Source organism: Lactuca virosa, chromosome 7 (assembly GCF_052849685.1).
Source record: "Lactuca virosa cultivar CGN04683 chromosome 7, Lactuca_virosa_CGN04683_v6, whole genome shotgun sequence".
Classification (NCBI taxonomy): Eukaryota; Viridiplantae; Streptophyta; class Magnoliopsida; order Asterales; family Asteraceae; genus Lactuca; species Lactuca virosa.
Genome location: NC_136432.1, coordinates 285,962,699 through 286,034,787, shown reverse-complemented (window position 1 = coordinate 286,034,787; position 72,089 = coordinate 285,962,699). Strand labels below are relative to the sequence as shown.

The 72,089-nt window shown below is 38.1% G+C and overlaps 1 protein-coding gene across 2 annotated transcripts; it reads right to left on the bottom strand.

Annotated features, from left to right (window-relative positions):
• Nucleotides 1-46,190: 46,190 nt before the first annotated feature.
• LOC145125447 (uncharacterized) lies at nucleotides 46,191-51,537 on the bottom strand. 2 transcript variants are annotated; one of them, XM_079060911.1, is made up of 4 exons: nucleotides 51,238-51,537; nucleotides 50,069-50,482; nucleotides 48,498-49,572; nucleotides 46,191-48,423 (listed from the first exon to the last, which is right to left on the bottom strand). In XM_079060911.1, exons 2-4 carry the CDS (start codon nucleotides 50,236-50,238, stop codon nucleotides 46,426-46,428), a joined length of 3,243 nt encoding a protein of 1,080 aa, XP_078917037.1. In that variant the 5' UTR covers nucleotides 50,239-50,482; nucleotides 51,238-51,537; the 3' UTR covers nucleotides 46,191-46,425. The 2 variants fall into 2 exon arrangements, with proteins under 2 accessions (XP_078917037.1, XP_078917038.1); XM_079060912.1 differs by having other exon boundaries at nucleotides 51,380-51,536.
• Nucleotides 51,538-72,089: the final 20,552 nt, after the last annotated feature.

The window sequence follows — 72,089 nt, the reverse complement described above, 5'->3', positions numbered from 1 at the left end:
AGTTTTGGTTTCAGGTATTTCCGGTAGCAAGGGGAAGAGCTCGGGATGATTGCATTGCACACACCACAATGTTTTATCCTGGTATGTTAGTCTGAAATACATTTGACATATGTTTTGATATCGATATACTGATTTTGATGTTTTGAGATATTATGGTTCCTGTTTTGATAAATGATTTTTAGTAACTATGGTTTATTCACTGATTTAAAAATGAAATTTTTGGTCATGATTTTTGGGATGTTACATAATTCCATTGAAAAAGCTTTTCATGGGGTTCCTCCAGCTACTGCGTTTTAAGTTATAGGAAGGAGCATGTGTCAAATGTACCTTGTAAATTGACATGTTAAAGCGACATGGAATTCTATTAAGTTAGGAGTTGACTATGGTAACATAATCAACTTGCTGAAATGTATTTATAACCATTTCATTTTGATTTTGATATGGACAACTTGGAATGATCTATCATGGATTTGCATGGCAAGTTTATGACCTTTTGGAACTAACATATCCAATCATAGAAACTCCAACTTCAAATGCTACTATATTCGATATCATGAATGGAAGTGTCAAAAAGAAGAAATCCAATTACCCATGGGTAAAAGGCGGTTAATGTTGGTATACCTAATTCTGTCCCCAAATGGAAAACGCCAAGGATAAAAGGAAGGCACATTCTTAGACAAATTCTGACAGGCTATTTGTTTCCAAAACAAGAAAAGGACCAATAAATCTTAGATGCCCAACATATCTAAAAGAATTGAAATGTTATATGTCAAAGGTATGTCATAGTCAGATATATTCATAACACCATGGAAATGTTACTTCCAACCCTTGAATATAGTACTCAAGAAAAAAATACTAACATTTGCAAAAATATGCAATAAATAAAGGGAAGTAAGAGACTAAAACAAAAAGAAGAGAATGTGAACATGTAAATATAGAACCCATGCTACTATCCATAGGACCAAGAATGAACTCATTCTTTCCAATGCTTAGTCTATGGTCTTATGATTGAAATTGTTTATACAACGTCTCATGAGATAATTCTGACTTGTTTTAATAGAAGATGTTCTATATGTTTTCTATTTATAAGCAAGTCGTGAAATCTAGGAAACTAGTATAGTAATAATAGTTCAGCGTTGATTCGGAGATTTGGATGAAATGTTATCGTGGAATCATCTTCTTGGACATATAAATGAGAGTTGCATTACCAAATGTCCAGTTGGATAGGATTTTGGAATTCATTTGACCACAAGTCTTATGATAAATGCAAGTCTTATTTGTCAACATATATGAAAAGGGTACTATCTTATACTGTGAATATTTATTGGAAGTAGTTTAACTAATGAAATGTTCGGATTAACCACAATACATGTTGATTTGAATAAATCCAAAAGTATGGGTGAAATGTATTTGTGGAATTACATTCCTATACATATAAATAAGAAATGAATTACTAAATATCGAGTTGGATAGGATTTTGGAAGTCATTTGGCCACAAGTCGTATGATAAATGCAAATGTTGTTTATCAGGAGAGATGACGAACACATCACTTTATGATGTAAATATCTGTTGGAATTTGTTCACACTAATGGACCCTTTAGATTAACCACACTACATGGTACGACCAATATCATTACCTTTAAAAGGTATGAACATGTTTATCTAAATAAACATAAGTCTGGAACCTTTATTGTGTTCAGAGCTTCTATAAAATGAAGTTAAGAATCAATTGGGCAATATGATAAGATACTCAAATCCAATAGGGATAGTGAGCATCTTAGTCAAAAGTTTAACGATCATCTAAGGAATTGTGAAACAGTTTCACAAATCTCCACCCAAAACACTACCACAAGTAATATAGTTGGATAGACAAACAAATCATTATTTGATTTGGTAAATTATGAGTCGTACTATGCTTACTAACATTTCATGGATTGTACCATGAAGAATGCTACAAGAGGCCTTGGTCTTGCATCAACTGAGAAGGTTCATGAGACACCCTTTGTGATGCAGAATAGGGTTCATTCCTCACTAGCACATATAGAAGTATACGATCATAAGGCTTATGCTCATCGTGAAGTGCTCGACAAACTGGAACCTCTAATAGAGATGTGTTACTAAATTGGATATCCCAACAAGGCACTTGGGTAATTTTTTACAAACCCTATGAGAACAAAATGTTTGTTTCTTTAAGGGAAATCTTCCGAGAGAGGAATGTGATATCTAAAAAGGGCTAGTAGGACATATATTGATCTTGATAAGATTTAAGACTCAAACAATGAATAACCTAAACTTAGCACTAGCACTCAACCAGAGGTTGAAAGACCTAATGAGGAATCTGACATATCTCCACGTCCACCACATAGATCTAATAGAGGACGTCATGAACCTAGTTATATAGATCCTATATTATTGAGGAAAATGAGTCACTAGTAGATGGAGATCAAAGTCTACTAGCTATTAGAAGCTATGGCAGGCCGTAAGGGCTTCAAAATAAAAGGAGGATATGGTGAGTGTATCACACCCCCAGCCGACGGCGGAAACGTCGGACTATGTGACGTAGTCATGGGTCAAAGTTAGTGAACAGTACAAAATGTAAACTTTTTGATATTATCAAAATAAATATTACATTGTTGTTGTCTACTAGTAAATTATCGAAATACAATACATGCCTAACATTTACAAAATATAGGTCTTCAGTGTGCATGTTCTTCCAACTGCTTATGATCATGTGAATACATTTGTTTTAAAGATACATCAACAACAATGTTGGTGAGTTACACAGGTTTTGAGACATTGTACCGTTATAACAAAAATTGTTTTTATATTATTTTGACTGGTTGACCATCTTGTATTAAAAGGTTATTTTTTATGACCAAAAGTATAAAATTTGAGACTATAAGTACTTACCTTACTTATGTGTTTACATGATTCCTTTCATTTTGATAATCCTGATTATAAGTTCTTACCCAACTTATCAAACACAAACCTACTTGTAAATCCGTACAGGTATTCAATAGATAAACTTAAGTCCTATTTCAACTTAATTAATTGCTTTTAGAGTGTACTCTGGTGCTATGATGAGTCTATAACCGAGCTATATGACTAGATTCAACCACTGTATGACACTACAAAGGGGCGCACCAAGAACATCACCAACGCTTCATCGACATCGTGAAAGAGATTAGAGAATGAACATTATCACCCGTTTAGTCTCTTCAGGCAAGGGTTACAGCTAGAAGCCACATGTGGGGGTGTCAAACCATATAGATCTATATACAATGTTCCTTGTGAAAGGTCCAATATGCTTAAAAGTCATATTAAAGTGATATTGCTAAATAGCATATGATACTAATGGGTCACACTAACAACAACTTGATACAATTGATTATTTATTAGAAATTGATTTTAATAAATATTCAATAAAACTCTTATAGTTAAATTAGAAATTATTTATTTCATGGAAATAATAATTTTCATTAGCAAGTAACATAATATATCATATGGTATGATTTATTAAGTCATGCACAACATTTTGGACCAAAAGGACTTTTTGTCTTTTACCAAAAGGTTAAGGTTTATATTTTATAAAAGAGTTTATAAAATTTACCAAGTTTGACTTCCTTTTAATCATCAAAAACTGTGAGCACGCTTGCAAGCATGCTAGTGATGGGTTTTTGATTATTTAAAGGTAAAGAAACCATTCTTTAAAGGCATGGGAGACACACTCATGACTATATGGACAAGGTTGCTTAAAGTGCTAAGGACTAATGGTTAATACCTTCACTTTATGCATATAAATAAGAGGGCTTGCATTTGGCTAGAGTGCTCATCCTTCACTTCTTGTAAGTGGCCAAATCCACTCCTCCCAAGGGTTCCACATTCTTCATCAACTTCCAAGCCTCCCAAGAGGACCCAAAGAACTACAAAGATTGTTATTTCTTCATCCTTCATTTGGGTGGTGTTTAATCTTTCTATAACTTGCAATAAGATCCTTGGTGGGTATAAAATGTTTATGTTATTTCAAAAATTAAAGTCTTCCGGTGCCATATTTTTCTAGTTTATGAAACTACTTTTTGAACTAAAACCCAACAATTGGTATCAGAGCCACCTTGCAGGTTTGGTTAGATTTTTGATTTTTGGAAATCTTAGTTTTTGGAGAATATGGATAACTTGTTTTTGTATAAAAATAAAGTCATACATATTTTCTATGACAACTTTATATTTGTTATTTTATGTGAAAAAAGTTTCATGCATCTTTTGTCATTTAAAGTTGTCTTAGAAAAACAAAGGTTGTTTTATGTGTATGTTGATGTATATGATGTGCATAAACTAGCCAATGACCATTATGTTTGTTGTGTTGTTGTGTTGGTTGTTTTATAAAAATGGTTGTAATAATTTATTTATTAATATGGTATGTAATAAATTAAATAGATTAGTTTTCTTGTTTATTTTTGTAAAGTAATAGATTAGTTTTTAGAAATAATTTATTTGTACAAAAATGTAACAAGAAATGAAGTTAGAACCATTTTTTTGAAGACAGAAGAGCAATTTTCGAGTCTAAACTGTGTGTAGGATTTTCAGTGACATTTTCTGAAAAGTGTCACTAATGCGGTTTACAAAGGGTTGTTGGACTCTTAGCGACAATTGCTGAATTTTAGCCTTCAAAAAGTTTTTCCAATCTTTTGCAAGCAATTGGTGTTTACTTAGGTAGGAGCTTCTACAACAACATTACAAGAAGGTTTTTCGTCCCGTTAAATGTCCATTTAGGAATGGACTTGGCATGTTTTGTGTTGGCTCACAAAAAATGTCATTAGTTGGCTATGTTTATGCACATATCTTTTTATGCATGTTTGTGTTGTTTATTTTATGCAATTATTTTGTGTGGTTGATAAATTAGTTTTTTCACATGCTAAAATAATTTTGGACAAAATAAACATCACATGGAGTATGGTTTTCAAAATTTGACATAAGATGTAACAAGTTATTATTTTAAAATAAAACCCGGTTTTATAAAATCGTTAATAACGGCAAATTTTGAAATGCTCCATTATAAGTTTTAAAATGATGATTTTTGTAACTCATACAAACTCCACATATATAAGTAATGTCACACCCCAAACCAGAACGGCAGAAACGTTCGGGGGCGGAGGACGTCATGTATAGTATCACAACAATTGAATAATAGTAATCAAAGCAATAACAACCATTGTATTAATAATGTAGTGTTTACATTGTATTCAAATCACATATGATTGACTCCAAAAGTAATTAGCAAAATAAAGACTTGAAGCTACTATGCTCCGCCTTCTAGAACCTGCGCGAGTACCTGTCTACTAGTGCCCTGAGAATACAAGTGGTTTTGAAAGTGTCAACATTAAAGTTGGTGAGTTCATAAACATTTTGTTTTAGAAAACATGTTCTTTGTTACTTGAAAACCTTCGTGTGTTCCTCCAGAAAATCATATATTTTCTGATGTAATGAATGTAAAAAATGTGACCCATGCTAGTTCCTTCTACGAGTACTTAGTGAATACAAGCTATATACAATTTGGATCGAGCAGACAATCAACTGTGTGGTTCTGCCCTAAGCCCACAACCAAACAAGGAACAGGAAATGAGGCGGAAATCACACATTCCACTGTCTGTCGGATCTTCATTGTATATAACCCTAACGCATTCACTAGGTACTTATAGAGTTAACAGTAATGGTTCTTTTTGAAATGTAAGTATATTCTTCCAGAAAATCCCATATTTTTTGATGTAGTGAAATGTAAGATCTGTTGACTCGTACTTGGAAAAGTAATGTAATACGGTTGTGTTTGTAATGCAACCCTTTTTGTATGTCTGTACCTTGTTATACATTCTTTATGAAAAGTATGTTTTGTACTAGAAAATAGCATACTGTACTTGTATATAGTGACCTGACCCATACCTATTTCCCCCTATGATTACTTAATGTATACAGGTAATGTATAACCAAGATCAAATAGATAGTAAACTGTGTGAATATGCTCTAAGCCCACAACGAAACAAGGAACAGGGAATAAAGCGGAAATCACCCATCCTACTACCTATCGGACCCTATTAATATAAATAACCTTTAACACATAAACTATGAAATCATAAAGTTAACATTATAGGTCCTTTCTGAATTGTATGTTCCTGTTTCTTGAAAAGTTGTGTGGTCTTATTATTAAAATAAAACCTATGAAAAAAATGTTAATCCCGTAAACATTGTTTTAGCTGATACTATTGTGAGTTTCATATAACCATGCTAATATGACATAGTGGCCTCTACGACGTTCTTCAGGCGTCGGTATTTTATGACATTTGTCACCCCCAGGCATGCCTGCCTAACTGTAGCTAGCAGTTTGGGTGTGGGATTGTCCGTCCCGTATAGATCTATACACAAACCTCACGCTCTCCATCCGGGAGACTCTAGTTATAATTTATAGGACTTGAACCTGTACCCTGGTGGGTACCCGAAGTAGTGCCTCACAACCCTGTATTAACTAGTTTACGTGTAGTGTTATATATATATATATATATATATATATATATATATATATATATATATAAATGCATTTTGATAAAATGTAAATACTAAATCAGTTTGAAACAGTTGCAAATGGTTTAAAACGGATTTGAAATCGTTTAGACACAACAGTCCTTGTGTTTTACTTGTATTTCCCCCCCCCCCCCTAAAAACATTGAAATATAGTGAAAACGTAGGGGTATGAACCCACCTCAAATGTGCGTTAACTTGAATTAGCGAGTTGTAGAGACGATCCCCGGGTAAGCGTAAGCACGAATAATGTTATCCTAAAAATAATTATATTCGACGTCGTATTTAAATTAATAAGAATATTAATTTAAATAATGTGTTAAATAATAATTTAATTATAAGGAAGACTTAAAATTAAATTGGAAATGTTTGGAAATGGAGTTTTTGGATGAAAATAAGGGTTTACGGTTGGAAGGAATGGGTTCACGGTTGGATCTTGATAAATTATGAAGATTTGAAGATTGCTTGAAGATTTGAATGTGGATATGAATGTTCTTGATAGGAAATATGAAGATTCAAAGGAATATGGGCGTAAACACTTGAATATTGAGAGAAAAAGGAGTTGTTCATGCTTGAAGATTGAGAGAGTTTTGGGGTGGTTCACGGTTGAGAAATGAGAAATGAACTGATTCAGGGTGTAAACACTTATATATAGGGGGTGTTTACGGTCCATTAATGGACTTGAAATGGGATTTCAGCCCATTAAGGGGGGTGTTCACGTTTCAAGTTTGGCCGTGAAGTCTTGTTTCCTTTTCATTTTGGCCGTAAACTCCATGATTCAATTAACCATAGGCCGTGAACTACTTTGGGGGACATTAAATGGACCGTGAACTCCCTTTTTGGTGGGGTTTGATGGTCGTGAACTCCATTAATGCATTGATTTCTTGGTGAAAACTCAATTAATGAGGGTTATTTATGTTTTAAACCCTTAGTCTTTCAACCTATTTTCATTTATAACACCCTGATTTAGCTTAAGTTTTCAATTCATACCTCTTTGTTAACTTTTTAAACAAGCCCTAAGGCTATAGATGATTAAATGCAACAAGGATTGCACTGTGGTTTCGCTTGTACTAGGTTAGGGTTTTGATCATGCTAGGTCTAAAATTTCGAGTCGTGACAAGTAATAAAATGAAGTTTTATTAAAGATATAAAAAGTTCAAATGCACTCAAACTTAATACCGGTTATTAAAATTGAATTGCGTAAAATTATATAAAAACTAGCTTTTTATATAGAACCTTTAAAAATGATTTTCTTTTGAAAATTGATACCATGGTTTATTATATGCATGTAATAACCATGATAACATATCTTTTTAAACTAGAATTATAAAACATATAAAGACCATTCTTTTACAAACCTTAAATCTATGCAATCCTTTTGAAAAATACCCGCACATCTCTTGTATGCACTAGTGGGATAAAGGATACCTAACCGCTTAGTGTTGTCTTTTGATGGCCGAGGTGTCTTCGCGATTTCTATAACCAAGTTATAGGCCGATTACACAAGTTTTTCAAGTTGGATGATTTGATCGGAAACCTTTTGTGATAAAGGATACCTAAGCAAGAGAGTTTCGAGGCACATATGGGATCAAACTTGTCTAATTAAATATGTTATTAGAGATCCCATAAATCTAGGAATTATATAGCAAGATATAATTGATAATCGATATCTACCGGGTTGAATTCAAATGGATGGGATATAGGATACCTAACCATTTATTTGTTTTGCAACTTGGATCATAGACTTTGATAATTAATTTTTTTGGAAACTAAAAGGGTATTAATTATTAAAGATTAAATATTGAAAATACTAAATGAATTTTTTTAAAATTTTGTCGTTAAATAATCCATCTCATTATCATGAATTGTCATTTTCTTTAATGACTTAATGAAACAATAGCATTCAATAGATACAACTTCAATGAATGTGTTCAAACTTTAGAGATAATCTCGTGAGAAATATGAAACAGTATACACTTAAAGGTTATAGTCCTAAACTATTTGCTTTGAGCAATAAACCTGAACATGATACCTAGTAAAGGCATCACTGTGATGCTAAAGATGCTTCTAACATCAAGCTAGGAATAGTTATTCATGACTTCTAGGAAGTCTTGGATAATTTAAACAAATATCTGATGATATAACAGGTCAAGCAATATTCCAACAAATACAGTGATATTTTATTAGAATAATGCAAGGCTAAAAGAGTCATCTAGTGTGATCTAAGAGGCCCATGTTTTATGGACTGGACACCTTTAAGCCCAAGAAATCTACTAAAGCCCACATAGATGGATCTTGTTTCTTTTGTGAAGAAACTGGACACTGGAAGAGGATTTAATCCTCTCATTTGGAAAGAAAGTCTGGAAGAGACTAGTACTTCTAGTATCAACTAGATAGAACTCATACTTTTCATATAACACTTAGGTACTTGGTACTTAAATGTTAATCTAATATTTGTAAATGGCTTGCAAATATTTATTGAAGAGTAACCAAGCTGAGCACAATCAAGTTGGAACTACACTCTCGGAGTTTAGTTTATTATTTATCTTTAGAACATAAATTACTTGTAATGTAAAACAGTATTTGTTTTGGAACAAAGTATGTTTTAATTTAGCATGTCTAAATTTATGTCTCAACTATTTTATTCAAATGTTTGATCATTTACTCAATCGTTTTTCATAACGATAATATTCATATTCGGAAATGATTAACTTCTATTTATGAGACTAGATCTCTTAATAGAAATATGAAGTAAATATCAACATTTTATAAATAAAATTAAGTTCTATATGCAAATACTTTTGACTTAAACTTGTTTTAAATCAAACTCATCTTTGACATTGTTATCTTTATTATATAACTGGCATTCACATATTCCAACTTCAAGAAAGGGATCTTTGAAGGCAAATAATGTAGTTTATTTGGCATATGTGAAACTTATTTATATTTACAGGATTCCTAATGAAATTTTCACTAAGGTGTAGAGAAAATAATTAAGGAACTATACACTTTGATGTATGACTTCCTTTCTAATGAATGTCTGAGATTAAGCACAAGATACCAAATCAACTTTATTAACAACTATAGTAGTTTTTAATTATATTTTATGTGGTAAAGCATAATTGTGAAATCTTTGTTGAAGGTTTCGAAAGTTGAGATACAAACCGGTAAGATCCATCTATGGCCTTAATGATAATAAAGGATGAATTAAATCTTACTTGGTATGAATATTAACTTTCTAATCGGTAGAAATATCCTCCTTTAATCTTTTTGGGATAATACTTCAATCACTATTAATTGTATCTTGAATACAAATACCAACTAATAAGTAGATTAAACACTTTATAAGATTTAGTATGGAAAGGCTCCATCCTCATCTTACTTAATGTTTTGTGGATTTAAAGCGAATGTTAGACTAAAACTTCTAAACCCAAAATCTACTAAACACATATTTATATAATACTCTAAATGTGGCTTAGATTATTATAAGAATAAGTCCTCTTACTCTTCTGAAAGCTAAGTTAGTGGAAAGCAAGCTTCTAATGACAAAGCAAGTGGGAGGTACATGGAACTTGAAGCAGATCAAGAATCATAACCTTATGTAGTAATAGTTGGCACTAGTTTTAACAAGGATTGTTAAACTTGAATAATATTTATTCACAAACACAAATTGTTCGCACTAATGGTAGAAATCATCTATGACTTGAGAAATGTGGAATATCTCATTGATGAGCTTTTATTGATGTTTTCTGGAAAAATCCATCAAATACAAAGATGCTATGTCAGATCTCGAATCTGATTAATGACTTCGAGTCATGAACATGAGATGTAATCCATGTATATGATAATCAAGTATGGGCTTGATTAAAATTTGTCCCTATAGCAAGGCTAGAAGGAGTAAATGATTATTTTAGAAAGAATAAATTACATGGATAACCATACACATTTAAAGCAAGACTTGCAGTAAAAGGATTTTCTCATACTCATGTCATTGACTATGGTCCTCATCACTGGATGGCTAAGAGAGCATTCTAAGAGTACTTTAGAAGAACTAAGGGAATGTATATGAGACAATCAGTTTAGAAAGGATATTTATGGAAAGAGCTACACAAGATGTTAATTTCTAAACATACATAAATAATTATGAATTATAATTGGATTTTGACTTCATTACGGAATGAAAGATAAGTTTTGTTGGAATGAGGTCCAAGAGAAACATAATGACACAATCTACTACAAAATAAGAATACAATACTTTAGAAGTTGAATTCAAATATGATTGGATGAATGAGATCATTGAAAAACTATGTTGATTTCTGCCATTCAAGGATCACATAGAAATATTTGTGACTTCGAGAGTATACTTAATCAAGCTAAAGAGAATCTATGTCACGAAAGAACACCAATCATATTCTCCAAGACATTTAACTGTACTGAGAGTAAAGTTAAGTATGGAGATGATAGTATTCATAGAATTCACACAAATTAAATTTTGTCAGATCCATTCATAAGGTCATTCTTTTGAGCTAAGTATGAATGGTCACACTTCAGCTACAAGACTTTATTATTCTAGAAATGGGTTTTTGATTTGGATTTAGTATTTGGATATTGGAAGATTATAACAACAACTATTAGATAATGTTATGATATATTGGGAGATAATCATCACATTAATACTTGTTGTGTTCTATATTAACATGTTTAATCCGTGAATAATGTTATTATTCTAAAAGTTCTTAGTCGGTTATAATTGTGGGAGAAATTATAAAGTAAGACTAATATGAATTCTATTGGTTGACTATCACTAGATGAAAGTAGGCAAGTGGTTGTAACCAAGTTTCATAGGTACTTGTCAGAGAACTAGTATTGAACTCACCCGCATCAACATCATCTCATGGATCGCTATCATGAATGATACTTGATTAAAAGGTACTATCTTTGTATCCTTAACACCTGAGATACATAGTGGGACTTAAGTGCAGGGAGTACTATGCTTTGATATGGTCAAATGCTGTTCCTTGACCGGGCAGTTATAAAAGCCATTTAAGGTATGGTGTGAACTATGCAAGAGGATTATGTAGTCAAGATGGGATTTATTCCTCTTATGTGTTGAGAGTTAGACATCTAAGGCGCCTTACCAAAAGTTAAACAACTAATGAGAATGATCGTGATCCGAATCTCATGTTCAACATGATGTCTGTAGTAAAGGGATAACTGATAAACTTACCTTATACACCAATTGTAGCTTTGAGCTTTTTAGGAATTGGGCGTTGATAGAATGGCACAAAAAGTCATATGGTCTTCGAGGCAGTGAAATGTTGCTAGACGTTCACCACTGTCGATATCAGTCTAATATGAGTCTTACGCAAGTGGGAGATTGAAAGGTACAGTATGCTCAAGAGTCATATTAAAGTGATATTGCTAAATAACATATGATACTAATGAGTCACACTAACAACAACTTGTTACAATTGATTATTTATTAGAAATTGATTTTAATAAATATTAAATAAAACTCTTATAATTAAATTGGAAATTTTTTATTTCATGGAAATAATAATTTTCATTAGCAAGTAACATAATATATCATATGGTATGATTTATTAAGTCATGTACAACATTTTGGACCAAAAGGACTTTTTATCTTTTACCAAAAGGTTGAGGTTTATATTTTATAAAAGAGTTTATAAAATTTACCAAGTTTGACTTCCTTTTAATCATCAAAAACCGTGATCACGCTTGCAAGCATGCTAGTGATGGGTTTTTTATTATTTAAAGGGAAAGAAACCATGCTTTAAAGGAATGGGAGACACACTCATGACTATATGGACAAGGTTGCTTAAAGTGCTAAGGACTAATGGTTTATACCTTCACTTTATGCATATAAATAAGAGGGCTTGCATTTGGGTAGAGTGCTCATCCTTCACTTCTTGCAAGTGGCCGAATCCACTCCTCCCTCTCCCTTTCTCTCTAGTTTTGGTTAGAAAACTTGAAGAACACTTGCATCTTCATGCATTCTTTAAGTTCATATTGGTTATGAACTTAAAGCTTAAGGGTTTAAGAATTTTGGACTAACATATACATCAAGTTGAGTCATTGTTGGTGTCTCAAAGGTTCCACATTCTTCATCAACTTCCAAACCTCCCAAGAGGACCCAAAGGACTACAAAGGTTGTTATTTCTTCATCCTTCCTTTGGTTGGTGTTTAATCTTTCTATAACTTGCAAGAAGATCCTTGGTGGGTATAAAATGTTTATGTTATTTCAAAAATTAAAGTCTTCCGTTGCCATATTTTTCTAGTTTATGAAACTATTTTTGAACTAAAACCCAACACCTTGCTCCTTAAAGATTAATGGTTATAGCACATAGTGCTTCACTAAGTTTTTTTCTATGTTCATGAAGAGATCATGCTCATATAGTACACCGGAGTTTACACAGTTCTAAAAATGTGTGATTTCGTATCCTAAAGTTTAAGTTAAAAAGTTACTAGACTTACCGTTCATTCGTTCAGTTTAAATTGTTTAGAAAGTGTGATTACATGTCATAAACTTTAAGTTAAAAAGTTACTAGCCTTTCATTCGTTCAGTTCAAATTGTTCAAAAAGTGTGAGTACGTTTCCTAAACTTTAAGTTAAAAGTTTACTAGACCTAAAGTTTATTTGATGTATAAAAACCTTATTAAGTTTTCTAATGAAATTTGGGCAACATAACGACTACATTTTGACCAAAACCAAATCTTACAAAATGTAACATTAACAATACCAAATAAATGTACAAGTTTAAATAGCTGTATGATTATCATTTTGGTTCAAGTTATAGTTAAACAAAAACTAAATAAGGAATATAGTTATAAACTCATAAATAAACATTTAAAAATTATATCTTTATTAAAACCATATTTGTAGTTATTTCAAACATAAAATACGACTTTGAGTTCATGTGGTTTAAAATATATATGTTTGGTTTTAAAAACATGATTTAGCGTTTATATAATGAGTTATGCATGTATTCTCCCCCGAAAACATAAAAAGCTTAAAAAGGGTTGTAGAACTCACTTTCACTGCATGCTTTACCGTTTGTGACATCCCCTAAATTCTCGGCCAGAAAAGACCGATTTAATTTATGCTTTTTAAAATAAAATCAGAGAATCTTTTTAAAAGATGTTGCGGAATTGGTCCCCAAAACAACATATGATAAAAGTTTATCAAAACCTTTCTTTAAGAAATATATAATTTCCTTTTTATATTAAAACCTCGGGATGTCATGTTCCGATACAGATCAAAAGCATAAACAAGACATTATAAGCCTTACAACAGTTATTTATAACTACTGGCCTATAATCCATAAATCACTCATCATCATCATCCGACTATGCTAGGGGTCCACTACCTGTAATCATAAAAAGCTGAGTGGGTCAGGCTTGGAAGCCTAGTGAGCATATAGGGTTTTCAACCCACAATAAATAAATTTATTGTACTTAAACATCAAACAATCAACCAAATTACCCCAACCCCATTATCTTATTTATTTCTTAAGGGTTTAACCTAAGAATCAACTATCACTCCTTCCTAAGGATTCATCTTAGGGAATAGGCACAAGGTCACACCATCACCAGGGTTTATACAACAGGCACTAAGTCCATAGCTGCCAAGGTTTAATCAACATGTGCTACGTCCATAGCTCTCATTTATCGACAGTATTATTTACAGGTATTCCCCCTTGCAATACATGTCAATGGGTTTTTAGAGTACATCAAATGAACATATAGTTCATTACACCTACAGGTTGCGGGCCTGCTAGTGTTCCACAGACTGTCTAGAATAGTCCATGGTTGTCATCCATACTCTGCTGAATGACGGGGGCCAACATTTTGGGTAAGTGATTCTCTCAAATTTCACCACTCACCCTCAACTCATGATCAATATTACTAATCATCTCCTTTATCCAACTCACCTTTCATCACACCCACTATTTCATCTACCCATGTTTTACCCAACATTTTTCGTAGATAAAAATACATATACAGTTTAAATTATTTAAAAACCTGTATAAATCATTCCTTCAACACCCATCTCAAATAAACAAACAATATATATTCACACAACACATATTTTATGTAAAATACTTCATATCTATGTGTAAGGTGAAAGTAACTACACACTCACATGATTTGATGATAATCGGGCAGCAATTCGTTTCCTAAAACGTTCGTTTCTAATAAAACCGGGAGTTTTATTGAGAAAACGGGCTCTGCAAAAGTCGGGCTTCGAAACCGAAAAGATAAATTTTCCGGGCTTCACGGGCACTTCGTGGCGTATTCCGGGGCTTATAATTGATACCGGGGCTTCGGGGGATGTTAATATGAAAGAAATATGGGTTTAGGGGCTAAAAGTGACAAGTTTTCAAAATACCCCCGGGAGGTCTCGCACCCTCCTATTTATACGGGCCGAAGCTCCTGATCCAACCGCTGAGAAGAGGCCACGCGTCGTTGATCCGGAGTTCGCAGGGGAAGGCTCGCACGAGGCTCGCACCTGCGAAGGCTTGCTGGCAGCCTCCTACTGGACCGAAGTCGGTTCTGGTGGTGGGGTCCGCAGGTGAGGGTGCGCAGATGGTAGCACGTGCGAGGGCCTTGGTGGCGGTTGCTGATTGGACCGCGGACTCGCAGTCCATGTGTGAGGCTCGGAGTCGTGGCATGCGAGGTTCGGATTGGGCCTCCCTTCGGTCAAATCAGAATCTGACACGTGGCTTCGCATGACTCACCATTTCGGACACGTGGCACATGCGAGGCGAGGGTGACGTGGCAACTCGTGACTATGCGAATTTTCTCGGTTTTTGTGCAAAAACTTCTAAAATCCATAACTTTCGCATACGAGCTCCGTTTTTGACGTTCTTTATATGCAGGCGTAGGTAAAATCACGCTCTACAACTTCCGTTTAGACTTCGTCGGCTAATTTTGACTTTAATTTTTATATTATTATTTTTAACAGACCGGGACAGGAAATCCGTTAAAAATTCATAACTTCTTCATCCGACGTCCGTTTTCGTCAGACTTTTTACCGTTGTGCTACTATTTACGAGACCTTCGATTCTCGTTTAGGTTGTGTCGGCTAAAAATCACTCGATCTAAAATTCGAGTTTTTAGCTGTCTACTGCTAAGCTGAAACTTCGAAAAATCATAACTTCCTCATACGAAGTCAGATTCGGGCGTTCTTTTTATCGAACTTCTCGGTTTAACCAACACTACAAGTTTCGTTTAGATTACTAAGGCTAAAAAGTAGTTTATCGAAAACTCACTTTTTACGACATTCAGCACCGAGCCGGTTTTGTCGTGAAACTTCGACAGGTCATAACTTCTTCGTTATAACTCGGATTTCGGCATTCTTTATATATCCGTAATCCTTGTCACGACCGCTACAACTTTCTTAATAGATATCGGCTTTATCTAAAATTTAATTTTGACGCTTATTTTTATTCTTAATTAATTAACTCCTAGTAATTAAGCATAAAACACATAAAACACATAGAATTCACATAATTCCTTTTTCATTTCTTCAAAATGGGTCACAAAGGTTAACCTAGACCATTATGTCAATATTAACGCCTAGTCTAGAAACACGGGCGTTACAACTCTCTCCCCCTTAGGATGATTCCGTCCCCGGAATCACACAACAACAAACAACTACGGGTAGCGACTCACCATGTCTCTCTCCGTTTCCCAGGTGGGATTTGGCCCATTTATATGTTTCCATCGCACAAGCACTAAATCGACTATCTTACGTTACAACTTCTTAGTCTTACGGTCAACGATTGCCTCAGGTTCTCCAATTAACCTCTTGCTCTCATCCAAACTTAATTCAGAAATGGGAATTATGTCGGGCACACCTCCCGTGAACTTCCTCAAATAACACACATGAAATGTGTTATGAATACCCTCCAGTGCTTCCGGTAATTCTAGCTTGTAAGCTTGATTCCCGATCCTCTGAAGAACTTTAAATGGTCCAATAAACCTTGGACTCAACTTTCCCCTTTTACCAAATCTTACCCTTCCACGGCGAGACTTTAAGTAAAACCGAATCTCCAACTTCGAAGGATATCAGTTGTCTTTTCTTGTCAGCATAACTCTTTTGTCGATCTTGAGCAGCTAACATCCTCTCCCTTATCACTTTCAACTTTTCAGCAGTTTGATGGACTATTTCAGGTCCCATAAACTGCTTTTCCCCAGCTTCCAGCCAACATGATGGCGTTCGACACTTTTCCCCATACAAAGCGTGATAAGGTGCCATCTTAATGCTTGAGTGGAAACTATTATTATAGGAAAATTCTACTAGAGGTAAGTGTTCATCCCAGTTACCTTGGAATTCTAGGGTACATGCTCTCAGCATATCCTCCAATGTTTGAATCGTTCGTTCGCTCTGACCATCGGTTTGCGGATGGTAAGCCGTATTCAAACACAACTTGGTACCCAATTCCGCTTACAGACTCCTCCAACACCTTGAGGTAAAACGGCTGTTACGATCGGATACAATCGTTAACGGAACACCGTGTAGCCTCACAATTTCCTTCACGTAAGAATTCGCAAGTTTATCCATAGTCCATTTCTCGTTAGCGACTATGAAATGCACACTCTTAGTGAAGCGATCAACGACCACCTAAATCATGTCGTGACCATTCCTTGTTCTAGGCAGTTTAGTCACAAAATCCATAGTGATATCTTCCCATTTACCCATGGGTATAGGTAAAGGTTCTAAACTCCCATACGGTTTCTGATGTTGTGCCTTAACCCTAGCACAAGTTACACACTCGGCCACATACTTAGCAACATCGAGCTTCATCGTCGGCCACTAGTAATAGGGTTTTAGATCCCTATACATTTTCGTACTGCCGGGCTGAATCGAGTACATGGTTTTGTGAGCTTCTTCCATCAGAAGACCTCTTACTCCTCCCGCCTTAGGTACCCAAATCCTATCTTTGAATACCTTCAGTCCTTGACCGTTTGTATCAAACACCAACGTTTTGCCCAAACGTTCCTCCTTTCGGTCATTTCTCTCTAAAGCTTCCTCTTGAGCTTTCTTTATACTTTCCACAACTGTCGAGACAACTTCAATTCTCAACGCTCTTGGCCTTTTCTTTTCAAGATTTACCTTCCGACTGAGAGCATTAGCAACAACATTTGCTTTACCAGGGTGGTAAAGTATCTCACGGTCATAGTCCTTGAGTAACTCTAGCCAGCGCCATTGCCTCATGTTCAATTCCTTCTTCATATCTTTAAGGCGAACACTACCGCTGCCAACTCCAGACCATGAGTGGGGTAGTTCTTTCCATGCTCTTTCAATTGCCTCGATACATACGCTATCATTTTATCCCTTTGGGTCAGAACACAACCTAACCCAACTCCAGAGGCATTACTATAAAATGTGAAGTCATCAACTCCTTCAGGTAACGAAAGAATCGGTGCTTCACACAACTTCTTCTTTGACTTCTCAAAGCTTCCTATGCTTCTTATTCCAAGTATAGACAGCTCCTTTGTGGGTCAAAGATGTCAATGGAGTCGCGATCGAAGAAAAGCCTTGGATAAATTAGCGATAATATCCAGCTAATCCTAAAAAGCTTCAGATCTCCATAGGACTTTCAATCGTAACCTTCGAGTTACAAAATAAATCCTTATTGAGGACTCCTTCTTCTTCTTAGAATAAGTATTTTCCTTCGTTTATTGTTACAGACCGATGGGTCATGTTCTAATGATCTCTCATTGTATACTGCACTACTTAGACTCAGATCTCCTAGGGATAAATTTCGGAGCAAACTATACCTTCCTTCATGTTCTAATGTGATACAATCACAGTTCAACATGTATTATTTCTAACTACCTACTTCTTTAACAATGAGTGCGATACTTCTATTGATCGCTTTGATCATTTCTCACTTCAATCTTCTGGCTTAAGTCAAATACTACATCGAACTTGGTTCTCTGAACCACATAATAAACTCATCTTAGTCGGACTCGATTCGATATGACCTCTAAGGTCGGAATAACAATCATCTTCTTAGTCATTACCGAAACGATGGTAACGACAGACTAGAATAATACGGAATCAATTACTAGCTCCTTGGTAACCTTGTGACTTTCCCTGATCCAAGTGTGAGTCCTGTGCTTCCAGTAGCATAGATCTCTACTACTATTCACACCTACTCATACTCGTCCCAAGTACTGTCTCGCAGTCCCCAAGTCCTAAAATCACAAAACAATTTAACACATACGAATGTGTCCAATTAATCATAAAATTTTCCTAGACTCTACTAGGACTTCTTCCATACGTATCTTCAATCATCAATTCTGCTTCAACTTGGTTGGTGATAGAAATTCCAGACGATTGGGACAACTTCAAAAATTACACCAACCATTCCATTCATCAAATGACAAAACCAGGGTTTATATTATTTCCTTGAAACGATTACACAAAGGTTCAAGTTTACCCTATATTATGCCTCTAATAGGCTAAACCACTTGTTACTATTCACATTACTACTTCGTAACTTGATCTTCGGGTATCAAGTCTTTACTTCTACTTCCTAGCGTTATTAATCGCTTCGTCAAGGATATCATGAAATTCCTTTGGCGTTGATGGTGCACTTGGCCTTGTTACTTCATTGTTCTTCGGACAGTTCTTAGAAATATGGCCTTCTTCTTTACATACATAGCACACCTCCTTAGGAATCGTACACTTATTGGCGTAATGCCCTATTTCTCCACACCTAAAGCACTTCACCTTCCTGTCACAATCCCCAGAGTGTTTATTTTTGCACTTCCCGCACCAATTTCCTTTACCTCCTCTTTTGCCAGATTTTGAGGATATGTTGCTCTTATTAGGCCTTGAAGACCCCTCAAATTTCCTCTTCTTGCGAACTTCAACCTTGTTGGCGGTCCTGTCATTGATCATTTCTTCAATAGACTTAGCAACCCTAATAGTTTCCTCAAGAACATATGCCTGACGTACTGGCATAGTAAGTTCATCCTTACTTTGTTGAAGTAAACGTTTTGTTTCTTCCATCTGTTGATCCAACATCGTACGCACCATTGCCTGCACCCCAACCATCGTGATTGGCTTAGGCTGTGGATTATCCTTTTCGAATCCACTTTGAGTACTCGCCATTTCGATCTATACACCATTCGTAGGTGAATTTAGATCTTTATTTTCGATAGGCGTTAAATCTTCGTTATTACTCCGAAACGTTTATATGTTAGTTCTAATATCGTAGTCATACGTTTAGAATCCTACACACATAAGGTTTCCAGATCCGGTCGGCAACAGACCATAGATCTGAACAAATAATGGCATATATGGCAAACATATAGCATTTAGCACATAAAGCCATTTTAGGCTTCTTTCCTAAAATAAACTAGTGCTCGTTTCAATTTAGGTGTACTACCTAAAATATAATAGACACACTCAACTCACAATCATCGTTTAGCATTCTAAGTTTAAGTCTAGAAATCCTACAAATTTCCTAGTTCGCTTAAACTAATGCTCTGATACCAACTGTGACATCCCCTAAATTCTCGGCCAGAAAAGACCGATTTAATTTATGCTTTTTAAAATAAAATCAGAGAATCTTTTTAAAAGATGTTGCGGAATTGGTCCCCAAAACAACATATGATAAAAGTTTATCAAAACCTTTCTTTAAGAAATATATAATTTCCTTTTTATATTAAAACCTCGGGATGTCATGTTCCGATACAGATCAAAAGCATAAACAAGACATTATAAGCCTTACAACAGTTATTTATAACTACTGGCCTATAATCCATAAATCACTCATCATCATCATCCGACTATGCTAGGGGTCCACTACCTGTAATCATAAAAAGCTGAGTGGGTCAGGCTTGGAAGCCTAGTGAGCATATAGGGTTTTCAACCCACAATAAATAAATTTATTGTACTTAAACATCAAACAATCAACCAAATTACCCCAACCCCATTATCTTATTTATTTCTTAAGGGTTTAACCTAAGAATCAACTATCACTCCTTCCTAAGGATTCATCTTAGGGAATAGGCACAAGGTCACACCATCACCAGGGTTTATACAACAGACACTAAGTCCATAGCTGCCAAGGTTTATTCAACATGTGCTAAGTCCATAGCTCTCATTTATCGACAGTATTATTTACAGGTATTACCCCTTGCAATACATGTCAATGGGTTTTTAGAGTACATCAAATGAACATATAGTTCATTACACCTACAGGTTGCGGGCCTGCTAGTGTTCCACAGACTGTCTAGAATAGTCCATGGTTGTCATCCATACTCTGCTGAATGACGGGGGCCAACATTTTGGGTAAGTGATTCTCTCAAATTTCACCACTCACCCTCAACTCATGATCAATATTACTAATCATCTCCTTTATCCAACTCACCTTTCATCACACCCACTATTTCATCTACCCATGTTTTACCCAACATTTTTCGTAGATAAAAATACATATACAGTTTAAATTATTTAAAAACCTGTATAAATCATTCCTTCAACACCCATCTCAAATAAACAAACAATATATATATTCACACAACACGTATTTTATGTAAAATACTTCATATCTATGTGTAAGGTGAAAGTAACTACACACTCACATGATTTGATGATAATCGGGCAGCAATTCGTTTCCTAAAACGTTCGTTTCTAATAAAACCGGGAGTTTTATTGAGAAAACGGGCTCTGCAAAAGTCGGGCTTCGAAACCGAAAAGATAAATTTTCCGGGCTTCACGGGCACTTCGTGGCGTATTCTGGGGCTTATAATTGATACCAGGGCTTTGGGGGATGTTAATATGAAAGAAATATGGGTTTAGGGGCTAAAAGTGACAAGTTTTCAAAATACCCCCGGCAGGTCTCGCACCCCCCTATTTATAGGGGCCGAAGCTCCTGATCCAACCGCTGAGAAGAGGCCACGCGTCGCTGATCCGGAGTTCGCAGGGGAAGGCTCGCACGAGGCTCGCACCTGCGAAGGCTTGCTGGCAGCCTCCTACTGGACCGAAGTCGGTTCTGGTGGTGGGGTCCGCAGGCGAGGGTGCGCATATGGCAGCACGTGCGAGGGCCTTGGTGGCGGTTGCTGATTGGACCGCGGACTCGCAGTCCATGTGTGAGGCTCGGAGTCGTGGCATGCGAGGTTCGGATTGGGCCTCCCTTCGGTCAAATCAGAATCTGACACGTGGCTTCGCATGACTCACCATTTCGGACACGTGGCACATGCGAGGCGAGGGTGACGTGGCAACTCGTGACTATGCGAATTTTCTCGGTTTTTGTGCAAAAACTTCTAAAATCCATAACTTTCGCATACGAGCTCCGTTTTTGACGTTCTTTATATGCACGCGTAGGTAAAATCACGCTCTACAACTTCCGTTTAGACTTCGTCGGCTAATTTTGAATTTAATTTTTATATTATTATTTTTAACAGACCGGGACAGGAAATCCGTTAAAAATTCATAACTTCTTCATCCGACGCCCGTTTTCGTCAGACTTTTTACCGTTGTGCTACTATTTACGAGACCTTCGATTCTCGTTTAGGTTGTGTCGGCTAAAAATCACTCGATCTAAAATTCGAGTTTTTAGCTGTCTACTACTAAGCTGAAACTTCGAAAAATCATAACTTCCTCATACGAAGTCAGATTCGGGCGTTCTTTTTATCGAACTTCTCGGTTTAACCAACACTACAAGTTTCATTTAGATTACTAAGGCTAAAAAGTAGTTTATCGAAAACTCACTTTTTACGACATTCAGCACCGAGCCGGTTTTGTCGTGAAACTTCGACAGGTCATAACTTCTTCGTTATAACTCGGATTTCGGCATTCTTTATATATCCGTAATCCTTGTCACGACCGCTACAACTTTCTTAATAGATATCGGCTTTATCTAAAATTTAATTTTGACGCTTATTTTTATTCTTAATTAATTAACTCCTAGTAATTAAGCATAAAACACATAAAACACATAGAATTCACATAATTCCTTTTTCATTTCTTCAAAATGAGTCACAAAGGTTAACCTAGACCATTATGTCAATATTAATGCCTAGTCTAGAAACACGGGCGTTACATGCTTTGTTCAGATCTAAAACCAAGATTCGAACTGTAACTCGGGATTTTCTGAACGACACTCTTTTTCAAAAAAACAACACCAGAAGTTTGTAGATCGGGCAAAATGAGTAGGAAAAACTGTTCGGATTCGTTGGAAAACTGTTTGGATCGGGAATCGGGATTCCTCTTGCGATTTATGATTTTTCACCCGACATACTTTTGGATAAAAAAATACTTGAGGGTTGTAGATCACGTAAAAGTGAGTCGGGAAAAGTACTTTTCATGGATTTCGGGGCTGTCGGAATCTCGTCGGAGCTTCACCGAAAAATGAGTTTTTGCATAAAACTATGGTCGGAAACATGGTTTTTCGGAGGCGGGTGGAGGTGGAAGTTGAAGTCGCTTGGAGAGTGGAGGAAGGGTTTCTTTTGGTTGAGTTTGGTGGAGGTTGACGGTGGCAGCCGGCAGCGAGCGGCGGTGCTGTGGTGGTTTGTGGTGGCTGTTGTCTTCGTCGGAGCTGCTGCAATGTAGGGGACTGTTTTCAAAGCTTAGGTCATATGAAGGGAGGCAGCAGGTGGCAGCTTAGTGTGGCGCAAGGCAGAGGAGCAATGGAGCACCAGTGGTGGCTCACGGTGGACAGAAAAATTAGAGCAAGAGAGAAAGAGATAAAGAGAGCCGAGAGGAGAGTGTATGGTGTAAAGAGGAAGATAAGGAGTCCTCCTTTCTATTTATAGCAAAGTTGTAACAGCCCAAATTTCCAGTAAAATTTTTCATTTTAAATAACAGAATCATTTCCATAAAAATAGAATTCCAACCACATTTCTTTTCAAAACCCATAACATCAAATAAATTATTCATAATATCAGAGTGTCCCAATTAAAATGCCAGAGAGTGCATGATGCGCCATCACGTCGGGCTCTTGCCCTTAGATCCCGAAGTACCTGAAACAACCAACAAAATGTAAGCTAATGCTTAGTGAGTTCCCCATAACATACCCCACACAATCCACATAACCATATAAATCATATCATCCATACAAACCATGCATATAACATATAGGGATGTCGTGGACTCCCTCCAGGGTCTTACTCCAGGATGTCGTGGGATCCTCCCAGGGTCATATGCCTATGTGTCATAGGCTCCCCCATGCTATTTACCTGGAATTCCATTGGCTCTCCCACATGGTCTGATATCCAAGTGCCATGGGCTCCCCCTATGGTCTTTACCTGGAATGTCATGGCCTCCCCCACATGGTATGATATCCAAGTGCCAAGGGCTCCCCCCGGGGTCTTCCATGCAAGTATCACAGAGAAAACTAGTATACCACATATCACAAAATCAAATAGTATACCATATCTCACAAAATGGGCCGGCCTTGGTGCCTTCGACCCATTGGTATGGTGAGGAGACTCACCTCAAATGCGAACTATAGATGAATAGGTCCAAGCTCCGAGTATCAGCTTCGTCAAATCCCTAATCATAAACAACCCCTTAGATACAACTCAACTCTTCAAACCCTTAAAAGTGAACCCTGGTCAAAGTCGAAGTCAAAGTCAATACTTCGAGTTGACCTAACTCGTCGAGTTACTCATCAACTCGTCGAGTCCACCCCAAAGTCAGAATCGCGATATTGCGATCCAACTCATCAAGTTTTACTACAACACGTCGAGTTCCTCTGTTTCCAACAGAATCGGGGTAACCCTAACCCAACTCGCCGAGTTCACCTATGAACTCGTCGAGTTCTTTAGTCTGTCAGCCCACTTAATGCATTAAGCCCTTTTTCTTGAATCCAAAGGCTCCAAACCTCAGATCCCAATCCTCAGAGATGCCTAGAAGGGTACAGTTTCCAACTTTACCCCCAAGGATCATCTAATAAGCTCTAAACCCAAGCCCTAGTTCCTTAAAGGAGGGTCTTTACCCATTAAGCCCTTAAACTCTAACTCCAATGTCCCAAAACACAGATATGAGGTCCTAAGGTGGTTTACTCACGTAAAGTTTCCAACTTTATGTCCACGCATGCTAGAACACTCTCTAAGATTCATTTTTGGCTTCATAATGGACATATTTCATGAATAGGACATAGAGGCTATTAAAGTTTTCAACTTTAATCCTCAAGAGGTCATGTAGAGGCCAGATCTACATCCTCAACCCCTGGGAACCTCTTTTCTTTGGACATTGAAGTCAAAGTCCCAAGACTAAGCCAAAACTACAAGAGATGAGATCTAATAAGATACATGTCAAGGTTCTGACTTTTTACCTCAAAGAGGTAGCCTTTGATGTAGAGTTTTCGGATCCACGATCACTACTCCAATCTTGCTACTTCTCTCTTCAAGACTTCCTTCAAGAATCACTCTAAAACTATCAAAACTCAATGAGCAAGTGGAGAAAACGATCTAGGGTTTCTTCTGGGCAAGGAAGGATGGTAAGGAGGCCATCCCTAGAAGTTAAGTCCTTTAATTAGGGTACAATGCCCGAAAAATAGGGTTTTCATTTCCAGCGTCAACTCGCCGAGTTGGGGCCTTCCAACTCATCGAGTAGACCCTTAATTCCCGCGTTCAAATAGATCCCTACACGACGAGTTGGAGCTCCTCAACTCGTCGAGTTCCAACCCAAAACCCTAAAATGTTGAGAAATAAGTAATACCTGGATCAAGCGTTACAAATCTCCCCCACTTGAACTAGACTTCGTCCTCGAAGTCTGCTGGCACAAACAAATCCGGGTAATGCTCCCACATCTCATCCTCCGGCACACATTTCCATTACGAGCCCTTCTGATGCTGCCATTGAACCTTCACTAGCTTCACCTCTTTGTTACGAAGAACCTTAGTTTTCCTATCCAAAACCGCAACGGGTCTCTCAATGTAGTTCAGGATCTTATCCACCTGAATGTCATCCAAAGAAATAATCGCAGCCTCGTCAGTGACACACTTTCGAAGCTGAGACACATGGAAGGTGTTGTGAATCTGGCTAAGCTCATTCGACAGGTCCAAACGGTAAGCCACCTTGCCCACCCGGGCAAAAATCCTGAATGGACCAATAAATCGGGGCCCTAGCTTGCCCCTCTTTCGAAACCTAATGACATCCTTCCATGGCGACACTTTCAGCAAAACGAAGTCTCCCACCTGGAACTCGAGATCTGAGCGATGCAGATCAACATAACTTTTCTGAAGGCTCTGCGCGACTCGCAGTCTGTCCCGCACCTGCTAAATCAATTCGGTGGTATTAAGCACCACCTTGGTGCTTACCATAACACGATGCCCAACCTCACCCCAACAAATTGGAGTCCTACATCTCTGACCATACAACATCTCAAACGAGGGTCGTTCGATACTAGCATGGTAACTGTTGTTATACGAAAACTCTGATAGTGGGAGGTATGTATCCCAACTCTCTTTGAAATCCAATACGCATGCCCGAAGCATCTCCTCGATCGTCTGGATTGTCCGCTCGCTCTGGCCATCGATCTGGGGATGGTAAGCGATACTGAAATGCAATAGAGTTCCCAACTCCTCATGGAACTTCCTCCAGAACCTGGAGGTAAAACGGACATCGCGGTTCGAGACCATCGATACAGGCACCCCGTGCCTGACCACCACCTCTCGCACATAAATATTTGCTAACTTCTCAGCAAAGATGCTATCGGTGATCGGAATAAAATGGGCACTCTTTGTCAATCTGTCCACAATGACCCAAATGGCATCCACACCCCTCGCCGTCCTCGGTAACTTCGTGATGAAGTCCATGGTGATCTCTTCCCATTTCCACATGGGAATGGGTAGCGATTGAACCTTGCCGTGAGGCCTCTGATGTTCGGCCTTGATCTTCCTGCAGGTCAATCACTGCTCCACAAACCAAGCGACCTCTCACTTCATACAGGACCACCAGTAACTCAACCTCAGATCTCTCTACATTTTTGTAGCCCCCGGACGAATAGAGAATTAGGACTTGTGTGCCTCCTCCAAGATCTTCTGTCTCACTCCCCCATATACCGGTACCCACACCCGACCACACTGTGTCAAAAGACCCCGACCATCCCGAACAAACAAGGGAATCTGACCCCGAATCCGATCTATCTTCCAGTTCTATTTCTTCAAACACTCCACCTGAGCCTCCTTGATTATATCCAACAAGGGGGAAATCATCGTCATCCTCAAACAAACATCCTTAATCGGAGAACTCGCTGCCTTGCGGCTCAACGCGTCGGCCACCACATTGGCCTTCCTGGGTGGTACAAAATATCAAAATCATAATCCTTCGGTACATCCAACCACCTCCTTTGCCGCATGTTCAGGTTCCGCTGATCCATCAAATACTTCAAACTTTTGTGGGCAGTAAACATGGTGCACCGAACTCCGTACAAGTAATGCCTCCAGATTTTGAGGGCAAACACAACCGCCCCCAATTCCAGGTCGTGAGTGGGGTAATTCGCCTCATGAGGATTCAGCTGCCTCGAGGCGTACGCGATCACATGCCCCCTTTGCATCAAAACTGCCCCTAACCCCGAGATAGACACATCACAATACACCACCAAATCATCCAAAAAGTCACATTCTTCTTGGTCAAGCGAGTCAAAGGTACAACAATCTTGGAGAAATCCTAAATAAATCTCCGATAGTACCCCGCTAAGCCCAAGAAGCTACGGATCTCTGATGCATTTTTCGTTATTTCCCACCGCATCACTGCCTCAATCTTGGCTGGATCAACCAAAATACCCTCTTGGTTGATGTCACAACTAGGAAATTTTAGACCCAGCCAAGCCTAAACCCTAACCTAGGACAAATGAAAACTACATTGCAATCCTTGTTGCATTGTACCCTCTATAAGCGTAGGGCTTGTTTATCGAGCTAACAAAGAAGTATGGAATGAAACCTAAGCTAATTTAGGGTAGTATAAATGAACATAGGTTGAAAGACTAAGGGTTTAAAACATAAATATAACCATTAAATGAGTTTTCACCCAAAGTAATTAATGGAGTAAAGGGGTTTACGGACAAGAATAAATCATAAATGTAGTTCACGGTTGGAGATTGTTTTCCAAGGGGGTTCACGGCCATGGTATGGCCGAAAACACAAATGAAGCCCATTAGGGGCGTAAACTCAATAGGAATAGGACCGGAAACACACTAGCCCAAGCCTTTTAAGGCCGTAAACACCTTCCTATAAATATATATTCAGCCGTGAACCAATTCATTTCTCACATTTTCCTTCCATGAACCCTCCCATTTTTCTCTCAACTATCATCCGAGAACACCCCTTTTTCCCTCAATCTTCAAGTGTTTACGCCCAGATCTTCAACATATCTTCAAATCTTCAACCAATTCCCCAAGAACATTCATAACATCTTCAAATCTTCAAACATTCACTCAAGAACATCAAGATCCAACCGAAAACACATTTGCCCAACCGAAAACTCCATTTTGTCCACCAAAAAACCATTTAAACATTTCAAACAATTCCAAATAATTATTGTAAGTATTCCTTACATGATTAAAGTGTTGTTTAACACTTTAATTATTATTTCCAACATTATCTAGTTCATTATTTAAATTAATATCTTATTAATTTAAATACGACGTCGAATAAAATTATTTTAACGATAACGTTATTCGTGCGTACGCTAGTCCGAGGATCGTCTCTACGGCTCGATATTCAAAATCACACGCACTAAATGTGATTTCATACCCCTACATTTTCACTATTTTTCACTGTTTTAGGGGGAAATACAAGTAAAACACAAGTACTCTTGTGTCTAAACGATTTCAAAAACTGTTTTAAACCAATTGTAATTATTTCAAACTAATCTAGTAATTATATTTTATCAAATTGCATTTATATATTTATATATATAAACAAGGTTCAACAGACTTAGAATTAAAAATTTCGTCCTGGATCCTGTTCCTTGTCTGGTTGTGGGTTGAGGATAGAATTATTTATTCGACTGTCTTTTCATTCTTATTTATATAGATGTTGTGAATATATATGAATATAAAATATTAATCGTTAAATTTCCAACCCTTTTGTAATACGTCGAGCAAAAGGGTATTTTACACAAGTCTCTTACCATTGTCTTATACATTGTTAAATTGCAAAGGTTTTCCAGTTCATTACGAAGCTTACATTTAAACTATAATAGGTATAGTTGGTGCGTCACTACATTATTTTACAAGGTTTAAGAAACGATACAGGAACACTACTCTATTTTACTAAGATCATGGTTACATGACTAAATAATTATTTAAGTATAATTATTTCATATTACAAAGTACACTATTACAAGGTAATACATACAGTTTCAAGTACAAGAGAACACTATAACACTACACGTAAACTAGTTTATACAGGGTTGTGAGGCACTACTTCGTTGTACCGATCAGGGTACAGGTTCAAGTCCTATAAATTATAACCAGAGTCTCCTGGAGAGAGAGCGTGAGATTTATGAATAGATCTATACGGGACTGACAATCCCGCACCTCGACTGTTAGCTACAGTCAGGCCGGCAGGCCTGGGGTGACAAATGTCATAATATACCGACGCCTGAAGAACGTCGTAGAGGCCACTAGGTCATATTAGTATGGTTATATGAAACTCACAATAGTATCAACTAAACAATGTTTACAGGATTAACACTACTTTAATGGTTTTATTTTAATTAATGAAACTACAACACACTACTATACATAACAACTGGTGACATCCATGCATTTATACAAAGGTTTTCATACAATTCACTATTATACATGACAATTGGTGACATCCATGCATTTATACAAAGGTTTTCATACAATCCACTACTATATGTGACAACTGGTGACATCCAGGCATTTATACAAAGGTTTTCATACAATTCACTACTATACGTGACAACTGGTGACATCCAGGCATTTATACAAAGGTATTCATACAATTCACTACTATACGTGACAACTGGTGGTAACCAGGCATTTATACAAAGGTTTTCATACAATTACAAGAAATACGCAGAAAACAGTTTTATTTATTAATAAGGCTACAGTTGCTACTATAGAATACAGTGACTACATACTTTTTGGTCATAAGTCCTAAGACTACATTACATTCACTAAAGAAAATATAGGATTTTCTGGAAGAACATACTAAGGTTTTTAATGATACAAAGAACATGCTTTCTAAAACAAATGCTTATGAACTCACCAACTTTAATGTTGACACTTTTAAAACCACTTGTATTCTCAGGGCACTAGTAGACAGGTACGCGCACAAGTTCTTGAAGATGGAGCATAGTAGCTTCAAGTCTTTATTTTACTAATTACTCTTGGAGTCAATCATATGTGATTTGAATACAATGTAAACACTATATTATTAATACAATGGTTGTTGTTGCTTTGATTACTATTATTCAATTGTTGTGATACTATACATGACGTCCTCTGCCCCCGAACGTTTCCGTCGTTCTGGTTTGGGGGTGTGACAGTTGATGATGTTCCCCAAAAATTGCACCTCACGCAACCACAAATCACACTTTGAGAACTTGGCATAAAGCCTTTCTGTCCTCAGTGTCTCCAATACCTCCCTCAAATGCTGCTCGTGTTGATCCTTGGTATTATAATAAACCAAGATATCATCGATAAAAATGATCACAGACCGATCCAACATCGGTCTATACACCCTGTTCATGAGGTCCATGAACGCTGCTGGAGCATTGGTGAGCCCGAATAGCATCACCACAAACTCATAGTAATCGTACTGTGTCCTGAAAGTTGTCTTCGGTATATCCTCCTCCCTAATTCTCATATGATGGTACCCCGACCGAAGATTAATCTTGGAGAACCAAGATGCACCCTGAAGCTGATGGAACAAATCATCGATCCTCGGAAGCGGATAACGGTTTTTCACCGTTAGCTTGTTCAGTTCCCGATAGTCGATGCACATCCTATGTGACCCTTCCTTCTTCTTCAGAAACAGGATCGGTGCTCCCCACGGAGAACTGCTCGGACGGATAAACCCTCGGTCTAGCAGCTCCTGAAGCTGCGTAGACAGCTCCTGCATCTCGGGCGGAGCTAGCCGGTATGGTGCCTTGGCTATCGGAGCGGCACCCGACACCAAATCAATACGAAACTCTACTTGCCTCTCCAGAGGCACCCCAGGCAACTCCTCGGGAAAGACATCCTGAAAATCCTGTACAACCAGCACACTGCCCAAATCTGTCATGGTCTCAACCCTCGTATCCGAGATGTATGCCAAAAACCCCGAACAACCCTGATGGAGGAGTCTCCTTGCCCTCGTAGCCGAATAGAGGGTTGGCCCCTGCGAGGCCCTCTCCCCATGAATAACCAGTTCTCCCCCACTTGGGGTTCGAACTCTCACCAGTTGGCGCTCGCAGTCTATCATGGCCCCAATGGCCCCTAACCAGTCCATTCTGACGATCGCCTTCAACCATCGCAATGGTATCGGAACCAGATTGACACGTAACCTCTCCCCAAACACGTTCAGGACACAGTCCCGATATACCCTCGCAGCACTCACGGTGCGGTCATCTAAAATCTCAACCTCAAGCGGGGAACCCAAAGTCCCCGGAGCATCCCAGAATCTATTACTGAGCGCAAGAGATACAAACGATTGGGTGGTTCCCGAATCGAAAAGAACATGAGCCGACATACCATTGACCAAAAAGGTCCCTATACAAGCGCACACACACACACACACACACATATATATATATATATATATATATATATATATATATATATATATATATATATATATATATATATATATATATATATATATATATATATATATATATATATATATATATATATATATATGTATATAAGCATAACAAGTAAATATCAAGCAGGAAAAATATATTACGTACCAGCCACAACGTCTGGTGTTGCCCGAGCCTCTTCGATAGTCAACTGAAATGCGCGACTCTTCACCGCAGGAGCATCCGCCTTGACAGGGCGGCCATCAGTGATCCTCGTTCTGGCGGGCGCAGGCGCCGCCACTGCTCCTCCTCCTCCCTACAACCTCTAACAATCAGCCCTTTTATGGCCAATCTGGTTGCATTGGTGTCACACCTCGGCCGTCGGCAGAAACACCGGGCGGTGTAACGTCATTTCTCGTATCATAGTTATTAACTTCGTGAAAACACATGCATTTTAAAATACGTCAACATAAAGTTGGTGAGTCCACAGGTTTTGACTCCATATAAAAATAATACATTTTCCAAGTTCAAAAGTATAGTTTTGAAAGTAGCATTTTGACTCTTCAACGTTTAGTATATATATCCTAGGTATAATGGTTTACTTACCAAATAAGTATATACCTATAAGTCTTATATATTATAAATATAAATGTTTGTAATTCCATACAAACTAAGTTCCTACGTATAAATCGTATTTCAATTCTATACGAGTAAAACCGCTACGTATAAATCTATTTCAATTCTATACGAGTAAAACCGCTACGTATAAATCTATTTCAATTCTATACGAGTAAGTAGGATATGTATAGTGGTCTACTTAATATACAAGTAATATACCTACTAAATTCTTATACTTAGAGTATAAGTCTTTAAGAAACTTATACTTAACATTCATACTTGTATATCGACAAAGTATAATGCTTCTAAAGTTGTGCTACCATGAGTCTGTAGCTGCGACTGTATGACTTAGTTTTATACCTCTTATTATTATTACAAGGATCACACCTTGTGGTAGTTACAAGGATCACACATTGCGGTAGTACAAGGATCACACCTTGCGGTAGTATAAGGATCACACCTTGCGGTAGTTTCCGCACGCTTCATCGACGTCGGATGGTAGTAAATTAGGCAAGTTCGTCACCCGAATACCGTTGGGTTGGAGCTAGAAACCACGGGTGGGGTTGTCAACCCGTATAGATCCATATACAACTTCCTCGCTCGCATGGGATTAACGGTTACAGGTCAGAGGATTTCCACTAAGATTTCCAATCTTAGTTGATGAATACAATAGCTCATGTAAATTTTGACGGCGTTCTATAGTTCTAATAACAAAAGCATTTTCGTGTCTAAAACCCTAAGTTACTAGACTATGCTTTTAAACATTACTCCTAATTTCATAACATTTAGGCAGTATAACAGCTATAACTTGAAGTAAAACCAGGTTTTATCTTGACATAAAACCAACAATAACAATATAAAACCAACAATAACAACATATAGCATACCAAGTTTTATCTAGACATAAGACCAATAATAGCAACATACTTGTTAACATATAGAACTCCCGAATATAACTTCGGAACTATATCGCACACAACATATATATAGAATCCTAAGTATATCTCAAGATCTACATTAATACAAGAACATGCTAACAAGTTGATAATAGTTGTATATATTCAAAATATTATATTTAGAACAACTATATCCCGGTTAATATAACTATCTACGTTGATACTAATATACTATCATATAGACATAATAGTAACGTATATACAATATTTAGCATGCGTTTTCCCCCGAAATATTAGAAAGTGGGGCCGGGAAACTCACCCTATTATCGTGATCTATAGAATCTAAACGGTCAGAGGCTCGTCGTTGTCAGGCTCGAGAAGGGAAACGACCTTCGGAAACGAGAGAGAATGAAACGAGAAGGTGTAAGGATTGAATGAGCTTTGATCGCTATTTATAGGGTGTTCTGGGCTCATTCATGCCGTGAACATGATAGGTTCACGTCGTGAACTTCCATGAGTTAGCCTTAACGCGTGTTTTCTAGCTCCGATTAGTATCCTGGACTACTTTCACGTCGTGAATTTAATGTTCACGTCGTGAATCCAGACAACTAGGGTTTTCTGCCACGTGTCATGCTCTAAGACAGCTGTAACTTCGGAAGGTCGTAACTTTTGCATACGAACTCCGTTTTTGACGTTCTTTATATCCACGCATAGGTAATTCCGAGTACTACAACTCTCTATTAGATTCCAATAGCTAATTCTAAGACTATTTTAAATTCCTCTTGTTATAGAGATTTCGAAAAATCATAACTATTCACTCACCTGACAAAACTAGGTGACTACAGCTTAGGGCCGCACTTCGCCTTAGCACCTATTTAAAAGATCTAGATGTACATAACACTAAGTTTTAGTCTATTTTCATATTCCTTGTGACTAAAATAATGATAGTCTTGATTCCTCAATAATCCCAATGTCTACATCCAGATCTATTAACTAAGGAATAACCATGTAGGATCATATCGGAGGTAGGGTCTGTTTGGTATACATAGTATATTGTTTGGAAATCCCACTTTAAACACCTCACTAAATCTAGCCTAGACATCACTCCCATAAGTCGATCAATCAACATAATGACTTGGAATCACTGATAAATCTTAATTACAGGTTCATAATAATGAATATGACTATAATTATAAGCCACACTTAAAGTAGAGTAAGTGTAGCTCAACTTACAGGGTATTTTAATGAGAACCAGGAATTATGCAGACAAAAATCTGAACCGAGTGCTTCTAATCATCACCTCTCTAATGCCGAAAGGCCTCGCTAAAGTAGTTTGGAACTAGAGAGTAAAGGTAGTAAGGGCTAGAAAAAGTTCCAGAGAGATTTGGAGGAAAAGTGTGAAGAGAAACGGATGAAATCGAAGGTATATATAGGCCAAAACTCAGGGTGCACCGCACGCTATGTCTATGCACGCTGCACACAATGTCAGAGAAGGGTGACATGGCAGTTTTGGAGTGGTGACACGTGGCAAAATCTTGTGGTATGTCAGAGGCGCGTTGTGCACCTTGTTGGCGCGCGCGCTTGCCTGCAGATTTTTATAAATCTTTAAAAGTGCGTATCTTCTACATATGAGCTTCATTTTTTATGTTCTCAATATCCATGCGTAGCTGTTGACGAAATCTACAACTCTTTTTTAGACTCCGTCAGCTAATTATCACTTTATTTTTAAATCTATATTTTTAACAGCTTAGACTGCTAAGTCCGTATAAAAATCATAACTTTCTCATACGATATCCGTTCTTGACTGTCTTTATATCGGCAAATAGGTATTGACGAGATCTTCAACTCTGGTTTATATTGTTTTTCCAAACAATCGACCAATTTTAGTTTCGGTTTTTGGGTCGTATACTGCTACGTTGAAACTTCGAAAAATCATAACTTCCTCTCACGAAGTCAGATTTCGGTGTTCTTTATATGCACGAGTTCATTTTCCGATTACTACGACTTTTGTTTGGATTATTTATCGAAAATAATCTTTTATTTTTAATTTATAGTTTCACATTGTTTATTACGTTTCGATGTAAGATTTCACACAGATATCACATACACCTAATATTTATAAAATTCATATATATATATATATATATATATATATATATATATATATATATATATATATATATATATATATATAACTTACTTTATCTATTCTCAAAAGTTTACATAGTTAACTAACAAGGTTACAAATTTGATAACTAAGCATAACAGGAAACGTGGGCTTTACATGCCTACAGTCACAATAGTTGGTAATATTTCCTTTTGAAATGTTCAAGATGAAAATTTCATAAAGCATAAATGATTATGCTACTCGCTTGAAAACGGTGGCAATCAACATGAAGAGAAATGGAGAAGCTCTTAACGAGGTATAGTTGATGGAAAAATTACTTGTTCATTAATCAGCAAATTCGATTATGTAGTCACAAATACCGAAGAGTAAAAATATTTGTCCTTAATTTCCATGGATGATCTCATGCGTACTCTTCAAGCCATGAACAGAGAATGAAACAAAATGATGATATTGGAAAGTTGGAACATGCTTTACAAAGTAAGATATCCATCAATAAAAACCAGACAAGCAACAACTATACACTAGGTAGAGGAAATCATGGTGGTTATAGAGTTGGTCCTGGTATACGAGGTCGTGGTAGGCAATCTTTGGATAGAATTAAGCAAATGAAAGGTAGTATCCCTCTAAAAGATATCATTCCCTTGGTCGTGGTTGAGGGTTTCAAAGCCAAGGAAGAGGAAGGTTTCAAAAACAAAGTGACAAGTCGTAGGTTTAATGTTATAACTACAATAACTATGGTCATATTAGTTATGAATATAAATAATCCAAAGTGGAAGAAAGAAGTCACATAAAAACAACAACCGAAGATCAAGATAAAAATGGGGCATGTTATATTTATCAGTGTTGTAAAAATCCACCTAGGCGCCCTCTTATTATCTACGATTAATGCTTGTCAGTCGAGTTAGGCAGAGTCGGTCCTTGGTGGCTGTAGGCGGTCCTGGGCGGTCCTAGGCGGTCTAGACGGTCTAAGTCGGTAAAAAGTCAGACAGTCAAAGTTTTCAAAAACAAATCCTCGATTAGTAAAACTTATAATATTATGTGACTAAATTATGATGATTGATGACTAAAATTGTTCAAACAGATCTCTAATTAGTCTAAAAATTATTACATACAATAATTTAAATATTTAGACGACTGAAAATGCAAAAGTTTTATGGTTTTTTACTCATTTTGTTAGTATATAGGTACTATTTAATTTGTAAAACAATAAATTCTATTACAATTAAGAGTCTTCGCTTAGGCGCCGATTAATCCCCGCCTAGACCGATTAGTCCCTTAACCCCAGTCGACCGCCCGACCATCGCCTAAAGACTTTACAACGTTGATATTTATTATATATAGAGGAAACGAAGAAGGTAAGAAAAACATTTGGTATTTTGATAATGGTGCAAGTAAATTATGATTTCCTCAAAGAATATTAATAAAGTATATACATTATGTTTATTATATACTTGCTTTGAAAACCACTATTATCAACCCTGGGCAAATTCTTGAAAAGGGATATGATATTCACATGAGATATAATTTTCATACAATAAGAAATAAATTTCAAGAGTTGATTGCTATAGTCCAAATGTCAAAGAATCGATTGTTCTCCATTAATATACAAACAAAGGTTCAAAAGTGTTTAAAGACTGTCATTAAGAATGACTCGTGGTTGGCACTTAAGGTTCGAGCATCTTGGATTTACCATTATGAATGTATCAAAGGAAAGCAACATCGATACAATTTATAGTAGGAAGGTCACTGAGAGATAAAAGACCATTAGAGCTTGTTCATACATATATTGCAAGACCATTCGACATACCTTCACTCTGTCAAAATAGGTATTGCCTAACGTTTATTGATAATTTTGGTATAAAAAGTTGGGTGTATATTATCAAAGAAAAATCAGAAGCTCTTGATAAATTTAAATGATTCAAAGCAAACCGCAAAGAAAAGTAGGGATACTTGAAGATACTCATATCTGAAAAAGGAGGTGAATAAACATCAAATTTGTTTAAATTTTTTTGTGAAAATCATGGGATCATTCATTAGCTAACAACATATATGCCACAACAAAATGGCATTGCAGAAAGAAAGAATCATACAATTATTGATATTGAAAGAAGTATGGTGAAGTGAAAATGTAATACCCGGACTCTGGTATGCATTTAATTACAAATTATTCATGTTTGAAAAGCTACTCGACGAGTTGGCAACCCCAGACTCGTCGAGTATAAGTTAGTCTTGGACGTGGGATTCAGCCACCTACTCGACGAGTCTAGAGATCTGGACTCGGCGAGTAGGCATGGCAGAGTGAAACCCTAATTTCAGGGTTTTACACCCTATTTAAGCATCTTAATCCCCACCCCTTGGCCTCATTTATAGCCTTCTTGTCCCAAACCCTAATCCACGAAACCCTAGAACTTTCCTGTAGTGTGTGAGTCATTTTGAGTGATATTTGTGCATTTTTGAAGCTTGTAGAAGAAGAAGAAGTTAGAAGGCTCAAGAGGGACGGAGTAGATCCAGAAGCTACATTCCATTTGCTACATTTTCTGGCAATCAAGTCTTTAACTTGATAATTCCTTTCTTAGATCTATTTACTTCCACTTTATGAGGGTTTTGGTTCAAGAACCTTGGCCTTTGGGATTTGGACGTCCCAAGTGACTTATATCTCAAATATGGGATCTAGGAAGGGTTCCATGGCATAAAGGTGCAAACTTTATGACCATGGAAGCCCCATGCAAGCTTATAAGCATTTATATGGCCTTTTTAGCCCTAAAAGACCATGCATGGAAGGAAAGCTTGGAACTTTACGTGTCCAACTGATGTCCAAAGCCTAGATCTAGTATATTGTGCCTTGGTTTAGGGTGGTATGGCTTGTGGACCAAGATCTATGTTTTAGAGAAGTTAGGGTTTGAGCTAAACCCATTAAGAAGGACTAAGGGCGGGTAAAGTTGGAAACTTTACCCTTAAAAGTGTATTCCCAGGGGGTAGATGAAGTTTGGATCTTGGATATGAAGAGTAGGAGCTTTATCCATTGAGATGGCTCAATCAGACAGGGGAACTCGGTGAGTCCATAGAGGGACTCGACGAGTTGATTTAGGTTGTCCCGTCTTAGCTTAAGGCAAAAACTCGACGAGTCAGTGAAGGGACTCGGCGAGTTAAATCAGTAGATCATGACTGTAAGTAGCCTGGAAACTCGACGAGTTAGGGGGAGACTCGACGAGTTAGATCGTGATTTCAGGATCTAGGACTCGACGAGTTAATGGAGCAACTCGACGAGTTGGGTCAACCAGAAGGTTGACTTTGACCCACGCGTTGACTTTGACTAGGGGTAAAATAGTCATTTTACCCTAAGAAGGATTATCATATTCTGATTAAGTGTTATTATGAAATTGATAGTCGGGGAGTCGCCGGAGCAGCAGTCAGAGATTCCTCACTCGAGTTTTCAGCAGTCAGCCTTGCGAGGTGAGTTTCCTTCAGTAGAGACGGGTCTACCGCACCAAGGTCGACCCGTAGTATGACTATGTTAGTAGCTGAGTGTGGGCGAGGCCCGTATCTCCCAGTTAGCTGAGTGTTGGCGGGGCCCTTTTCGCATAGCCTAGTTAGATTATGGATATATGTCTGATTGATAGAATTAGTTATACTTGTTGTTTGTGTGATACTCGTATGTATGGTTAGTAGCTGAGTGTAGGCAGGACTCGTATCTCACAGCAGCTGAGTGTGGGCGGGGCCCGTATCTCATAGTAGCCGAGTGTGGGCGGGGCCCGTATTTCGTAGTAGCCGAGTGTGGGTGGGGCCCGTATCTCAGAGTCAGCGGAGTGTGGGCGGAGCCCGTATCTCCCAGTTAGCGGAGTGTGGGCAGGGCCCATATCTCCATGAGTGTGGGCGGGGCCCGTATCTCCTAGTTGCATGTTATGTGTATGGTATGTGGTAGTTTGGGGAGACTCACTAAGCTTCATTCTTACAGTTTTCAGTTTTGGTTTCAGGCACTTCCGGTAGCAAGGGGAAGAGCTGGGGATGATTGCAGTGCACACACCATTTGTTTTAGCCTGAGATGTTTATACTCTGATATTTTGATATACATTGATATGATGTTTGAAATATTATGACATGTGTTTTGGATATCTATGGTTTTACTAATGATTTAAAATGAAATTTTTGGACCGTATTTTTGGGATGTTTCAAGTTGGTATCAGAGCCTTTGTTTGAGGTATTCGGGCACACTCTCGGGTGTGTTTGAACTCAAACTAAGGACTTGGTATGAAAATTTTCAAAGGAAATCATTTTTTACAAAAAGGATTTTAAAAAGGGAAAGGAATTTAGAAAAGATAAAAAGGGTGTGTTGCATGCAATCGGCCGAGCTCAAGTAAGTACTCCCAAATTACCCATACAAGTTTATGTTATGATATGTGTATCAGCTTTATGAGAACTGCATGCTAGATTAGGACTAAGGATCTAGGAATGATGCCTTATGTTCCTGCTATATGTGTATCAGCTTTATGAACTGCATGCTAGTACAGATTAGTCAGTATGATGGCATGTTTAGTATATGCTTGAGTGCGTGTACTCAATGCTCGAATGTTGCTTGATTTGTGCTTTTAGGAGTTCTAGTTATCTTTTACTAACTAGTAAACGAATATGTTGGGTTACATATTGCGAGGATTAAATAATTTCAGAAGGTTAGGTTTAGCTCTATTTCGCAGCTCTCGTTTGAGTCTAACCGTTGTAGGGTAGGACGTCTCATTCGAAGAATTATCTAGTCTTAGTGATATGTAATAGTATTCGCGAGCTAGTTAGGGGGAGATGGCAGGGACTTCTTATGCAGCTGATGGCGGAGAGTGGATTGGTGATTACCCTAGGGCAAGCCTAGGATAAGATTAGCATGAGATAAGCAGTAGTAGTATAAGGAACTTGGTGGAGTCAATGCAGTTCTTGAGGAAAGTACGGATAGATGTGGAAGGTAGTATGGGCCCGTACTACTGAAAGCAGAGGATCCGTACTCGAATCGAGTAAGGCTGAGATGAATCCAAGAAAGTTGTAGTGTATTAGATCCCTCGAGATATGATGAGTATACTGATGTTTGTTATGCTGTATTTTCAGTATGGTGACGCTATGCACTAGGCCAGTTGGCACTTCAGGCACTGGCGAGGGATCAGGCTCGGGCAATGGGGCCGAGCAGCTTGACGAGCAGACGAGTGAGTTCATCTCGTCTGAGATCACACGTACCATTCTAGACCAGACTCCTGTGATCTTTGGTTCGGTCAAGGAGGGTATTTTGGAACTTCTAGATGAGAAGCTGAGCGCCTTCCGCACTGAGGTGTCGGCCATGATGGGGTCGCTCACACTGAATTTCAGGGAGTTCAGGGCTTGTGGAGCTCCCGACTACCATGGGGCTCGGGACCCCATTGCTAGCACCAGATGGTTGGAGGATGTCGCCAGCGCATTCTGCACCACCAGATGTCCCGAGGGGGACAAGGTTAGACTTGCGCCCTGTCTTCTAAAGGACATGGCACGTGATTGGTGGGAGGAGGTTGGGAGATTCATTGGAGATGATGCAGTTTTGGATGTTATAACCTGTAGTGATTTCTCGACCAGGTTCAGGGCCGAGTTTTCACCTGTGATTGAGGTGCAACAGCTAGCGAGGGAGTTCCAGGATTTGAAGCAGACGACAGAGACTGTGGCGGAGATCAACGTCAAGTTTAGGGAGAGGGCCTTTCTCATTCCGCAGTACCTGACGGACGGGGAGATGAAGAAGGCCTGATATCATGAAATGTTGCGGAGTGATATCCTCCAGTTTGTGAGCCGCTCCAGCTGCAAGACGCTGGAGGACATGATTGCTAGGGCTGGTGAGAGAGAGATTGATTTAGAGATGGAGAGGAAGAGGAAGCCAGAGTCTGTGTCTGGCGTGAAGGGCTCGGGTAAGAAGCCCAAGACAGATTCCCGAGGGAAGGGCCAGCAGGGCCGAGGCCGCTGTGGAAAATGCAGTAGGTCGCACGAGGGGACGTGCAGGGTGGGTAGTTCGGGCTGCTTCAAGTGCGGCCGAACTGGACATGTTAGCAGGGATTGTACTACTGCTTCTACCACCACTACCACCACATTATCTGATCGTATTTGCTTTCAGTGCAATCAGAGGGGCCACAAGAGGTCCTAGTATCCGAGTTTGGTAGCAACAGGGAAGGTGGAGGCACCCGCCCCTGCTACATTGAGGATTACAGACGGTCGTCAGGGCCGGGCAGAGGCGCCAGTAGCGAAGAGCAGAGCCTTCCAATTGACAGCAGAGGAGGCACGTGCAGCTTCTGATGTCATTACGGGTATGTATCTTCTCCTTATCTCTTTATTTGTATTGATTATTGCTCATGTTTGAGAGTGTGAGCCATTTTGAGTGATCTCTGTGCATTTTTGAAGCTTGTGGAAGAAGAAGAAGATAGAAGGCTCAAGAGGGGAGGAGTAGATCCAGAAGCTACATTCCATTCGCTACATTTTCTAGTAATCAAGTCTCTAACTTGATCATTCCTTTCTTAGATCTATTTACTTCCACTTTATGAGGGTTTTGGTTCAAAAACCTTGGCCTTTGGGATTTGGACGTCCCAAGTGACTTATATCTCAGATATGGGATCTAGGAAGGGTTCCATCGCATAAAGGTGCAAACTTTATGACCATGGAAGCCCCATGCAAGCTTATAAGCATTTATATGGCCTTTTTAGCCCTAAAAGACCATGCATGGAAGGAAAGCTTGGAACTTTACGTGTCCAACTGATGTTCAAAGCCTAGATCTAGTATATTGTGTCTTAGTTTAGGGTGTTATGGCTTGTGGACCAAGATCTATGTTTTAGAGAAGTTAGGGTTTGAGCTAAACCCATTAAGAAGGACTAAGGGCGGGTAAAGTTGGAAACTTTACCCTTAAAAGTGTATTCTCAGGGGGTAGATGAAGTTTGGAGCTTGGATCTGAAGAGTAGGAGCTTTATCCATTGAGATGGCTCAATCAGACAGGGGAACTCGGCGAGTCCATAGAGGGACTCGACGAGTTGATTTGGGTTGTCCCGTCTTAACTTAAGGCAAAAACTCGACGAGTCTGTGAAGGGACTCAGCGAGTTAAATCGGTAGATCGCAACTATGAGTAGCCTGGAAACTCGACGAGTCAGGGGGAGACTCGACGAGTCAGATCGCGATTTCAGGATCTAGGACTCGACGAGTTAATGGAGCAACTCGACGAGTTGGGTCAATCAGAAGGTTGACTTTGACCCACACGTTGACTTTGACCGGGGGTAAAATAGTCATTTTACCCTAAGAAGGATTATCAAATTCTGATTAAGTGTTATTATGAAATTTATAGTCGAGGAGTCGTCGGAGCAGCAGTCAGAGATTCCTCACTCGAGTTTTCAGCAGTCAGCCTTGCGAGGTGAGTTTCCTTCAGTAGGGACGGGTCTACGACACCAAGGCCGGCCCGTAGTATGATTATGTTAGTAGCTGAGTGTGGGCGAGACTCGTATCTCCCAGTTAGCTGAGTGTGGGCGGGGCCCATATCTCATAGCCTAGTTAGATTATGGATATATGCCTGATTGATAGATTAAGTTATACTTGTTGTCTGTGTGATACTCGTATGTATGTTTAGTAGCTGAGTGTGGGCGGGGCCCATATCTCACAACAGCTGAGTGTGGGTGGGGCATGTATCTCATAGTAGCCGAGTGTGGGCGTAACACGTATCTCGTAGTAGCTGAGTGTGGGCGGGGCCCGTATCTCAGAGTCAGCGGAGTGTGGGCGGGGCCTGTATCTCCCAGTTAGCAGATTGTAGGTGGGGCCCATATCTCCATGAGTGTGGGTGGGGCCCGTATCTCCTAGTTGCATGTTATGTGTATGGTATGTGGTAGTTTGGGGAGACTCACTAATCTTCGTGCTTACAGTTTTCAGTTTTGGTTTCAGGTACTTTCGGTAGCAAGGGGAATAGCTCGGGATGATTGCAGTGCACACACCATTTGTTTCGGCCTGGGATGTTTATACTCTGATATTTTGATATACATTGATATGATGTTTGAGATATTGTGACATGTGTTTTGGATATCTATGGTTTTACTAATGATTTAAAATGAAAATTTTAGACCGTTTTTTGGGATGTTTCAGAAAACACATACCAATAACATTTTTGCCAGAAGCCATTCTATGTATTTGTTTATTTGTTGAATCATTATCCAAATAAAAGTGTAAGATTCAAAATTCCAAACTAAGCATAAAGTGGTACCAAACCAATGATTAGACATCTAAATTTTTTTGGGTGTATTCCATATGCCCATGTTCCTGATCAAAAGAGAAAGAAGCTAGATGAAAAAGGAAAGAAGCATATTTTCATTGGATATTATAACGTAGCAAGACATACTTATAAAACCCATTAACGAAAAAGGTAATCATTTCACAAGATGTTGAATTTGATGAAACGGATTATTGGAGATGGGGCAACGAAGAAAGAAAAATTGAAGGTCTGTTACTGGAATATGATAACTATTATTTCAATAAGTCAGATGACGAAAAGCATCATCAGACTCCTCCATTAAGTCATATTCCAGTCTCTCATGCATCACTGTCATCGACATCACAAAGTAGCAACAACCACAGTCAAACGGTACCATCACAAAAATGAAAAGTCTAGATGATGTTTATGATGCAACAAGCCCAATTGATACTCCATTTGATTATTTATTATTTTGTTTGATGGTTGAATGTGATCTAGTAACATATGAAGAAGCTAAAGAAGAAACCAAGTTGAGTAAGGTGATGGATGGAGAAATCAGTTCAATCAAGAAGAATGATATATGGGAACTTATAACTCTTCCAAGGGGACATAAAACAATTGGTGTCAAATGGGTCTATAAGACAAAGACCAATCAGGGAGGAAAAATGGAAAAGTACAAGACAGGTTTAGTTTCAAAAAGGCTATAAGCAAAGACATGGAATTGATTATGATGAAGTTTTTTCTCTAATATCAATAGCTCATACCATGAGACGGCTTATGCCAGCAATTACAAAACAAAATTAGTATAAGATTTATTAGATAGTTGTGAAGTTGGCATTCTTAAATAGATATCTTGAAGAGGAAGTCTATATTTGGAAACCTAAAGGTTATGTTCATAAAAACTATCTATTAAAGAAAGCCTTATATGGATTGAAGCAAGCTCCAAGAGCCTGTAATACAAGAATAGACGAGCACTTCAAGAAAGATGACTTTGTAAAAATTTCATATGAACATGCACTATACACAAAAAGAAATCAAGATGGAGGTATTATGATTGTATGCTTTTATGTGATAACATGACCTTCACCAGAAACAATCCATGTATGTTTCACGATTTTAAGAAAGTGGTGACTACTCTTAAGACAGAAAATTGATTAGTTATTTAGATAGCGATTATGGTGGAGATATGGATGATGGTAAAAGTACTTATGGATATGCATTTCATATTTTTTAAACAATGTTTGTTTGGTCTTCAAATAAGCACCATGGTTTGTGTTACACTTACTCTTAAGAGGAAAATATTACTTGGCTATTCAAATAGTGATTATGGTGGAGATAGGAATTATGATAAAAGTACTTATGGATATCTATTTAATATTAGTTGAACCGTGTTTTCATGGTTTTCAAAGAAGCAACAAACTATTTCTCTCTCAATATGTGAATCATAATACATGTTAACTGCAACATCCACATGTCAAGCTATATATGGTTAAAGAATATTTTAAATGAATTATATATTATATATGAAGATCAGTTCCAATATATGTTGATAATAAATCTGTTATTTTACTCATGGAGAATCTCATGTCACATAGTCGAAGCAAGCATGTCAACATAAAGTTCCATTTCATTCGAAAAATATGTGAAAAATAGAATGGTCAAACTGGTGCATTGTAGCATCGGAGAACAATCGGTAGAAATTTTCAAGAAGCCTTCGAAGACAGTTTGATTTCAGAAATGGTGAAGATGCTTGACATGTGTAGTTGGGTTTGAGGGGAATGTTAGAAATCAAACCCAACAAAGTCAAAGAAAAACGGATAAAAATAAAAGTCAATGTTAAGTATTACTTTATTTTTTTCCTATATAAAAGGACCTTATGTTTATAAAAGAAAATCAAGCAAGTAAAATGACATAAGTAAAAATACAAAAAACGTAGCAATAGCTCTCCTCCGAAAAATATAATTATTTTTGTATGTATGAAAGTTTATGGACTAATTTTATATATTTGGCTATCTGACTTGTTATATATATATATATATATATATATATATATATATATATATATATATATATATATATATATATATATATATATATATATATATATATATATATATATATATATATATATATATCCAACATTTGGTAGTGGTGGACGATGGTGGTACAGAATGAAAAAGAGGAAGAAGATGGTATGTTTTAAGGCTAGGATGAGGTTGGGTAGTTTCTAATTAAAACTCAAAAAAGAAATAAAAATCAAACATAGATAAAATGGTAATTTTAGAATGAAACCATAAGAACTAAGAACCAAGAGGGGAATGTTTACAAACTACAAGGACCAAGTATATAGATATTATGACAGTGGTACTCACCATACAAGTTTTGTCAAACTACAGGGACTAATACTATAATTTTGTCTAAAATCCTTTTATTTGGGAAGAATTAATATTTAATACTAAATATTTGGTGTCCACGGAATATAGTGGAGGATGGGCCCACAAGTATCAAACCCTTTGTAGTCATTTCATAAATAAAGTGTCCCACTTTCACCATGCAAATAACACCATACACGTTCACATCAAACTCCATACGCTACATAAATGCTGTGTAGTTGTTATTTCATGTAGGGTCCCACTCTTTTGTAACGTTAATATCACATATACATTCATTTATTATATGATATCATGATGTTAATATACTATCCGCACATAACGTAAAAGTTTACAATGACATAACATATCTCAATTTTCTATTATTCATCATCATGCGAGACACATTTCGTTAAGATAGTTCACAAGTAATATCTTTAAATATAGTTTTTTAGGTCTTTCATATTATCAAAAATTCAAAATCCTACGTACGTACATAACATACCCCACACTTCTCGACTTATTATGAGTGCTATAGAGAAGATATTTCATGGTGGTCCATGTTCATCGATCTCACCTAATAATGTCGTAACGGCTATATTTCATGCACACCATACGAAATAATTAACATACATACATTCATTCATACATGCATGGAACTCGTATCTTTTCAGGTTCTTGACTTCAAAAAAACAACACATGAAATAGTGTTTATAGTTAAAGAGAGACTTGTTATTATTCGGATAACTATAAGGCTACCCGTGCATAGAAGCCTCAAAAAGTTCTTATAAACTCTAAAAAGCCGATTAAAGAGAAATAAAACTATTCAGTTAAAAAGATATTGATAAAAAAAAAAAAAAAACTCATCTTGTAAGCATTGTTCCATTATGGATAACTAGGAGGATAGTATGATGTTGAAGATCGCATACGAGATGTTGAACGCGATGGTGATGATGATGATCCTACATTCCACTTGCCAAGATCTCCATTGAAACTGCCACCATGAAACACCATTGAACCACCACCACCACTACTGTACAGATGACCGGAACTTTGTGCCTGGTACATCGAGTATAACGGATTCATCTGCCCGTGGTTTCTTCTCAAGATATCGTTTCGCATAGAATCATCCAATTCATTTTCAGGTAGATCATCAATTATGATGATCTCCTTACTGTTATGGCCATGGTGGGAGTGGGACCTTGCATGGGGCACTGCAGTGTGCCCCAGGTAATGACCACCATAGCCATATCGATCCACAGATGCCATGAAACCACCATGAGTAGTACTTCTCATGTTCATCTGTGGATGTGGATACACATTGAAACGTTGAGACTCAGAGCCATTTTGGAACTGGGTAAAGATAACCGGTGGCTGAGGATGGTGTTGTTGACTTCCCTGCGGTGGTCTAAATGGCTGTGAAGATGGTGATGGTAATACATCTTCGTCTGTTTTAACCACGGTTAAGTTTTTTCCCATTAACCTAAGAACAGGTTTCGAAGGGCTAGCAACCGAATCATTATCACCGTAAATTGGTAATTTTTTCATGGTAGGTAAAGGAAAGATTGCAGTTTCAGGTGCTTGGGAAGTCGAGTAGTTGCTTAGTGGAAACGTGTCAGATCTGAAGTTGAAATTAACACCTGGAGCACTACTACTCTTATTTGATTCCATCGTTTGTCTCCTTACAATTGATAATTCTTGATTATATGAAAAAGCACCGTCTTTTCTCGAGCAACAGCAAGGCTGATGATGATCGTTCTTGAAACTGGTCGGAAAATATTTTGTATCATCTGGTGCGACAGAAGTAGATCTTGAATCTGATCTTGCTAAACTGGGATTAGAAACAGTTGAAACTGGAGAATTAGACATGGAATCTCGATCCATTGTATCATGATGATGGTTTTGATCACTTGATGGAACTCTTGTGGTGGTGGTGGATGACGAATTTGCCTGAACCTGTTCTTCAGAAACTACATCTCCGCCAGGGCTTGGCGGCAAGAACGATCCGGGTGGTCCGGGAATCGGTATCGGTTCATCTTCATGAAAGAAAAAATCGTGTTTTTCAACATCTGGAGCACGATTAGTCGAACATAATAGCTGTTCTTGATACATCTCAACGCATTTTGAAAAGTCTGGATCGAACGAGTTGCTCAAACCCGTGAAATTTGGAGGTGGAACAACACAAACTTGTTCAAGATTCGATAGCAACGTCTCGTTTCTAACAGATTGAATATCATGAAATGCATCCACGTCAGCAGTTTCAACCCCAACAGAAGATTCTTCATTTGAAGTCTTTGAAGTAACGGATCTTGATCTTGTCTCTTCATTGTTTCTTACAGCAGCCACGTGTTCTTCATTTCTAGAAAGAGAATTCTCTTTCGATGAATCTTGAAATGTTCCATTAAAAGAAGAAGATTTCCTTTTTAAATTAAGTTTAGCTACTGGGAACGATAGATTCTTCCTCAAAAACTTTCTACCCTTTGATCTTTTATCGGCTCTATCAGAATTGTGAGATGGACTTGAAGAATCTGGAGAACCCTCGTTGTCTTCATGCATACGGGTGCTTTCTTTTCTGAACTCCGCCATTAATGGTGAGGAAGTTCTCGTTTTTTTCCTACTTTGTAACAGTGCCACGTCATCAGACGAAAGCGGAGGATATCCCAAATCACATCGTGAAGAAGACTTATCACTTTCAATGCGCAAGTTCTTCCTATGCTTCCGTTTCCCAGTGAGTTTCTTTACAAGATTTGTTCTCTTAGAGCACGCCCATGGTGGCCTTACAATAGCCAAATCATCCACCGGATCATTCACAGGCTTTCTGGGTGGTTCATCTTTTCTGCAATTTTCAGCTATGGCAGCATCTTCTTCTTCATCATTTCTCGCCTGTTCATCAACAATCAGCTCAAAAAAAAATCAAATATCAACAGCGATCTAAAGTACAAAGAGAAAGAATTTACCTGCGGCTTTGATGAGCAAACTTTTCTGGCATTAGGGATAAGTTTCAGATACTTCTTGTGATGTTTCTGCTTATGAAGATTGCTTTTGAATTTCTTCTTAGTACCTATGACAAGTTTACTCCCTTTTACTCCTTTCAATAACTTCCGATTTCCATGATTATTCTCCAAAGAACCAGATTTTGGAACCGATAAGATCCGAACTTTTGTGCCATCGGTATCGATATAAACATCGCCTTCATTATCAACAACTTCATGATTAATGGTAGTTGTTCTTGGGCTTTGCTCTTGTTTCTCTTCTTCTTCTTCTTCTTCTTCTTCTTCTTCTTCTTCTTCTTCTTCTTCTGCTTCTTCTTCTTCCTCTTGAAATTGAAATTCTTGAGCAGGAAAACTCGAATTTGTAGCCCAGCTTGTTCCGTTTCTTTTATCGAGTTCTTCGATTGTACAGTGAGGAGCTGTTTTATATATTTCCAGCATCAACCTCGTCTTCCTAGGTTTGACCCTATGTTTGACTATAACCTTGGGGTTATCGGTCCACTTCATAGTCCCTTCACCAGTTAGACACTGATCGATATGAGCATTTAAGGTGGTGTTTGAAGATGATGAGAAAATTTTGCAAACTGGGCAAATTTTGGAACCCATGGAAATCTCTTCAACTGGTTCGACACCAGGATTAAATTTCATTACCAATCTACTTTTTTTGATGTTTTCGGTGTGATGCGAAGAAGCAGGTGGTTTCTCCTTTGACTTTGTGCGAATCAAGTGTTCTTGGTTGTTGTGTCGTTTGGAACAGCTTGAATTTGTACTTACAGTTACAAACCCAGATGGTTGTTCGCCTTTGGATATGAATTGATCATCATTTCTGGGCTTCTCATGAAAACTGATTATGGTTTCTTCATCGTGTAAAGGATCTTCAAGATTGCATCGGCTAACAGATGAGTTATCTCTCAGTAAATCAAGGGGCTGGAAAGGTGGCAACAAATTCTTGACTCCATGTTTCAAGCAAAGTTGCAAACTTGTGGGAGAGAAAGGCCAATTACAGGCGACATCTTTGCTCCTTAAACCGAAGACATAATCCCTACAAGAGAATCAAACCAAAATTTGTGTCAAAAGATTCAAGATCTGACCATAGAAAACTAATAGAAACAGTAATATCACATGCGAACAAGAAGGAAAGTCCATGAACACAGAACAGAAATCAAGAATTAAAAGCTAAACATGAAATCACATCACATAAGAAGATATATATAGTCAAGAAAAAAGAAAGCAACCAATAAATTCACCCTCTTAAGTCTTAGGTAAGAAAGGAAATTTAAGAGCAGTGATTGGGCGAAACATAAAACATTAAAAAGCGATAATCTTGAATAAGTAATAAAATCGAAGGCTGGGGACAAGATGATCTTTTCATGAAATCCGAGCCACGCACTTACTTCTACTGGTCAAGAACACCTGTTACCACTGAATTGGGTTACCTTGGATCTGACCCAGTAAAAAAAAAAAAAAGAAGAAATCTCGGAAGAAATTACAGTCATCAAAGTCGAGTAAAAAAAGAAGAAATCTCTGATTTTCTCTACCTTATAGAGAAATTTGGGAGATGGTTGTCGTTGGTGTCATCAAGATCAGCATCTAGAAACTTCAGATCTATATCAGAAAGCTTGAGATCATGAGAGATATGGTTTTGTTGTTGATGATGATGATGCGATGATGAGGGATCTGGTGGTGGATGATCATCAATGGATATCATCTGCTGCTAATAATCTTATGTCTTCTTGTGCTGTCTAAACAGTCACAAGAACTCTCCTTCTCAACAACTGCAACTTTACACTTGGCCTTCAGCATATATAACAAGACACTAGTACCCCTTCCCCTCTCTCTCTAGCTAGCTAATTTTCTCTCACTAGAATTTCAAATACACAACCCCACTTATCTGACTAAAAACATGCGTGGTGAGAGATAGTCATCAGATAACTCCAAGCTTAGAGCAAACCCTGTAAATTAAAACCATATTTTATGTGATCTTGAAGCATCAAATTAACAACTTTCTTTTTAAAGAATCCAATCGAACAAGAAAAGAACCAAATTAGTTGGCGTAGTACAAAACCCACAAGCAAAGATTGAAGTTATAGAGACTAGACGAAGTTCAACAACTGTTATTTTATGTGAGAAATGCAAGAAAAGAAAGCTTCATAACCAGTATCCACGAAGTTTAACAACGTCACAAAACAAGATAAACACAATTCCAGACCTTAACCCAAATGGGTTTTATAAGATTTGAACTTTTCTTCAAGCAGTTAAAAAAAATTAAAAAAAAAAACTTTTCTTCAAGATAATTTGACCACTGGTTTAAAACAAACGCAAGAGTCAAGATCCCCACACCAAAAAGATATAAGAATGGCAAAGATTTCAAGTCTTCGGGTCTTGTTTAGTGAACAGTGGAACATGACCACAAAAAATATGGATAAAGAAATTAGACCAATTTGGGTAAAGGTCGATGATTGAAAGACTGTTCATGTTGAAAGAGATCATGAAATCACAAACACAAAAGATTTGTCTTTTAAAACTTAGAATCTATAAAACATACATTTAGATTCAATTCACAAATACAGAAACAAAATCAAGGATAAAAGCATCCATCGCAAAGAGATTGAAAGGGAAGATTTTTCAAGAAAACCCCAAAACCCTGACGAAAAACGAAGCAAACGAACTTGAAGAAATCATCATATCAAGAAAGTACGAAGCAAACCTTATCTTTATGAGCTTTTTGTTTATGGGTCAGTTGGGAAAACGAGAGAGAATACAAAGGGAAAAAAGAGAGAAGAACAAGAAGAACAAGACTGAAACCCAAATTGGAGAAGGTTAGAACAGCAGCAGCACCACCCACTCACACATCAAAAAGAGGCATCAGGTTCTTCTCTCCACCAAAAAGCAAAATTTGAACCATTGACACCACTGATTCACCTTCCATCTATGAATATGCGTGTTTGTGTGTACGAGAGAGAAAAAAAAAAAAAGGAAAGACAAGAGAAGAGAGAGATGTTTTGGGTACTCTACAAAGCTGTCCTATCTTAAACCTACCCTACATCTCTCATAATTTTCTTCATTTCTTTATTGCCGATATTATTTATCATGGTGAGTGAATTGTCAGTTGTGCCCCCCTTTTCACAGGGATTTACGCATGAAAATTCTCCACTCATGGCTACAGGACAAGACCCCCTACCTCTTAAAAGACACCCTTGTCCAAATACAGTTCATCTATATATTTATTGTATGCATAATAATATACTAGAAAGGTTACCCGCTACGTGGGGCCAGAAGCTTTCAATGTTGTTTCCGAATTGATAAATATGACAGACATAAAAAGTGCAAGGATGAAAAGTCTGGGCTTTGTCCCGAACAAAAAATGTAAAAGTTTTGACTGCAATGACCAGAAGTGTGAAAATGGCTAAAGAATTAAAGGGGTATGAATTAGCAACTTTTTAGAAAAGGGATCAAAGTTGTCAAACCGTTAAAGTTTTGTGGTCAAACTTTAAATATTAAAAGGTTCCAAAAAAGTGTAAAAATATTGATTGCAAGGACCAAAAGTGTCAAAATGGGTAAAGAATAATGAGCAAAGTTGCTAAAAAACATCCAAATTTAATATTCCTAACTTCCAACAATAATACAGGGACCAATTCTGCCAAAAAAATGGGAAGTTGAATGGAACACAAACAAAAGGACATGAATAAATTAATTAAAGAAGTACAGGGACCGGATATGTAAATCAAGGGACCAAACTTGGACAAAGTATCTCAAGTTTACTATTCCTTTCTTCCACAACTTTAATATATATATATATATAATAATATGTCTATGTGTTTATTTATTTTTCGAAGAATTAACGGTAATCGTTTTTGTCAGTTAAGCATGAGGTCGGTGATCTTCAAAAACCTGAGGCGACTTCTTAGAGTTTTAGCATTCCATCGGGGTTAAAAGTTAATTTCAATAAGTTCATCTGATATGATAACCATGGCCTTGGCTGTGGTTTCCTTCCACCTTAGCAAGCAAAGAGCACCACTACATATTGTGCCTGCAGAGTGCTCTTTGTTAATACCTTAAAACCTTAAAACCATAGATCATCGGGGTTAAAACCTTTTTTTTTACTTTGTTTATGGGTCATTTGCATGTCTGTGATAACTTGTGTTGTACCAATACTATGCGAGGTGAAGACACTTATTCCAATGGTTCGGTTCATCACTTGCAAAGTGGCAAAGGTAAGACCCCAAGCAACGGTTGAATACCTATGTTTGCTCATCGGTTTGGGGCTGGTATGCACTCGAGTGAAGCAGTTTGGTGCCCAACGTTTTGAATAGTTCTTTCCAAAAGTGATTGAGGAATAATGGGTCACATTCAGATAAGATGGTCTTTGGTAGCCCATGTAATCAGTAAATGTGGTGCATGAATAGTGTGGTTAGGGAGGTGGCTTGTAATGTCCCAAAATTATGAGGTAAAATTTTCATTTTTAATTCAACCAAAACATTAATTATCTTTAAGTCAACATTCAATATCCTTGTTCTAAATATTCAAAAGTACTTTATAAGAAAACAGTTATCAGAGTACAATCCCAAAATCATCATAAGGCAGAAACATGGGCGGATGCTCTACGATCAAGTCGGGCCCTTCACTTTCGAACCGGAAGTACCTGAAACCACAACAATAAAAACCATAAGCACAAAGCTTAGTGAGTTCCCAAAATACCGCATATTTTACATACCATTAGGCCTAGCCCTCACATTGGGCCCATCCCACATATTGGGCCCAACCCACCATAATGGGCCTAGCCCTGCCAATCTAATGGGCCTAGTCCGACCATACAAATGCAAAAGTCACAAAGACAATTAGCACCTACATAACATGCAATTGGCCTAGCCCCTCCTGATCCATGGGCCTAGCCCAACATACAAATGAGCCTAGTCCGACATACAATAAGCCTTGCCCAGCATACAAATGGGCCTAGCCCAACAAACAAAGCAGGAGTCACAAAAGACAACTAGTATAACAGAACCTAGTGGGTCGGCATTGGTACCTTCGACCCACGAGTACAATGAGGAGACTCACCTCAATCCGCTGATAATCAAATAACTGCTCGGGCCGCTGAACCGGATAACCTCGCGCCAACTAACAATAAATACAATCTTAATCAATAATTATCCCGACAGGGCCATTCCAAACATATTTTGGGCCCAGGGCGAGAGAAAAAATGGGCCCTTAAAATACACAAATGGCATCAAATATTTTATAATAACTCAATAATTGAAAGAAAATTGCTTGTACTATCTTCTAAATATAACAATTTCTATAAAAAATTTGGGCCCCTTTAAAAGATGGGCCCTGGACGGTCGCCCCTATCGCCCACCCTCTGGGACGGGTCTGTATCCCGATAACCCAAAACTCGAGGCCCTCCATAAACCAACTTCCTAAAGGGTAAAATACCATTTTACCCTTTTCGTACTTGTTCCATAACCAAGGTCCAACCCAAATGCACAAAAGCCCAAAATAGCAACCCAAAGCCCAATATGGCCCAACTTTCTAATTGGGCCCAAAAACTATCATGGGACCAATTCTAAGAAGGCACAAACCTAAAAAGCCCAAAATCACATATTGGGGAGTACGCCCCACATACCAGAATGGTACGCCCCACATACTCACCCTCGAAGCACATGGTACAATCGTTTGATGCACGAAACACCCATTACGCTGAGCGTACTCCTACATACCCATCAGGGACCTAAAATCCATATTAAGCTCTTAATGGTTAAGACAATGACTTCCAAACTCAAATATGACCTAATGAGATGTCTTAACACGTAAAGTTGGCAACTTTACTCCTTAGCATGGCTTAATGGGACCATAACCTTAATAAAATCCATAGAAAACACCCAAATTCATGCATGGTCACAAAATAATTCATCAAGATGACATTTTTATGAACAAGGGACCTCCCAAAGGCCAAGATCCAACATTCTAAGCTGTTGGAGTAGCTCATACTCACAAGGATGACTCTAAGGACCAAAATGAACCCAAAATACTCCTTAAACTAGATCTAACACCTAGAGTCATCAAGACAGAAACTTTATACCTACAAAGGGTAAATCAAGATACAACAAGCCTGAATCCAAAAGCTTCAAGCAATCCCACACTTCTCCAAGAAGTTCCTTCTTCTTTTATGAACACCAAAAAGTATGAAATACCACCAAAAGCTAAAAAACCACTCAAATAGGGGCTAGGTAGGACTGTAAACGAACCAAACGAACACGAACGAGGCTTGTTCATGTTCGTTCGTTTAAGTTAGCCGAACAAATGAACGAACACGAACGAGTTTTTTTGTTCATGTTCGTTCGTTTAACAAATTACATTGTTCATGTTCGTTCGTTTATGTTCGTGAACATGCTAAACAAACATAAACAAACGAACATAAATGAACAAAGATAAAAAAAAACATAATTGAAGATATATGAACATAAATGAACATATAATACACTAATGTAATCAAACACAACTAAACATATGTGAACATAAAATGAACTTATATGAACAAACATAAACGAACGTAAACAAACAACATAAATGAACGTTCACGAACATAATTGAACGAACGAGACCATTGTTCATGTTCGTTCGTTTAACTAAACGAACGATAAATTGTGTTCATGTTCGTTCGTTTACTAAATAAACGAACATAAACGAACTTCCTGCCGAACGGTTCACGAATAGTTCGTTGAACGTTCAGTTCGTTTACAGCCCTAGGGCTAGGGTTTCGTTTATATGGTTTAGAAGGATGGAGGCTGAAGATAATAGGGTTTGGTGGTGAGTTAAGGAGCTTAAACAGGGTCCAAGACCCTAAATTAGGATTTGGATCTTATTGGAGTACACCATGCATAATTCTGGTACGCCCAGCGTACTCCAAGGAACACCCGCGATGCATCTGCTTAGTACGCCCAACATACACCAATGTACGCCCCGCGTACTGGACTTAACCCTAGTAAGCCCTACGTACACTTGTGTACGCCCCGCGTACTTGATTTAACTCTAAAACCACCAAACTACCGAAGGCCATAACTTCTTTGTTCTAAGTCTGATTTCGATGATCCTTATATCCATGGAAAGATAATGAGAAGCTCTACGCTTCTATTAACTCATGTTTTACTTAAAACTTCCCGAACTAAAATCTAATTTCCATAAAAGCCCGAACTGACACTTTACCGATATACCCCCTTGGCTCCATAACACAAATCGAACTCCCAGACCACCTAAATTACATTATGTCACACCCCCAAACTATGACAACCCGAAATTATTATCTTGTAATGTCAATCAAATCAAACAAAAGTTCAGACTTGTTTCTGTTATCTTTTACTGAGTTAAGGGTCATTTTATGAGTTCTAAGCCTAGTACACTTAAGGGATTGTGTGTTAGGAAGTGTTAGCAATACATCAGTGGATTGTAATCGAGCCAGAAGCACCTTCAAAAGTAGTTCACGGCCGTGAACCCATCTTGGGCCATGAACTCATGCCATATATATGAGTTTTGGCTCATTTTCTCCACTTCTCCCCTTCTAGCCGTGAATCCTTCCTTTCTCTCTCAAGTATCATCCACAAAAGATTCTTCTTTCACCCCCAAAAACGTAAGTATCTCATCCCTTTACTTGTTTATACTTGGAAACCCCTTTGATCCTATCATTGATTCATCACTTTTCATCATCATCTTCAAGATCTTCAAAGTGTTCATAGGGTTGTGAACCACTCTAAGGCCGTGAACCCATCATCATTGGCCGTGAACCCTTCTTAGATCCAAGCTTGGACCGTGGACACATCAAGTATTCTTAGGCCGTGAACAACCTAAGGGTCGTGAACCCTTCTAGCTTGGCCGTGATCATCCTTCAACCCTTCACTTGCAATTCTAACACTTCATTGTAAGTATTTCCTAGATCCTAAGGTTGTTACCTTTACACTTAGTTGTTATAAACACTAATTGTATGCCTATATATGTTAATATATGCTAAATAGGATCCATTTGTGCTCGGGACTTCACTTGGCATACTTAGCATCCTATATCGATCTTTCATTCGAATCACTCACTACAGGTGAGTTCATACCCCTACAACTACACTTTTAAATGCTTTTTAAATGCTTTTAGGGGGGGGGGGAATACAAGTAGAACACAATGAAATTGTGTTAACCATTTACATGTGAAAACAACATCCAAAAGGATTTCTTATACTCAAAACTTGTTAAAACTCTTTTAAAACTATTATAAACTTCTTTTATATCAAATCATATTCGTCTATCTATTTACGTATAAGTATGCTTTAACAGACTTAGAACTATTGCTAGATACCTTGACTCCTGTTCCTTGTTTGGTTGTGGGCTTGGGGTAGGATCACTAGTCCGACTGTCGGCTAAATCATAGTTATACTTATTAAATACATATATGAATATTAAACCCATTTTTAAGGTACATACTTAACTTAGCTGTTTATGGTGAGTAATTGAGTATTTTCTACAATCGGTAACAGTCAATCAATCATACTAGTAAACTATAATAGGTATAGTTTAGAGGATTTCTACTTACTACTTCTAGATCAGTGAAACATACATGAGTCAGTTCATACATGAGTCAGTTCATACATACTATAACTAGAACAGAAAGGAACATACATACTATAACTAGAATAGGAAGGAACATACATACTATAACAAGAACAGAACAACTAGAATGTGAAACACTATTTCATGGCACAACAATATACTTGTTGTGTCACGTTTTGTAACCAGAGTCTCCTGGGAGGAGAGCGTGAGTTTGTGTATAGATCTATACGGGATTGACCATCCTACACCTTGTTGCTAGCTACAGTGGGACCTGCAGGTCTACGGGTGACAAATGTCATACCATTTCGACGTCTTTAGAACGTCGTGTTTTATACTAGTCAATCAAGCATGGTTATAACCTCATAACATTTTTACCTTAATTAACAAATTGGTTTTAAGGTAGTTAGTACTTTAGTAGTTATTTTATACAACACTACTGTACATCTTCATTTTTCCATTACATTCATACCGTGATATTCTCACATCGAGAAATACAAACTATTTTCTAGTAAAGATAGTCATAAACTTGGGAAAACATACATTTTTACGAAGAGAACAAACATACAAAACAATCGGGTCTTGGTAGAAGACTACTTTCCATTTTAGTAGAAAATATAGGATTTTCTAGGAAGTATACAAACATTTACATCAAAACACTTGCAAACATTTTCATAAAACTAATGCAAACATTTGACACAAAAATACTTATGAACTCACCAGCTTAAATGTTGATCTACTCTTTCAAAATAACTTGTATTCTCAGGTCACCAGTAGACAGGTACAGATGACCAGGTTTTGAGAAGACGGAGCATATTCGAGATTCGTCTTTATTTTTTATTACATATTTTTGGTGTCTTACAAACTTTACACAGAACACACTTGTATTAACTATATTATTAATGCAATGGATGATGTTGTTGCTTGTTTTACTATTGTGCATTGTTATGATACTATACATGACGTCCTCCGCCCCCGAACGTTTCCGCCGTTCTGTTTTGGGGGTGCGACACAAACCGGAACGGCGGAAACGTTCGGGGGCAGAAGGACGTCATGTACAATATCACAACAATTGTATAATAGTAATCAAAGTACAACAACCATGTATTGATAAAATATAAGTTTTTATATATGTGTTCAAGTCATTGTATATATATGACACCAAAATGTATATCAAAAGTTAAAAGACATGAGTCTATGAAGCTCCGTCTTCTCAAAAACCCATGGATGTACCTGTCTACTGATTTCTTGAGAATACAAGTAGTTTTGAAAAGAGTGTCAACAATTAAGTTGGTGAGTTCATAAGCATGTTTGTAATTGAAATCTATCATTTGTTCCTTGAAAATGTAAGTATGTTTTCCCATAAAATTCTATATTTTCTGTTGTAATGTGTTGTACTCAAAACGTGTAAATGTTATTGTACTCTAAAATAGTATAATGTAGTTTTAATTCACATAAAACCGTGAAAAGTATGTTTTCTCTGTACTAGAATAGTATTCTTTATTTATACATGTATGAAAACAGTGTAATTGTAACTGTCTGGATTCACCAACTGTACTTGTAAAATATTGTATTATAGTTTTATTATTTAATAAAACTATGTGAAGTTGTTTACTTATTCATACATTAATCGTATTGCTCAATACCAAATTGTGAGTTATTATAACCATGCTTGATGACCTAAGATGGCCTGAACATGACATTCTTCAGGAGTCGGAATCGGTACAACATTTGTCACATCAGGCCAGCCGGCCTAGCTGTTGCAAGCAGCTCAGGTGCAGGATTTTCAGTCCCGTATAGATCTATACACAAGTGTCACGCTCTCCCTCCAGGAGACTCTAGTTATAATTTCAGGACTTGGTTGGTACTTGTAACAACGTAAATTTCCAAAACAATTTTTCATTTTTAAATCATACTTTCAATCACACGATAATCACAAAACATAATGTATCCACTGTGTCATAATAAAACATATCCCGGAATCTCAATAACATAAACTCTATAAGTGTGTACGGATCATGCCGGTGCCTTCCTGCGATCATCACTAGTACCTGAAACACATAATATAACAACTGTAAGCATAAATGCTTAGTGAGTTCCCCAAGATACCACATACAACACATACGCCTTTCCAGGCCATAACTCTGTAGGATCTTCCGATTCATGTGTCTCAGGGGACTTCCGTCCCGAATCCCGGTAGACCTTCCGGTCCTACCCGTATCGACCTTCCGGTCCGTAACCACTTGACCTTCCGGTCCATATCATCTTGACCTTCCGGTCCATATCATCTTAACCTTCCGGTCCATATCGTACATAACATAAATAACACATGCATATCACATAACAACATACAGCTCATACATCTCATAGCATATAAGACCTTCCGGTCACACATAGGTACCCTTCCAGGTACAGTATAGTGAGAAGACTCACCTCAATGAAGTCGGATAAATTTTCGTGCTCAACATCCCGACTTAGCCTCCTCCTATTATTCAAATAACATCCCCGATCAATATTCTCTCGTGATCTCATCTCTACAGATTGGGTAGAAGGCCATTCTACCCTTCCCTGAACTCTTTTGAATCAGTCTTGACCAGAACCCTAAGGTCAACGAAAGTCAACGGTCAAACTTTGACCCGAATCGTCGAGTGCACAAGGGCGACTCGGCGAGTCCATGCGGGTCCTCTGAATCCTTTCAGCCTCTCTTGGCTCGTCGAGTCATCCTTCCACTCGACGGGTTACACCTGTCATGAATCACGGGGCAACCCCGACTCGACTCGTCGAGTCCACTTATGGACTCGGCGAGTTGCTCCCATAACAACTCTCAAATGACCTTCTGAGGTCAGATCTGCTTCTCTAAACTATAGATCTGGCCTTCAAGTGCTCAAAGGTCACGTAAAGGTGCAACCTTTACGTGCATGCAACCCACATCAAGTCATAAATGGTGAAATAACTCTAAAAATGGCAACCTAGTCTCCAATCCTCCATGAACAAGCATAAAGCAGAATGGGAAAGGTTCTCTGGACCTCTATGGGTCCAGATCTGAGGTCTAACCCAGCAAGGGACCATAACCTCAACCTTTCAAGCCTAAAGAGGTTTATAGAAAACCCTAAATCATAGATCTTAACCCAAAACAGAAGGGAAGTTCGATTTGATACCTCAATAGTGTAGATCTGAACTTGAAACCCTGGATCCACAGCTCCCTTGACCTCCTCTTGTTGGAAACTACTTCTCTTTTGCTAAAACACACAAGAAATGGTGAATTAGCCTTCCTCTTACACCACAAACGTTCTCTTTCTCTCTCTAGGGTTTCTCAGGGGTGAAGTGGCCGCAATGGAGGCTACAAAGGCCTTTAAATAGGGCACAGGCCCCGAGAATTAGGGTTTCACTTAACAGCGCGGACTCGCCGAGTCCACGCATCGACTCGTCGAGTCCTTCATTAAATCAGACCAGAAATGCGCGATCCCACTCGGCGAGTCTGAGCGCCTACTCGCCGAGTCCCTCTCTAAAATTCAATATAAATACTTAAAATAAGATACCTGGGAATCCGGATGTTACAATTCTCCCCCACTAGAATCAGACTTCGCCCTCGAAGTCCTGCTCGACAAATAACTCTGGATGCTGCTCCCGCATCTCCAACTCCGGCTCCTAGGTCAGCTCGGACCCTTTCCGATGTTGCCACTGGACCTGCACCAGGGACACTTCCTTGTTCCTCAGAACCTTGATCTTCCGATCCCGGATCGCGATTGGTCTCTCAGCATAATTCAGGCTCGCATCCACCTGAATATCCTCCAGCGGTACCACCGCCGATTCGTCGGTTATACACTTCCTCAACTGAGACACGTGAAAGGTTTCATGAATCTGTCTCAGCTCCTTAGGTAGCTCCAACCGATAAGCTACCCTGCCCACCCTCGCGGTCACCCTAAATGGCCCGATATACCGGGGTCCCAGCTTGCCCCTCTTCCTGAATCGGATCACTCCTTTCCAAGGAGACACTTTCAGGAGTACGAAGTCTCCCACTTGGAACTCAAGCTCGGATCGTCGCCTATCCGCATAACTCTTCTGACGACTCTGAGCCGTCAATAACCTCTGTCTAACCTGCTGTATCTGCTCTGTCGTCTGAAGCACTATCTCAGTGCTACCCATCACACGCTGTCCTACCTCTCCCCAGCAAATGGGAGTCCGACACCTCCTACCATACAACAACTCGAAGGGAGGCATACCAATACTCGAATGGTGGTTGTTGTTGTAGGAAAACTCATCCAACGGCAAGTACGTGTCCCAACTTCCTCCGAAGTCCAACACACATGCTCGAAGCATGTCCTCGAGTGTCTGAATCGTCCGCTCACTCTGTCCGTCCGTCTGGGGGTGGTAGGCGGTACCGAAATGCAACCTCGTACCCAACTCCTCGTGGAACTTCTTCCAGAACCTGGAAGTGAAACGTACATCTCGATCTGACACAATCGAGATCGGTTGTTTAGTAAAATTCAATGTTTTATGTTCCAATGGTACTAAAATAGTTTGCAAAAATTATATTTTTGTTAAACAAGTTTAAAATGATTTTATACTTATATAAATATAATATTTATATAATTTTGATTAAATAAACAGTCGAATAAATAATTCTACCCCAAGCCCACAACGAAACAAGGAATAGGAAATGGAGTCAAATTATCAATTCTAAGCCTGTTGAATCCTAATTATATAATTTATACGTATATAAATATATAATTTTAATAACGGCAACAATTAATAAATATTGAACACATTTAGATATTAACACAAATTTCTTGTGTTACACTTGTATTCCCCCTCCCCCCCTAAAACAGTGAAAAATCATGAAAATGTAGGGTATGAACTCACCTCGTGTGCCTGTTCTTGGTTAGGTACGGTGTGGTTGCGATAATCTTTGGATTAGAATACGTATAATTTCCAAATTCCTAATAATATATAAACACATAATATTGTGTTCATATTAGTAAATGAATATTAAAGTATTATATATAAGTAACTAGATTAATGAAGGATGCTTACTGTGAATTTTTATGAAAGCTTCTTTCTGGGATGAGTTTGAAGATGTTCTTTGAATTGAAAGGAAAATAATTTTGATACTTGGGAGAGAATAGGAAGGTTTTCGTCTACTGGATGTCTGAAATGAGTTAAAATATTAATATAGTATCTTAAGTATGAAGGAACTTGTGAGGCGGTGATGTGTAGTTTACATAGGGAAATTGAATCAAGATATTTAAGGATGTTTTCGGCCAAGAAAAGGAGTAGATTTCGGTCCTAATGTGTGCTCAAGAAGTGATTTCGGTCCTAAGTGGAGGATGTCAACCGAAAACACAAAGTTTGATCAAAGATGCTCCAAACCGCAAACCCTTTGTTTCTAGAAGAAAATAGCCGAAATCACAACTATCCCAAGATTATTATGGCCGAAATCACATATATAAGGTGTTAAATTTGAATTTTAATTTCACCTTTTGACTCATGTTGACTCATATCATCTTATATAAGCATATATTTGCATGGTTTTCAATATAAGTATATATAACTTATATAAGTATTGTTTTCAATGTATAATTATATACAATAACATATACAAGTATTTATTCTTGGTATCTAAAGTTCTTATCATATTATTTTTATAATGTTAATTCACTTGTAGACGGTTGAAACTTAGACTTTTATTTGAACCAGTTTAACTTATATGGACATGAAATAACACGTTGTTACATTATCCCCCCGTTAGAGGGAATTTCGTCTCGAAATTGTTTCTGAAGTGGTACTCATGAACTAGGGAAAATATGTGGATACGTTTGTTTCATTTGATCTTCCCGTTCCCAAGTGAATTCAAGTCCCCGCTTGGCATTCCACTGAACCTTCACTATTGGTATACGACTTTGTTTTGTTCTTTTGATTTCCCTATCCATGACTTCCACTGGTTCTTCTACAAAGTGTAGACTCTCATTTAACTCGATTTCGTCGAGTGAGATTACAAGAGTCTCTTCAAATAGACACTTCTTGAGATTAGAGACTTGAAAAGTGGGATGAATGTTACGGAGTTCATGCGGTAGATTGACTTTATATGCTACCGGACCAATTCTAGCAAGAATCTCGAATGGTCCGATGTACCTTGTATTTAGTTTTCCATGTTTACCGGAACGTATCATTCCTTTCCAGGGTGAGACCTTTAACAAGACGCGGTCACCAACCTGAAATTCCAAGGGTTTTCATCGTTTGTCCGCATAACTCTTTTATCTGTCTCTAGAAGCTTTCAACCGTTCCAGAATTTGGACAATTTTTGCTGTGGTTTCTCGAATGATCTCGGGACCGGTTAGAGTACTTTCGGGTATTTAGTTCTTGGCTAGTTGCGTATCACCTACTTCAGCCCAGCACAGAGGAGATCTGCACTTGCGGCCATAGAGGGATTCAAAGGGAGCAACTTTGATGCTAGTGTGATAGCTATTGTTGTACGGGAATTCGACTAGTGGTAAATGAGTATCTCAAGCTTTACCAAAACTTATCACACAAGCCCTCAACTTATCTTTCGGTGTTTGTATGGTTCTCTTGCTCTGCCCATCAATCTGAGGATGGTACGTTGTACTCATGTCAAGATTGGTTCCCAAGGACTTTTGCAATGATTGCCAAAACCGCGAGGTAAATCTACTATCTTGGTCAGAGATAATGGATATTGGCACACCATGCAATCATACCATCTCTTTAATGTACGTCCTTGTTAACTTCTTCATTTTTTTCAGTTTCTTTTACTGGCAGGAAGTGTGCGGATTTGGTTAATCTGCCGACGATCACCCAAATGGTGTCATGACCACCCGTTGTCCTGGGTAACTTGGTTATGAAATCCATTGTAATCCGCTCCCACTTCCACTCAGGTATTTCTGGTTGTTGTAGTAAACTTGAGGGCTTTTGATATTCTACCTTGACTTTGGCGCAAGTCAGACACCTGCCCACATAAGTAGCAATCTCAGCTTTCATGTTCGGCCACCAATATAGTTTCTTAAGGTCCAGATACATCTTGTCTAAACCTGGATGAACGGAGTATCGAGTTTTATGGGCTTCATTCATGACAACATCTCTTTAACCACCAAAATTCGATATCCAGATCTGATTCATGAGATAACGAAGTTCGTCACCCTTGATTTCCAAATTCTTTTCCATTCCTCTTAAGGCTTCAACCGTCACGTTCTCAGATTTCAAGGCTTCCAGCTGAGCCTCCTTGATCTGTGTGGATAGGTGGGAATGGATAATCATAGTTAGAGACTTTACTCGGCGGCCCGAATACTCTTTTCGACTAAGGGCATCTGCTACCACGTTGGCTTTGTCGGGATGATAGCGAATCTCACATTCGTAATCATTGAGTAGTTCCACCCATCTCCATTGCCTCATGTTGAGTTCTTTTTGATCGAAGATGTGCTGGAGGCTTTTGTGATCCGTAAAGACTGTGTATTTCGTACCATACAGGTAATGCCTCCAGATCTTTAGAGAAAAAACCACTGCTCCCAGTTCGAGGTTGTGTGTGGTATAGTTGACTTCGTGGTTCTTAAGCTGTCTCGAGGCATAGGATATGACCTTTCCTCGCTGCATAAGAACACAACCTAGTCCTTGCTTGGATGCATCGCAGTAAACTACAAAATCTTCCGTCCCTTCTGGGAGGGACAAGATCGGTGTGCTGCAGTGTAACATCCCATTTTTCGAGTCTAAAAATTTTGATTTTTATATAACGACTTAGAAAACATTCATAAGAAAATATCATGAAGTCATATCATTTCGTAAAAACCATAATCTCATGTCTGAAAATCATATCGTAAAAGTATTAATAATGTCAGAGTACAATCCCAAGAAATCTCATAATGCGGAATCCAGTGTGTGTATGATGTGCAGCTACCGCGCCGACTCCTTCCCCTTCGTTGAAGAGGTACCTGAAACAAAACTGAAACTGTAAGCACGAAGCTTAGTGAGTTTCCCCCTATCGTACCACATACCATACAATCATATAGCATACATACTGCCTAGCAGTTCTGGGGTACCCGACCTACCCGGTACGGCCATTCTGGGGTGCCAACCTACCCGGTACGGCCATTCTGGTGTGCCGACCTACCCGTGTCAAGCCATTCTGGGGTGCTGACCTACCCATCGGTCCTAACAACCGACCCTCGGGGACTATTCCACCCCCTACTGTGTGACAACCGTCAAATTCTGGTCTAGTCAAAGTCAAATAAAGTCAACAAGTCAAACCCGTCAACTCTACTAACTCTTGTATACTAGGGTTCACTTTATGAAATTACTGTACAACTCACTATTCTAATAAGAAATCATCACTTGAAAAGTTTGTATTTTTAGATTTGTTGAACCCTAATCGGGGTAAGTGAGGTAGCAAAGCGATAAAACACTATTACATACCCTTCGGGGGTGTGTAAGACTCTTAAACATGGCTAAACGAGGTTTGTGGACCTTGCGTTTCAAAGCCAAACACTCAAAAAGGCCACAAAAGGAATCTCTCCCAAATCTCTCCAAGTATGCCAAATCTCTCCAAGTATCTCAAATCTCTCCCAAATCTCTCCAAGTATGCCAAATCTCTCCAAGTATCTCAAATCTCTCCCAAATCTCTCCAAGTATGCCAAATCTCTCCAAGTATCTCAAATCTCTCCCAAATCTCTCCAAGTATGTCAAATCTCTCCCAAATCTCTCTCAAAACCTCTTTTGATTTTTTTGTAATCATCTGGGGCATCCCGACACTTGACTTGGTGAAAAACCATTCGAAACGGGATGATACCTTGGAAAATAGCCTTTTAGGGCCGAAGCCTCTCTATTGGGACCAAACCCTCCTTGAGCCGAAGCTTCAAGGACCAAATCCGAAGGCCTCTTAAGGAACCGCAACCATAGGACCGGAACGGCTGAGGACCAGAATATACAATATCACAACAATTTTATAATAGTAATCAAAGTACAACAACCATGTATTGATAAAATATAAGTTTTTATATATGTGTTCAAGTCATTGTATATATATGACACCAAAATGTATATCAAAAGTTAAAAGACATGAGTCTATGAAGCTCCGTCTTCTCAAAAACCCATGGATGTACCTGTCTACTGATTTCTTGAGAATACAAGTAGTTTTGAAAAGAGTGTCAACAATTAAGTTGGTGAGTTCATAAGCATGTTTGTAATTGAAATCTATCATTTGTTCCTTGAAAATGTAAGTATGTTTTCCCATAAAATCCTATATTTTCTGTTGTAATGTGTTGTACTCAAAACGTGTAAATGTTATTGTACTCTAAAATAGTATAATGTAGTTTTAATTCACATAAAACCGTGAAAAGTATGTTTTCTCTGTACTAGAATAGTATTCTGTATTTATACATGTATGAAAACAGTGTAATTGTAACTGTCTGGATTCACCAACTGTACTTGTAAAATATTGTATTATAGTTTTATTATTTAATAAAACTATGTGAAGTTGTTTACTTATTCATACATTAATCGTATTGTTTAATACCAAATTGTGAGTTATTATAACCATGCTTGATGACCTAAGATGGCCTGAACATGACATTCTTCAGGAGTCGGAATCGGTACAACATTTGTCACATCAGGCCAGCCGGCCTAGCTGTTGCAAGCAGCTCAGGTGCGGGATTGTCAGTCCCGTATAGATCTATACACAAGTGTCACGCTCTCCCTCCAGGAGACTCTAGTTATAATTTCAGGACTTGGTTGGTACTTAGATAAGTACGTGAAGTGTGTCTCACAAATTCTATATTGACGGTTACGTGTAGAATAATGAAAAGTTACCTTGTAATGGATAAACTGTAACTATATCTCATAAACTATATTTAATATAGTTTATATGTTTGTTATCCGTAAGTTATTCTGAATATGTAAAGTAGTATATATGTTCCATAAACTATACCTATTATAGTTTATATGTTTGTGTTTTACTGAAATGAAAACATTTATATTGTTAATGATTCGGCAAGTTTAGATTGTACTGTGATACGGTTGTTTAGTAAAATTCAATGTTTTATGTTCCAATGGTACTAAAATAGTTTGCAAAAATTATATTTTTGTTAAACAAGTTTAAAATGATTTTATACTTATATAAATATAATATTTATATAATTTTGATTAAATAGACAGTCGAATAAATAATTCTACCCCAAGCCCACAACCAAACAAGGAATAGGAAATGGAGTCAAATTATCAATTCTAAGCCTGTTGAGTCCTAATTATATAATTTATACGTATATAAATATATAATTTTAATAACGGCAACAATTAATAAATATTGAACACATTTAGATATTAACACAAATTTCTTGTGTTACACTTGTATTCCCCCCCTCCCCTAAAACAGTGAAAAATCATGAAAAATATAGGGTATGAACTCACCTCGTGTGCCTGTTCTTGGTTAGGTACGGTGTGGTTGCGATAATATTTGGATTAGAATACGTATAATTTCCAAATTCCTAATAATATATAAACACATAATATTGTGTTCATATTAGTAAATGAATATTAAAGTATTGTATATAAGTAACTAGATTAATGAAGGATGCTTACTGTGAATTTTTAAGCAAGCTTCTTTCTGGGATGAGTTTGAAGATGTTCTTTGAATTGAAAGGAAAATAATTTTGATACTTGGGAGAGAATAGGAAGGTTTTCGTGTACTGGATGTGTGAAATGAGTTAAAATATTAATATAGTATCTTAAGTATGAAGGAACTTGTGAGGCGGTGATGTGTAGTTTACATAGGGAAATTGAATCAAGATATTTAAGGATGTTTTCGGCCAAGAAAAGGAGTAGATTTTGGTCCTAATGTGTGCTCAAGAAGTGATTTCGGTCCTAAGTGGAGGATGTCAACCGAAAACACAAAGTTTGATCAAAGATGCTCCAAACCGCAAACCCTTTGTTTCTAGAAGAAAATAGCCGAAATCACAACTATCCCAAGATTATTATGGCCGAAATCACATATATAAGGTGTTACATTTGAATTTTAATTTCACCTTTTGACTCATGTTGACTCATATCATCTTATATAAGCATATATTTGCATGGTTTTCAATATAAGTATTTATAACTTATATAAGTATTGTTTTCACTGTATAATTATATACATTAATATATACAAGTATTTATTCTTGGTATCTAAAGTTCTTATCGTATTATTTTTATAATGTTAATTCACTTGTAGACGGTTGAAACTTAGACTTTTATTTGAACCAGTTTAACTTATATGGACATGAAATAACGCGTTGTTACATTATCCCCCCGTTAGAGGGAATTTCGTCCCGAAATTGTTTCTGAAGTGGTACTCACGAACTAGGGAAAATATGTGGATACTTTTGTTTCATTTGATCTTTCCGTTCCCAAGTGAATTCAGGTCCCCGCTTGGCATTCCAGTGAACCTTCACTATTGGTATACGGCATTGTTTTGTTCTTTTGATTTCCCTATCCATGACTTCCACTGGTTCTTCTACAAAGTGTAGACTCTCATTTAACTCGATTTCGTCGAGTGGGATTACAAGAGTCTCGTCAAACAGACACTTCTTGAGATTAGAGACTTGAAAAGTGGGATGAATGTTACAGAGTTCGTGCGGTAGATTGAGTTTATATGCTACCGGACCAATTCTAGCAAGAATCTCGAATGGTCCGATGTACCTTGTATTTAGTTTTCCATGTTTACCGGAACGTATCATTCCTTTCCAGGGTGAGACCTTTAACAAGACGCGGTCACCAACCTGAAATTCCAAGGGTTTTCATCGTTTGTCCGCATAACTCTTTTGTCTGTCTCTAGAAGCTTTCAACCGTTCCTGAATTTGGACAATTTTTGCTGTGGTTTCTCGAATGATCTCGGGACCGGTTAGAGTACTTTCGGGTATTTAGTTCTTGGCTAGTTGCGTATCACCTACTTCAGCCCAGCACAGAGGAGATCTGCACTTGCGGCCATAGAGGGATTCAAAGGGAGCAACTTTGATGCTAGTGTGATAGCTATTGTTGTACGGGAATTCGACTAGTGGTAAATGAGTATCTCAAGCTTTACCAAAACTTATTACACAAGCCCTCAACTTATCTTCCGGTGTTTGTATGGTTCTCTTGCTCTGCCCATCAATCTGAGGATGGTACGTTGTACTCATGTCAAGATTGGTTCCCAAGGACTTTTGCAATGATTGCCAAAACCGCGAGGTAAATCTACTATCTTGGTCAGAGATAATGGATATTGGCACACCATGCAATCATACTATCTCTTTAATGTACGTCCTTGTTAACTTCTCTATTTTTTCAGTTTCTTTTACTGGCAGGAAGTGTGCGGATTTGGTTAATCTGCCGACGATCACCCAAATGGTGTCATGACCACCCGTTGTCCTGGGTAACTTGGTTATGAAATCCATTGTAATCCGCTCCCACTTCCACTCAGGTATTTCTGGTTGTTGTAGTAAACCTGAGGGCTTTTGATATTCTACCTTGACTTTGGCGCAAGTCAGACACCTGCCCACATAAGTAGCAATCTCAGCTTTCATGTTCGGCCACCAATATAGTTTCTTAAGGTCCAGATACATCTTGTCTAAACCTGGATGAACGGAGTATCGAGTTTTATGGGTTTCATTCATGACAACATCTCTTTAACCACCAAAATTCGATGTCCAGATCTGATTCATGAGATAACGAAGTTCGTCACCCTTGATTTCCAAATTCTTTTCCATTCCTCTTAAGGCCTCACCCGTCACGTTCTCAGATTTCAAGGCTTCCAGCTGAGCCTCCTTGATCTGTGTGGATAGGTGGGAATGGATAATCATAGTTAGAGACTTTACTCGGCGGCCCGAGTACTCTTTTCGACTAAGGGCATCTGCTACCACGTTGGCTTTGTCGGGATGATAGCAAATCTCACATTCGTAATCATTGAGTAGTTCCACCCATCTCCGTTGCCTCATGTTGAGTTCTTTTTGATCGAAGATGTGCTGGAGGCTTTTGTGATCCGTAAAGACTGTGTATTTCGTACCATACAGGTAATGCCTCCAGATCTTTAGAGAAAAAACCACTGCTCCCAGTTCGAGGTCGTGTGTGGTATAGTTGACTTCGTGGTTCTTAAGCTGTCTCGAGGTATAGGATATGACATTTCCTCGCTGCATAAGAACACAACCTAGTCCTTGCTTGGATGCATCGCAGTAAACTACAAAATCTTTCGTCCCTTCTGGGAGGGACAAGATCGGTGTGCTGCAGTGTAACATCCCATTTTTCGAGTCCAAAAATTTTGATTTTTATATAACGACTTAGAAAACATTCATAAGAAAATATCATGAAGTCATATCATTTCATAAAAACCATAATCTCATGTCTGAAAATCATATCGTAAAAGTAGTAACAATGTCAGAGTACAATCCCAAGAAATCTCATAATGCGGAATCCAGTGTGTTTATGATGTGCAGCTACCGCGCCGGCTCCTTCCCCTTCGTTGAAGAGGTACCTGAAACAAAACTGAAACTGTAAGCACGAAGCTTAGTGAGTTTCCCCCAATCGTACCACATACCATACAATCATATAGCATACATACTGTCGGGCAATTCTGGGGTACCCGACCTACCCGGTACGGCCATTCTGGGGTGCCGACCTACCCGTGTCAAGCCATTCTGGGGTGCTGACCTACCCGTCGGTCCTAACAACCGACCTCGGGGACTATTCTACCCCCTACTGTGTGACAACCGTCAAATTTTGGTCTAGTCAAAGTCAAATAAAGTCAACAAGTCAAACCCGTCAACTCTACTAACTCTTGTATACTAGGGTTCACTTTATGAAATTACTATACAACTCACTATTCTAATAAGAAATCATCACTTGAAAAGTTTGTATTTTTAGATTTGTTGAACCCTAATCGGGGTAAGTGAGGTAGCAAAGCGATAAAACACTATTACATACCCTTCGGGGGTGTGTAAGACTCTTAAACATGGCTAAACGGGGTTTGCGGACCTTGCGTTTCAAAGCCAAACACTATAAAAGGCCACAAAAGGAATCTCTCCCAAATCTCTCCAAGTATGCCAAATCTCTCCAAGTATCTCAAATCTCTCCAAGTATGCCAAATCTCTCCAAGTATCTCAAATCTCTCCCAAATCTCTCCAAGTATGCCAAATCTCTCCAAGTATCTCAAATCTCTCCCAAATCTCTCCAAGTATGCCAAATCTCTCCAAGTATGTCAAATCACTCCCAAATCTCTCTCAAAACCTCTTTTGAGTTTTTTGTAATCATTTGGGGCATCCCGACACTTGACTTGGTGAAAAATCATTCGAAACGGGATGATACCTTAGAAAATAGCCTTTTAGGGCCGAAGCCTCTCTATTGGGACCAAACCCTCCTTGAGCCGAAGCTCCAAGGACCAAATCCGAAGGCCTCTTAAGGAACCGCAGCCATAGGACCGGAACGGCTGAGGACCGGAACTACTGAGGACCGAGGCGGATGAAGACCGAAGCTTGAACCGAACCCGAAACTGGAGCACCGCATCTGACCTTTAGCTGTGGTTCCTTCTGATGAGTCCGCCTGCAGTACGTGCTCGGATCGAAGTCCCTCCCCCTTGGTTCCAATGCACCAACCAAACCATCACTGCGGTTCTAAGTCTGCTAAGACCGGAACCTCGCCCCTGACTGCGGATTTTCCCATTTTCCACCCGGTTTTCGACCACGACTCCGTTTTAAGCCCGTTTTTAATTATTTTAACGAGGGATTTTCACCCAAACTTATATTTTGACATATAAGACCCCATATATTCATAAATTAAGCATATTTTTAGGGAAATCCTTATTTAAGAATAAAAATCTATTAAGTTAGATCTTGTGGTGGATGTGTTGACTTTGCCTTAGTGTATGACACAAGCAACCACCCCATGCCCACTCCATGACCAACCATTGTCCTTCCACCATACCTAGTCACTTCCATCGTCCTTCCCATCATTTTCTTCCAGCCATACACTT

Bases quoted from the DNA above. Each gene is read 5' to 3' on its own strand.
- LOC145125447 (XM_079060911.1), bottom strand. From the start codon at position 50,238: ATGATATCCATTGATGATCATCCACCACCAGATCCCTCATCATCGCAT. The intron at 49,573-50,068 runs GTAGAGAAAATC...ATTCTCTTGTAG, and splicing joins CTCCCAAATTTCTCTATAAG to GGATTATGTCTTCGGTTTAA. The intron at 48,424-48,497 runs GTAAATTCTTTC...GTTGATGAACAG, and splicing joins TTTGCTCATCAAAGCCGCAG to GCGAGAAATGATGAAGAAGA.